At 38.1% G+C, this 72,089-nt stretch overlaps 1 protein-coding gene across 1 annotated transcript; it reads left to right on the top strand.

The window, feature by feature from the left end:
• The first annotated feature begins 16,106 nt into the window (after positions 1 to 16,106).
• Positions 16,107 to 59,222, top strand: LOC127126556 (protein DETOXIFICATION 21). The gene is made up of 9 exons (XM_051055500.1): positions 16,107 to 16,623; positions 56,618 to 56,905; positions 57,114 to 57,652; positions 57,751 to 57,837; positions 57,927 to 57,983; positions 58,068 to 58,306; positions 58,629 to 58,747; positions 58,835 to 58,921; positions 59,011 to 59,222. The coding sequence occupies exons 2-9, from the start codon at positions 56,651 to 56,653 to the stop codon at positions 59,092 to 59,094; spliced, it is 1,467 nt and encodes a 488-aa protein (XP_050911457.1). The 5' UTR covers positions 16,107 to 16,623; positions 56,618 to 56,650; the 3' UTR covers positions 59,095 to 59,222.
• The last annotated feature ends 12,867 nt before the right edge of the window (positions 59,223 to 72,089 follow it).

Here is a 72,089-nt window from a genome sequence, read left to right as displayed (position 1 = left end):
ATATATCTTGATTTCTAGGCCAGGTAATGAGAAAGGAAAAGGACCCCTGAAACCCCTTAAGGCTTTATACCACAAGGAAGAGGTCATCAATGTGGCTAACGAGATATCATCATTTCTCGGTAAGAGCATTGAGATATCGCCTTGGATTTCCAATGTCACAACCCATGCCAACGGAAGCAAAGGAGAAATGACTAGTGGATCTAAGAGGGTTGCGTCCAACAATGAGATTGAAGGAAAAGAATTTGAAGATCTTCATGCCAATGTTAAAAATCTTATTGACCCCAACCTTCAAGTGGATGAGAATGAGCAGCTAGCAATGCCCAAAGTGATATACCAGCAACCACTATATTTTGGTCTTCATTACCAATAATCCTGGTTTTCTCCTCATCCAAATCAATGAGCCCAAGGCTAGAGATATCGAAATCAACATCAGAATCATCCTAAACCTCAGAATAACTTGGAAATAAGAAATGTTCCTCGTTATCCAATCCTCGTGACCTATAGCCAACTTCTACACCCTCTGATTCAAAATTCATTGGTGGTTCCCAAGTCTCTCCAGCCAGTTCCACAACCTTACCCATCCGGGTATGACCCAAATGTGAAATGTGGAGATCATACCGGATCAAAAGGGCATTCAACTTAAGACTGCAACACTTTCAAATCCAAAGTACAACAGTTGATTGACAACAGGTACATAGCCTTTCAAGAAGGAAGCTTGTTGGTGAACGTCAGCCCTTCGCCCGGATAAATGCAAACACCTCAAGGGGTGTCTCTCGAAGTTAATAGATCACGTATGAAGAAGTTAATTCCCTAAAGTTTTCAATCATTTGGCTGGTTCAGCATGTCTTTTGTAATTTCCTTACATGTTGATTGTAAGTTGCTTTTAAGCATTGTTGTTTTCTTTGAATTGGTAAGATTAATGAAATGTTTATGCATCGTTTGAATCAATCGCTTTGTATTCACTCTTTACTTTTTCCCTTCTATTATGAAAAAAGAAAAGAATACTTCTCTCATTCACTCTTGTTATCAAACCGTTGTGTTAACAAAGATTGGAATAGAAGGTGATGAAAACTAAACACATGAAATTGTTGTGGTATGCTTTTGAACAAAACCTTGTAAATGATGTAAGGCATTGTTTCAAATCCCCAAACACTGAAGAGATAAGGAGTTAATCCCTAGTTAGCCACTTTGAGCCTAGAAATTGGTGTTTCTTTCGAATCTAAAACCCTTAATATTAACATGGGGCAGGGTAGTTGTGTCCAGATAGTTTGAATGTGCATTCAATTTTCAAGAGAATTCGTCCATCTCTACACATCCTCCAAAGAGGTTCAACCACATGTTATTCTTCACACACATCTTGAAGTGTCATAGAAGCTAAGAAAATAAAAAATTGTAGTGATTCTTCCTCATCCACCAATAACATGGCAGTCACAATTTTTCAAAAAAAGAAAAAGAAAAGTCCACTAAGTCAAACACCATAAAAAATGACTTAGGCAAAAGTTAGGGCATCCCGATGGACCGAAAGCTTCAAAGAAGTGATCCAGGAAAAATTAGGGATAAAGAAAAACAAAACAAAAAAGGTCACTAGATCTTCACCAAAAATAAAATAAGGTGACTGCCATTTTAAGAAAATCCGTCTTGAATCCTTATCACACCTTCGAACCCTCTTGGAAGTCAAATGCATGTATCGAATTAACTGAATGTAGGAATTGGAGATCATTAAGAAGAAGGGGTGGGTTAAAATTAAATTTGAACCTTATATCCTTCTGTTAAAAAAATGTGAATCAGGCCACATTATAACCCTTAAAAGACCTAATTGAGGCAGGGTTTATTCTGAAAGCATACTACAACAAGATTTTATTAACCTGATTCCAAAAGATTTTTGTTAATCATTTGATCGCACGAACTTGCATACTGTGAATGAGTAGATCACCATTATGTTATTATCAATGACCCGTTCACTGTATTTCACCCGTTCATGTCAATAAACTTTGATTTCAAATTTTTGCATAAGCACTGCATTAAAATTACCATTTTTGAATGAACAATCTTATTTGCAAGTCAACACTTAGCATTAAAGAAATTCTAACAATATACAATTGAGGAACTTGATAAAGTGAAGTAAGTCCAGTCAGGGGAAAACACTTTGAGTATTAGTCAATCTGAGCCAATCACCCCAAGGTTCAGTTAGCCAAGAGTAATTTGCTTCAAGACTCAGACTACGGCAAGCCACCTCAAAAGCTCATTGAGCCCAACTATCCAAGGACAGTCAATCAGAAGTCTACCATTCCAAGTTTTGGTTAGTCAGGGTCAGATCATGGCAGTATTCAAACATTGGGGTAATAGAGATCGTCTCATGTCAAGCTATTTCAAACCTAATTTCAAGGTGAACATTTTCAAACACCCAACAGACTAAGGCAAGATGAGCCACAGATGGGCTGACCCCCTTCATGTTTTTAAATTACTTAAACAAATTCTGCCATACGTCAACAACTACTGAGTTCGATACGAGTGTCCGAAAATCATGCTAGCACGATTCATTATCCTCCAAAAGGATCCCATTATCTAGTTGTAACTGTCAAGCTTGATAGATTTCTCCTTTGGCAAGAATCTATCACACATACTTGGTTGAGTTTTCGGTGTTGAGGAATCATGGACTTCATAAAAATCCTTTACAAACTCCTACTCCACTCAAGTGTCAGCATTTTCATACCATGATCATTCATATATCATGCATAAAAGCAAATTCAAACGTTTCATAGTCGAAGTGTACTTCGCACATATTTTGCATTGACCCATGGTCTCGTCGTTGATTGTTATCCCTTAACCCAAATACCACCTGTTGCTAGCAATCCATCAAAAGACCAATCATCATTGGCATCTTATGAAGTTCAGTCGTCACTGGTGTTATCTCAAATCCAATTGTTATTGGTATTACCAAAGTTCAGTTGTCATTGGAATCTTGTTAGAAATCCAATTGTTATTTGGTACCCTTAAAATCCGGTTGTCACTGGTATTATTACAAGAGTTCAATTGCCATTGGCGTCTCCAAAATTTAGTTGTCATTGGCATTATCATAAAAATTCTAGTTGTTACTAGTATCTTTTCAAAATCCCGTTGTCATTGGTATCTATTTAAACTCCAGTAGTAACTAGCGCTTTGTTCTTAAAATCGAATTGTTGTTGGATTTCTCTAAAAGTCCAGTTATAACTGTCAATCCGTTTGAGAATCAAATCGTAATTGGTACGTGAAGTTTGTTTATCGCCAATATCATTTAAAGTCTAGTTGAAGACTGTCACCAATCCGTTAGAAGCTGGTTGTAATCCATTGTTTACGGTCCAAGTCCAATTGTTGTTGGCACATACATAGAGTTTAATTACCCTGTTTTTACGGATGGTTCCCAGAAAGTCATGAGTGACTCTTCATTTTAAGGAATTCCCAGAAGCTTAGATGTTATTCTTTTTAAAAACTCTAATGATGTTTGTTTTGATTGATTTCTTCATAAAGAATCATCATAGTTTATTTTGTATGGATGATTTTCTAATGAGAAAGCTCCAATATTTTGTGTGGATGACTTTCTAATGAGAAAGCTCCAATGTTTTGTGTGGATGATCTTCTAATGAGAAGACTCCAATATTTTGTATGGATGATCTTCTAATGAGAAGACTCCAATATTTTTTTATGGATGACTTTCTAATTAGAAAATCCCATTGTTATAGTATAGATGATCTTCTAATGAGAAGGATCCAATTTATTCTTGTCTTGGATGATTTCCCTGTTAGGAATCTCCAGAATCACTGATTGGATGAATTTCTTATGAGAAATATCCATAACTAACAAATATACTCTAAAGTGACGTCAGGTCATGTCAGAACATGTTGATAAAACTCTCTTTGATATTTCCCGAATGTTGTTAGGTCATGTCTGAACCTACGGGTGAAGCTTTCTTTGAATATCCCAATGTTGAGGTCATGTATGAACCTATTGAAATTTTCGTTGATTTTCTAGCATTGTCAGGTCATGTTTGAACCTGATGTTGAAACACTTTGAATTTTCCAATGTTGTTAGGTCATGTATGAGCATGTTGATGGAACTTTCTTTGTATGTTTTCTAGTTTTTTCAGGTTCTGTTTGAACCTATTGATGGAACCTTTTGGTATCCTCTAGCATTGTCAGGTCATGTTTGAACCTGCTGTCGAAAATTCTTTGGATATTCCAAATGGCCAGGTCATGTATAAACCTATTGATGGAATTCTTTTATTTTTTTCCAATATTGTCAGATCATGTATGAACCTGTTGACTAAATTTTCCTTGATATTTAAGCTGTCATTTTAGGTCATGTCTGAAGTTGTCGTTCAAACCTTCTTTGTATATTCCCTAATACTTCCAGGTCATGTTTAAACCTGTTACTTAAGCACTCTTTGAATATTCAAGTGTTGTCAGGTCATGTTTGAATCTGTTGTTGAAAATTCATTGAATATTCCGGTGTTGGCAGGTCATGTATGAAACTATTGTTAAAATCTCTTTGCAATTCCCCAATGTTTTTTCCCGCAAGATTGTAATCCCCAGTGAATTTCTACCCTCATTTTTTGTTTTATGTGGGCCACCTTTACCATATGTCTACATCATTCCCTACAGATCTTTATTTCATTCTGCATCTATCATAAACCATCCTGTTATGGTTTATCTTATGTCTGATCATATCCCCAGCAAATAAAAAACAAAAAGAGTCATTCATACATTCATAGCATCACATATCATATCATTTGCATTTAAGATCAAAATCTGGGTCTTCTTATATTTAACTATCTCCCACTATGATCATATGAAGAGTGTCCCACTTCATATTCTCTAGTCGAAGATACTTAAATAGGGGCAACTGTCACACCCTGATTTTGATCCTAAATCTCCAATTCAAAACATTCATCATAGATGTTGCATATCTGCATAGCATAACATGCATTCCATACCACATAATACCTAGAATATCAGTCGAAACAAATTTTGTGATTTACACACAAACCGGTTGAATCAATTGTCAAATATGTGTCAAAACAGCAGGGGGAAAATTTTCAAAATCAAGCTTGCAGACATCAGTGTTATTAATCTATGTTTCACGTAGTTTAACATAGTGTGCTAGATTTATTTTTCGGCTAATTTTTCGGTCATATTTTGACTCGTCTGAGCATTTTAACCGGGCATTTTTTATTTCAAAATATGATCAAAACATGTATATTTCTGAGAGATTTATTCCGCACTGATTATTTTGGAGCATTCTGTTTAATTTTTCGAGCATTTTTACGCCCAACTTTTACTCATTTTGAGTCTTTTTTATTTTTATTTTTTAAGTAAATAATTGAAATAATTAAATAGATTTGTCTATATTTTTATTTTTATTTTTATTTATTTAAAACAATTTGATTTGTTTAATTTAATTATTTCAAATTCCTTTTACAATAAATAACCAACAAGTGAATCCCTTTTTCGTAAAAAGAATTTGTTTATATACATATGGAAAAAAACAAGATATTGTAGGCACACTATGACAAAGAATAAAGCGATCCCAATGTCTCTATTTTGATGGCATTAAGTGGTTACGTTTTACTTTAATGCATTTTAGAAAATTTTATAAACATACACTCGGAAAAGGCTGAGCATACATAGAGATTTATCTCATTTTCAATTTGAAAAAATTAGAATAAAAATAAATGTGGCGTGAGATCCATTGGTCTTTGTTTCTTTTCATGCGCATTATACCATTCACAAGAGATCAAAACACCACCTTCCTTATATATTCAGAAAATACTCTCTCTCAATGGAAGAAGTAATAAAAAGAGAGTCAAAGAAATCCTCTTCTTGTTTTTTTTTGTTGACACCATTCAATCACCTTCTTTATTATACTTTAATATAACTCATTTTCCTTAATACTAACCAATAACGCTAAACCATAATTACAATACATCTCCTCTTCCATGGTTTTCAACACCACATTCCAAACTCACCTCTACCACACATCTTCATAAACTTCACTCTCTTCACCAATTAAAACACACTCCACTTACTCCTTTTACCATAAACAAGCTCTTCTTCTCATCCCTACTATTCATCACCATCTCCATGCTAACCTTCACACTACCTCACAACCAACATAATCTCTTCATCTACATAATCATCTCCTTCACCATAAACTCTCAAAATCTCACATAAAATCACCACAAGACCACACTTGTTATACTCTCCAAATCTCACCTAAAACAACCATTGTGAAAATCATTCTCGATTGCCAGAGAAAGCAAAATTTCCCACACCACCATGACCATCTCCGACAACACCAACAATCACCGCTTCCGTCGTGAGCAGCTCCGACCGCCGTGCGTTTCCGTTTGTCTTCCTCCTAGTCGCAATACCGCCATTACACGAGGTCCTTTCTCTTACTCTTGTTGTTTTCTAATTTTTCAATTTGTTTTTTTAACTAAAATAAATATATTACTAAATAATACATGGCTCACATGCTGGAAAGTTCTATTTTTTTATCTCTTTAATTTTTCTTTCATTTAGTTATTATTATTATTTTTTGTTTAGATAAAAGACTTTAAAATTCTATCTTGTGTTGTTGGTCTTTATTTAGGATCAAATGTTTGCTATTAACTCTAGTTTTTCTATCTGCTGAGTTGAGATATAAGTTTAGTGAGGATTCTAAATGTTGATGGTTTAATTAGTCTCTTACTACCACATATAAATGACCACAACAATAACATTGCTTCTCAACATTAGTAATTAGCTCAAGTCGGTAATGATGCTGCAATAAATTCATAAATATTTTTTCCCTTTAAAAGTAGCATGTGGTGTGCTTTGTGTGGACAATTTACAAACATGTGATCTTAGAAAGCTATGTATTCTATGATTTAAAAAAACACAAAAAGAAAAAGAAAAAGGAAATTACAATAAATATAATAAAAACAAAAAAATTAATATCACTTTTATTTGTAAATATTTAATCTTTTTTTCCAATTAATTTCCATTTTATATTTTAAATAAAAAATTTAACCAAAAAAATTATTTTATTCAAAAGGACAAAAAATGTGTAACCTTTCTCTTATTTGATAAAAAATTATATTGTTTATTTGTAATTTGTAATTTGTAATTTGTAATTTATTTCCCAAATGACAAAATATATCCTCATCATTTATTTGTAATTTGTATTTATTTTCACGCTTTTATTTATGTTGCTCTTAGTTAGTTAATATGAACTAAATAAATAAATAAACAAAATAAAATAAAATCAACCTTTGAAACAAATTTCAAACACTTGATCAACATCAAGTTAGTTTTCAAAATGTCACCATTCTCAAATCATGTCTCATCCATACGAATCAAACCTCGATCAACATCGAGTGACTTTTCCTAAATCAGACATAATGTTAAAACCTTTTCCTAGCATTCTTTTCTTTCGTTCTTAAAACACTTTAATTAACTTGGACAAAATAAGGGTCGTTGGGATCAAGCATTCTGGCGCAGCTCTTTGAACAATTGATTTTTATCAAGCGTTCGTTGTCCATCAAACAATTTTCTCAATTAATTTGAATGAAAAAGGACCATTGGAATCTAGCATTCCGGTGGAACCCCGAATTATTGATCCAGAGGCTTATGTCTCGTTCTCATCAAATGTTCGTCATTCACCTATAAAAAATATTCAACCAATCAAACTATTTTTTCGTCATCGTGCGATTTCAAAAACTTTTTCAAAATGAAAGACATCTTGTCTTAAGATGATGCAAAACAATGCTTCATCCATAATTGTTGAGTTGAGATAAGTGACGTTTTTCCGAATATTGATTTGTAAATCCATTTGATGTGATACAAACGTCAGCTCCTCACCTGTTTTGGGTGAAACAATGTTTCTCGTCGATTAATACAAGATAGTTTTTGCTAAAATTAACCAACAAACAAACATTCCCTATACAGAACTACGTAAGCCTTGAGTTCTCTATTGCACCCAGAGATACGTAAGAGCAGGATTGCGAAATCTTGCCAGGCCCATTAATAAAAAATTTAGGTTTAGTTCCTTTCTTCTTTGCCCCCTAATAATAAAAACCTTTTTGGTCATTTCTCATTAATAAATATTCAAAAAAAAATTTATTCTCTCTCTTTTTCTATCCCAAATAAGTAGAAGATCACAAATTGACATAAGCTAACATTCAAAACAAAACTAACTAAATGGTTCCCGTTGAGTACAACGGACGTGAGGGGTGTTAATATCTTCCCCTTACGTAATCGACTCCCGAACCTTGATATTGGTTACGATGACCATATCTTATCCTTTCTTTTAGGGGTTTTATCGATATTTACCCTTTCCTATTTTTGGGAATAAATAAAGTTCGGTGGCGACTATGTTCAGTCCATCCCGCGATCATGCGATTGCACTTCGCGAGCGTCATGTTCTCATTTTTCGAGGTACGATAGATGGCGACTCTTCTGGGGACAAGAACATCTCCTAAGCGAGTCAACCCTAGTTTAGTTAGGTTTTCGTATGTGTGTTAGCTTTATTTTATTCTTATTTGTTATATGTTTCCTTTATGCTTGCTTTATCGCGTATATATATATATATATATATATATATATATATATATATATATATATATATATATATATATATATATATATATATATATATATATATATATATATATATATATATATATATATATATATATATATATATATATGAGCTTTGGGATTTTGATATCATGAATAAAGGTCTACGCCCGAGCTTTGGAAAAAGAAGAGAGAACACATAAGTTTAGAATTGGAATTTATGTAGTGTTAGTCCCCAAGGGCCACTCCTTACGTGCCTAGCTTGAAGACTCCCCTAGAGTTGACATGTTTGTAGATATCGTTATAAGACATCTAGCATGCCGCATGACGCTGATTCATGAAGAGTCCGTGACTCTAGGAGCCCCTCTTAGAACCAGTTTCCGCTTTGGTGGTTGCGTAATGTTAGACTCCAAGGGTCTCTCCATGTTGCACCCAACATGAAAACCCCGCTCAAAAGAGACCTTTCGTCACTTTTGTCATAAAACGGCTAGCCTGTTGCATGATGTTGATACGATTATGATCAATGACTATGGGAATCTTATCATAAATGTAGAAACTATCATGTGAGTGGATTTATGGGTACAAAGCCTAGAACTATCTATTAAGGAGCCTACCTAATAGGGTGTTATGAGTTACTCGTGTTATCCCATATCCTAACTACCTGCATTGCATTTTATTTTCATACCAAAGCACAACAAAAAAATGCATTGCATCCATTCATATACCATTGCATCTGCATTCGTCATCATGCATTGCATATCATTTTTCGAAAATATCAAAAAACTCATTCGTCCTTTGTCCATGATCAGCAAAGTGATTCCCGACACGCGTTTAGAACAAAGAACCATGTCTCAGAAGATGATGGACGAGCTAAGGAAAAGTCAAGAAGCATTGAAGGAGGAACTCAATCTTTTGTAGAGCCAAATAGGATTTGATCTTGGAAACCCTGCAAGCCTTGTTGAGAAAAGAGGGTCACCCCGTATACACTGTTGCAACAGAGGGAGCTATTGCTCCACATCTATCTGATGTTACACCAAATCAAGGGCAATTCTATATGGAAATTCATCATCTACCGGCATATGTCCCTCCATCAGGATGACACCATCAACATCATTTGGCTATTCCTCCTTAAAATCACCGAAGTCAGGTTCGGAACAAAAATCAAAATCAGAACAAGGGGAACAAAGATCACAATGACTCGATTCTGATTCCATATAGCAGGTTCTACCTGCAGCTGGTCCAGAATGCTTTGGTGACTCCTAAAGCTCTCATACCCACGTCACTGTACCTATCATGGTACAATCCAAATCCAACATGTGAATTCCATAAAGGAGAAGTGGGACATGACATAGATTCTTGCTTAGTGCTGAAAGCCTTGGTACGATAACTGATTAACAAAAATAGCTTGGTGTTTGAAGAAGACCACCTAAAGGTCAAATGTGGATACCATACTGGAACAATGGGGCACTCCATCGAGGAATGCAAGAGTTTTAAGCTCACACTGCAAAGATTGATTGACATAAGGTCACCCATGCTCAAGGAGGAAGGCTCAGGTACATATATCTTGATTTCTAGGCCAGGTAATGAGAAAGGAAAAGGACCCCTGAAACTCCTTAAGGCTTTGTACCACAAGGAAGAGGTCATCGATGTGGCTAACGAGATATCATCATTTCCCGGTAAGAGCATTGAGATATCGCCTTGGATTTCCAATGTCACGACCCATGCCAATGGAAGCAAAGGAGAAGTGACTAGTGGATCCAAGAGGGTTGCGTCCAACAATGAGATTGAAGGAAAAGAATTTGAAGATCTTCGTGCCAATATTAAAAAGCTTATTGCCCCCAACCTTCAAGTGGATGAAAATGAGCAGCTAGTAATTCCCAAAGTGATATACCAGCAACCACTACATTTTGGTCTTCATTACCAATAATCCTGGTTTTCTCCTCATCCAAATCAACGAGCCCAAGGCTAGAGATATCGAAATAAACATCAGAATCAGCCTAAACCTCAGAATAACTTGGAAATAAGAAATGTTCCTCGTCATCCAATCCTCGTGACCTATAGCCAACTTCTACAACCTCTGATTCAAAACTCATTGGTGGTTCCCAAGTCTCTCCAGCCAGTTCCACAACCTTACCCATCCGGGTATGACCCAAATGTGAAATGTGGAGATCATACCGGATCAGAAGGGCATTCAACTTAAGACTGTAACGCTTTCAAAGCCAAAGTACAACAGTTGATTGACAACAGGTACATAGCCTTTCAAGAAGGAAGCTTGTTGGAGAACATCAGCCCATCGCCCGGATAAGTGCGAACACCTCAAGGGGTGTGTCTCGAAGTTAATGGATCACGTTTGAAGAAGTTAATTCCCTAAAGTTGTCAATCATTTGGCTGGTTCAGCATTTCTTTTGTAATTTCCTTTGATGTTGATTGTTAGTTGCTTTTAAGCATTATTGTTTTCTTTGAATTGGTAAGATTAATGAAATGTTTATGCATCATTTGAATCAATCGCTTCATATTCACTCTTTATTTTTTCCCTTCATTTATGAAAAAAGAAAAAAATACTTCTCTCATTCACTCTTGTTATCAAATCGTTGTGTTAACAAAGATTGGAATGAAGGTGATGAAAACTAAACACATGAAATTGTTATGGTATGCTTTTGAACAAAACCTTGTAAATGATGTAAGGCATTGTTTCAAATCCCCAAACACTGAAGAGATAAGGAGTTAATCCCTAGTTAGCCACTTTGAGCCTAGAAATTGGTGTTTCTTTCGAATCTAAAACCCTTAATATTAACATGGGGCAGGGTAGTTATGTCCAGATAGTTTGAATGTGCATTCAATTTTCAAGAGAATTCGTCCATCTCTACACATCCTCCAAAGAGGTTCAACCACATGTTATTCTTCACACACATCTTGAAGTGTCATAGAAGCTAAGAAAATAAAAAAATTATAGTGATTCTTCCTCATCCACCAATAACATGGCAGTCACAATTTTTCAAAAAAAGAAAAAGAAAAGTCCGCTAAGTTAAACTCCATAAAAAATGACTTAGGCAAAAGTTAGGGCATCCCGATGGACCGAAAGCTTCAAAGAAGTGATCCAGGAAAAATTAGGGATAAAGAAAAACAAAAAAAAAGAGGTCACTAGATCCTCAACAAAAATAAAATAAGGTGACTGCCATTTCAAGAAAATCCGTCTTGAATCCTTATCACACCTTCGAACCCTCTTGGAAGTCAAATGCATGTATCGAATTAACTGAATGTAGGAATTGGAGATCATCAAGAAGAAGGGGTGGGTTAAAATTAAATTTGAGCCTTATATCCTTCTGTTTAAAAAAATGTGAACCAGGTCACATTATAACCCTTAAAAGACCTAATTGAGGCAGGGTTTATTCTGAAAGTATACTACAATAAGGTTTTGTTAACCTGATTCCAAACGATTTTTGTTAATCATTTGATCGCACGAACTTGCATACTGTGAATGACTAGATCATCATTGTGTTATTATCAATGACCCGTTCATTGTATTTCACCTGTTCATGTCAATAAATTTTGATTTCAAATTTTTGCATAAGCACTGCATTAAAATTACCATTTTTGAATGAACAATCTTATTTGCAAGTCAATACTTAGCATTAAAGAAATTCTAATAATATACAATTGAGGAACTTGATAAAGTGAAGTAAGTCCAATCAGGGGAAAACACTTTGAGTATTAGTCAATCCGAGCCAATCACCCCAAGGTTCAGTTAGCTAAGAGTAATTTGCTTCAAGACTCGGACTACGGCAAGCCACCTCAAAAGCTCATTGAGCCCAACTATCCAAGGACAATCAATCAGAAGTCTACCATTCCAAGTTTTGGTTAGTCAGGGTCAGATCATGGCAGTATTCAAACATTGGGGTAAGCCATCTAGAGATCGTCTCATGTCAAGCTGTTTCAAACCCAATTTCAAGGTGAACATTTTCAAAGACCCAACAGACTGAGGCAAGATGAGCCACAGATGGGCAGACCCCCTTCATGCTTTTAAATTACTTAAACAAATTCTACCATACGTCAACAACTACTGAGTTCGATACGAGTGTCCGAAAATCATGCTAGCACGATTCATTAATCCTCCAAAAGGATCCCATTAGCTAGTTGTAATTGTCAAGCTTGATAGATTTCTCCTTTGGCAAGAATCTATCACACAAACTTGGTTGAGTTTTCGGTGTTGAGGAATCATGGCCTTCATAAAAATCCTTTACAAACTCCTAGTCCACTCAAGTGTCAGCATTTTCATACCATGATCATTCATATATCATGCATAAAAGAAAATTCAAACGATGCATAGCCGAAGTGTACTTCGCACACATTTTGCATTGACCCATGATCTCGTCGTCGATTGTTATCCCTTGACCCAAATACCACTTTTTGCTAGCAAGCCATCCAAAGACCAATCATCATTGGCATCTTGTGAAGTTCAGTCGTCACTGGTGTTATCTCAAATCCAATTGTTGTTGGTATTACCAAAGTTCAGTTGTCATTGGTATCTTGTTAGAAATCCAATTGTTATTTGGTACCCTTAAAATCCGGTTGTCACTGGTATTATTTCAAGAGTTCAATTGCCATTAGCGTCTCCAAAATTTAGTTGTCATTGGCATTATCATAAAAAATCTAGTTGTTACTAGTATCTTTTCAAAATTCCGTTGTCATCGGTATCTATTTAAACTCCAGTAGTAACTAGCGCTTTGTTCTTAAAATCCAATTGTTGTTGGATTTCTCTAAAAGTCCAGTTATAACTGGCAATCCGTTTGAGAATCCATTCATAATTGGTACGTGAAGTTTGTTTGTCGCCAATATCATTTAAAGTCTAGTTGAAGACTGTCACCAATCCGTTAGAAGCTGGTTGTAATCCATTGTTTACGGTCCAAGTCCAATTGTTGTTGGCACATACAGAGAGTTTAATTACCCTGTTTTTTCGGATGGTTCCCAGAAAGTCATGAGTGACTCTTCATTTTAAGGAATTCCCAGAAGCTTGGATGTTATTCTTTTTAAAAACTATAATGATGTTTGTTTTGATTGATTTCTTCATAAAGAATCATCATAGTTTATTTTGTATGGATGATTTTCTAATGAGAAAGCTCCAATATTTTGTGTGGATGACTTTCTAATGAGAAAGCTCCAATGTTTTGTGTGGATGATCTTCTAATGAGAAGACTTCAATGTTTTGTGTGGATGACTTTCTAATGAGAAAGCTCCAATATTTTGTGTGGATGATCTTCTAATGAGAAGACTCCAATATTTTTTTATGGATGAATTTCTAATTATAAAATCCCATTGTTATAGTATAGATGATCTTCTAATGAGAAGGCTCCAATTTATTCTTGTCTTGGATAATTTCCCTGTTAGGAATCTCAAGAATCACTAATTGGATGAATTTCTTATGAGAAATATCCAGAACTAACAAATATACTCTAAAGTTCCCTCAGGTCTTGTCAGAACATGTTGATAAAACTCTCTTTGATATTTCCCAAGTGTTGTTAGGTCATGTCTGAATCTGCGGGTGAAGCTTTCTTTGAATATCCCAATGTTGAGGTCATGTATGAACCTATTGAAATTTTGGTTGATTTTCTAGCATTGTCAGGTCATGTTTGAACCTGATGTTGAAACACTTTGAATTTTCCAATGTTGTTAGGTCATGTATGAGCATGTTGATGCAACTTTCTTTGTATGTTTTCTAGTTTTTTTAGGTCCTGTTTGAACCTATTGATGGAACCTTTTGGTATCCTCTAGCATTGTCAGGTCATGTTTGAACCTGCTGTCGAAAATTCTTTGGATATTCCAAATGGCCATGTCATGTATAAACCTATTGATGGAATTCTTTTATTTTTTTCCAATATTGTCAGATAATGTATGAACCTGTTGACTAAATTTTCCTTGATATTTAAGCTGTCATTTTAGGTCATGTCTGAAGTTGTCGTTCAAACCTTCTTTGTATGTTCCCTAATACTTCCAGGTCATCTTTAAACGTGTTAATTAAGCACTCTTTGAATATTCAAGTGTTGACAGGTCATGTTTGAATCTGTTGTTGAAAATTCATTGAATATTCCGGTGTTGGCAGGTCATGTATGAAACTATTGTTAAAATCTCTTTGTAATTCCCCAATGTTTTTTCCCCGCAAGATTGTAATCCCCAGTGAATTTCTACCCTCATTTTTTGTTTTATGTGGGCCACCTTTACCATATATCTACATCATTCCCTACAGATATTTATTTCATTCTGCATCTATCATAAACCATCCTGCTAGGGTTTATCTTATGTCTGATCATATCCCCAGCAAATCAAAAACAAAAAGAATCATTCATACATTCATATCATCTCATATCATATCATATCATATCGTTTGTATTTAGGATCAAAATCTGGGTCTTCTTAGTATTTAACTATCTCCCGCTATGATCATATGAAGAGTGTCATACTTCATATTCTCTAGTCGAAGATACTTAAATAGGGGCAACTGTCACACCCTGATTTTGATCCTAAATCTCCAATTCAAAACATTCATCATAGATGTTGCATATCTGTATAGCATAACATGCATTCCATACCACATAATACCTAGAATATCAGTCGAAACAAATTTTGTGATTTACACACAAACCGGTTGAATCAATTGTCAAATGTGTCAAAACAACAGGGGAAAAATTTCAAAATCAAGCTTGCATACATCAGTTTTATTAATCTATGTTTCACGTAGTTTAACCTAGTGTGCTAGATTTATTTTTCGGCTAATTTTTCGGTCATATTTTGACTCTTTTGAGCGTTTTAACCGGGAACTTTTTATTTTAAAATATGATCAAAATATGTATATTTCTGAGAGATTTATTCCGCACTGATTATTTTGGTGCATTCAGTTTAATTTTTCGAGCATTTTTACGCCCAACTTTTACTCGTTTTGAGTCTTTTTTATTTTTATTTTTTAAGTCAAAATAATTGAAATAATTAAATAGATTTGTCTATATTTTTATTTTTATTTTTATTTATTTAAAATATTTTGATTTGTTTAATTTAATTATTTCAAATTCCTTTTACAATAAATAACCAACAAGTGGATCCCTTTTTCATAAAAAGAATTTGTTTATATACATACGAAAAAAGACAAGATATTGTAGGCACACACAGACAAAGAATAAAGCGATCCCAATGTCTCTATTTTGATAGTATTAAGTGGTTACGTTTTACTTTAATGCATTTTAGGAAATTTTATAAACATACACTCGAAAAAGGCTGAGCATACATAGAGATTTATCTCATTTTCAATTTGAAAAAAATAGAATAAAAATAAATGTGGCGTGAGATCCATTGGCCTTTGTTTCTTTTCATGCGCATTGTACCATTCACAAGAGATCAAAACACCACCTTTCTTATATATTCAGAAAATACTCTCTCTCAATGGAAGAAGTAATAAAAAGAGAGTCAAAATAATCCTCTTCTTGTTTTTTTTACACCTTTCAATCACCTACTTTATTATACTGTAATATAACTCATTTTCCTTAATACTAATCAATAACCATAAACCATAATTACAACACTTCTCCTCTTCCATGGTCTTCAACACCACATTCCAAACTCACCTCTACCACACATTTTCATAAACTTCACTCTCATCACAAATTAAAACACACTACACTTACTCCTTTTACCATAAACAAGCTCTTCTTCTCATCCCTACTATTCATCACCATCTCCATGCTAACCTTCATACTACCTCACAACCAACATAATCTCTTCATCTACATAATCATCTCCTTCACCATAAACTCTCAAAATCTCACATAAAATCACCACAAGACCACACTTGTTATACTCTCCAAATCTCACCTAAAACCACCATTGTGAAAATCATTCCCAGCTGCCAGAGAAAGTAAAATTTCCCACACCACCACGACCATCTCCGGCAACACCAACATCCACCGCTTCCATCGTGAGCAGCTCCGACCGCCGTGCGTTTCCGTTTGTCTTTCTCCTAGTCGCAATACCGCCATTACACGAGGTCCTTTCTCTTACTCTTGTTGTTTTCTAATATTTCAGTTTGTTTTTTTAACTAAAATAAATATATTACTAAACAATACATGACCCACGTGCCTCACATGCTGGAAAGTTCTATTTTTTTATCTCTTATTTTTTGTTTCATTTAGTTATTATTATTATTTTTTTTAGATAAAAGACTTTTAAATTTTATCTTGTGTTGTTGGTTTTTATTTAGGATCAAATATTTGCTATTAACTCTAGTTTTTCTATCTGCTGAGTTAAGTTATAAATTTAGTGAAGATTCTAAATGTTGATGGTTTAATTACTCTCTTACCACCACATATAAATGACCACAACAATAACACTGCTTCTCAACTTTACTAATTAGCTTAAGTTGGTAATGATGCTGCAATAAATTCATAAATATTTTTTCCCTTTAAAAGTAACATGTGGTGTGCTTTGTGTGGACAATTTACAAACATGTGATCTTAGAAAGCTATGTAATATATGATTTAAAAAAACACAAAAAAAGAAAAAGGAAATTACAATAAATATAATAAAAACAAAAAAATTAAGGGATTAATTACTATACACTGTCAGTGTAAAAAGTTTTACACTATCAATTCATCACCATTACCCGTTTGCATTACTTTATAGATTTTTAAAATAAAAGTCAAATTTATTTCAATATTCAACGTCTATTATTAACTGACGGTGTAAAATCCTTTTACACTGTCAATGTATTTCAATTAAACTCAAAAATTAATATCACTTTTATTTGTAAATATTTAATCTTTTTTCCACGCATCTGAGCAAAACCATGTCTGCTTCGTGTCTGTCCACGCATCTGAGCAAAACCATGTCGAAGTTCCTCTTATACAGAACATCGTCTTTGTTCAAGAAGAAACTTCCTGCCAATCTTCTCAAAGTCTTTCTATCATTGTTGGATGCGTCTACAGGGTACTCTTGATTCTTCAGAAAGCACTTGATGTCGTGATACCAGGGCTTGTCATCAACTACCAGTTCAGCAGCAAACACATACGCGGCCCTATCAAGGTGCATCACTTCGATCTTGGGAGCATGGTTCCAACGGATCACCGTGATCATGGAGGATAGAGTAGCAAGAGCATCTGCCATCTGGTTCTCATCACGAGGTATATGGTACGGCTTTACTGTTGTGAAGAAAGTCAACAGTCTTCTCGTGTAATCTCTGTAGGGGACCAGAGTAGGCTGGAGAGTGTTCCAATCACCATTCACTTGATTGATTACCAGAGATGAATCTCCGAAGATATCCAAAGTCTTGATTCTCAAATCAATGGTTTGCTTAATACCCAAGATACAGGCTTCATACTCAGCTTCATTATTGGTGCACTCAAAAGTCAGACGAGCGGTGAAAGGTGTAACACCCTTCTACCCCAAATTCATAGTTAAATAGATTATCAGAGTACAACATGTAGAAGAGTTTACATTTCTTACAACATAACACTTTTATCATATCACAACATAAAACATATTATTGATTAAAATAAAAACTTCGCAGCGGACAACAACACAATTATAATCTTTCAACATATAACAATTCATAATAATGTTTCATTATCGTCTCAACAAACATCTCAACATAATAGTCATCATAAACAACGTAATAATAATCAATTCTCTATCGAATCCCATAACCCCGGTGTCACATGACCAGAGCATTTGACTCGACTCTGTAGAATAACTCTACACTTATTCTTCAAACCTCAACAATAGCTACTCCTCTTTATCTGCACATTGCTCATCATAGATGAACATAAACACATGCAGAAGGGGTGAGAATTACATTATTAAATAATAATATAACGACAGAAATATAAACATAATATATTCCCCCTATGCCAACACAGCTCATCATAATCATCATAATAAACATACTCATGAACATCAGCAAAACAACATATCAAATGCAATGCACACACCCATGCATGGCTCAACACGACTCGGTATACCCATTTTGTGACCACTACAGGATCACCACTCCCAGATTCACCACCATAGAATCCGAGTTCCCCGCAAGGAACCAAGCCTCTCAACAAGCCCGGAGTCAACATCATCATTGGAACTCAGTCCGTTCATCACTAGGCATCGGCCTTTCATGAATGCATGCACACCAAACATGCATCATCATCAACATAGCAACAACAGCATCATATAGTCATGTTATCATCATCATTAATAGCATGACATACAACTCAAAACAACAACAACATTACAACAATATCATATCGTTACATAACACATTTATAACTAAACACGTAAATTCAACATCCCATCATCATGAACACCTCATACACCATCCTATAATCACTATTAATTGTTATAATACAATTACAGCGACTTACTAAGAGTCTCGCAACTCAACGCACTCAAAAACTCACCAACATCAACTTCTGCACAGCACAGTTCGCGCCGCGCAGCAGGGTTCGCGCCGCGAACGATGCGTTACATAACTCTTCTGGATTCTGCCCAGTTCGCGCCGCGAACTGGGCTTCGCGCCGCGAACAGAAGCCCTCTGCTACAGAACCCAACGCAGCTTTGCTTCTCTACTCGCTATAATTCATACCCCACGGCTAACAACCCAATATCAACATTTAACAGTCATATATACACAACATACTTCGATTATAATGCCTATAACTCAACCAGACTCACAGATCGGAGAATTTCCATCAAAACCCCAACTTCCCAATCTCCCTAAAATCCCCAAATTCATCAACAACCCAACATATATCATGAATTTGCTCGCATATGATCATTTAATAAGGTTCAGACCCCTTACCTCTTTGGATTGAAGGAAGCTCTGAGCAATCTTTGGCCTTTTCCTCTTCCTTCTCTTTCTCTTCAGCGGTTCCTCTCTTTCTCTGACTCTGAGGCAAAATACGTGACAAAACTTCTGAGTTCTCACTTTGGCCTCTTATATCCAATTCCACTTTTACCCTTCCACTCTTCATATTCCATTTATTTTATTTATTTAATTATTATTAAAATCAATAACATCTATAATAATAATAATAATAATTCCCAATAATTCAACTTTATTTAATTAAATTAATAAAATAATATTAACTCAATTAAATAATTCTCTTATTTTAATCGGGGTGTTACAACTCTCCCCCACTAAAAGAGTTTTCGTCCTCGAAAACATACCTCAAGCAAATAGAGCCGGATACGACTCCTTCATCTGATCTTCACGCTCCCAAGTCAAGCTCTCACCAGCTGGACCTCCCCAAACAACTTTCACTAGAGCAATCTTCTTACCTCTCAGGGTCTTCTCTTCTCGGTCATCTATCCGAATTGGCACCACCTCAACGGTCAAATTATCCCTCACCTGGATATCATCCAACTGAACAACATGCGAAGGATCCGCAATATATTTTCTCAACTGAGATACATGAAACACATCATGCAGATTAGAAAGCGACGGCGGTAAAGCTATCCGATACGCCACTTCCCCAACCCTCTTCAAAATCTGATACGGACCCACAAACCTCGGAGTAAGCTTTTTAGACTTTAAAGCTCTACCCACACCTGTCGTCGGAGTAACTCTCAAGAACACATGATCTCCCTCTTGGAACTCAAGTGCCTTTCTCCTGTTATCATGATAACTCTTCTGACGACTCTGAGATATCTTCATTTTCTCCTGAATCATCTTAACCCTTTCAGTCGTCTGCTGCACAATCTCAGGTCCGAGTACAACACTCTCACCTGATTCATACCAACACAATGGAGTTCTACACCTCCTACCATACAATGCTTCATATGGAGCCATACCGATACTAGCATGAAAACTATTATTATAAGTAAACTCCACCAACGGCAAATAACTATCCCAAGAACCACTCTGCTCCAACACACAAGCTCTCAACAAATCCTCCAAGGATTGGATAGTTCTTTCAGTCTGACCGTCAGTCTGAGGATGATAAGCTGAACTCAACCTCAACTTAGTCCCCAACGCTTTCTGCAAACTTTCCCAAAATCTAGAAGTAAATCTGGGATCTCTATCAGACACAATACTGGATGGAATACCATGCAGCCTCACTATCTCCTCAATATACAACTCTGCCAACTTCTCTAAAGAGTGATTAATCTTCATCGGCAAGAAATGCGCCGACTTAGTCAATCGATCCACAATCACCCAAATAGAATCATTACCTTTCACCGTCCTCGGCAGTCCCGTCACAAAATCCATGGAAATGCTATCCCACTTCCATTCAGGAATCTTCAAAGGTTGCATCATACCTGTCGGTTTCTGATGTTCAATCTTTGACTTCTGACAAGTCAAACAGGCATACACAAACTTAGCAACATCTCTTTTCATACCAGCCCACCAAAACAATTTCTTCAAATCTTGATACATTTTAGTTGCACCTGGATGGATACTCAATCCACTCCTATGGCCCTCTTCAAGAATACTCTTTTTCAATTCCGACACCTCAGGAACACAAACTCTACCTTTAAATCGCAGGATGCCATTCTCATCGATCTCAAAATTACCACCGTTACCCTGGTTAACCATAGTAATATGATCAACTAGAGCGACATCAACTTGCTGACCATTCCGAATATCTTCCAGAATTCCACTAGTCAACTTCAGCATACCCAACTTTACGCTATCAGCGGAAACTTCACAACCCAAACTCATATCACGGAACTGTTCAATTAACTCAAGCTCCCGAACCATCATCATAGACATATGTAGAGACTTTCTACTCAGTGCATCTGCAACTACATTAGCCTTTCCGGGATGATAACTCAATTCAAAGTCAAAATCCTTCAGTAATTCTAACCACCTTCTCTGCCTCATATTTAACTCTTTCTGATCAAACAGATACTTCAGACTCTTGTGATCACTGAACACTTCGAATCTGGAACCATACAAATAATGCCTCCACATTTTCAACACAAATACAACAGCTGCAAGTTCTAGGTCATGCGTAGGATAATTCCTCTCATGAACTTTCAACTGTCTAGAAGCATAAGCTACAACTTTACCATTCTGCATCAAAACACCACCAAGACCCATCAAAGAAGCATCACAATAAACAACGAAGGACTCACCAGGATTAGGCAAGATCAACACTGGAGCACTGGTCAACCGCCTCTTCAACTCAACAAAACTCGCTTCACAAGCTGCATCCCACACATACACTTGACCCTTCTTAGTCAACTGCGTCAACGGCAATGCCAACTTAGAGAAGCCCTCAATAAATCTGCGATAATAACCAGCTAACCCCAGAAAACTACGTATCTCAGTAGCAGACTTCGGAGTCTCCCACTGTGATACAGCATCAACTTTAGCAGGATCAACAGAAATCCCACCACCCGAAATCACATGGCCAAGGAAACTCACTTCCTTCAACCAGAACTCACATTTAGATAACTTTGCATATAATTTCTTTTCTCTTAACACCTGCAGAAGAATTCTCAGATGTCCTGCATGCTCTTCTTCCGTCTTAGAATATATCAATATATCATCTATGAACACCACAACAAAATCATCAAGGTACGGATGAAATATACGATTCATATATTCCATAAACACACCTGGAGCATTAGACACACCGAACGGCATCACAGTGTATTCATAATGACCATACCTCGTACGGAAAGCAGTCTTCGCAATATCCCCTGACTTCACTCGAATCTGATGATAACCCGACCGCAAATCAATCTTACTGAAAACATGAGCTCCAACCAACTGGTCCATCAAATCATCAATCCTCGGCAATGGATACCGATTCTTGATAGTCACCTTATTCAACTGCCGATAATCGACACACAACCTCATCGTACCTTCTTTCTTCTTCACTAACAATACTGGTGCACCCCAAGGAGAAACACTTGGACGCACAAACTTCTTCTCCAGCAATTCCTCAAGTTGCTTCTTCAGTTCAACTAATTCAGTTGCCGACATTCTATAAGGAGACATCGACACTGGACTCGTACCTGGTACTAAGTCAATGGCAAATTCGACTTCACGTTCTGGAGGTAAATCACTTACATCCTCCGGAAACACATCCTGAAATTCACAGACAACAGGCAAATCTACCCTCACTACTTTCTTATCCGCTTGCAGAGACGCAAATAAAGCGAATACCTGAGCTTCATCTTTCACAAAATCCCCCACCTGCCTAGCAGATAGAAATCTTGCCTCATCATTCTCACCAACTTCAGAAAACCGCACCGTCTTCCTATAGCAGTTGATAAACACGCCATAGAATTCTAGCCAATTCATTCCCAGAATAATGTCAATTTGGTGCAAGGGTAAGCACACCAAATCAACCACGAACTCCCTCTCAAAGATCGTCAAATGACAACCTCGACAGACAACAGAAGTCTTCACAGAACCATTAGCAGGAGTATCTATCACCATACTTCCGCCTAGGGACGACATAATCACACCAATCCTGGTCGCACACTCGTACGAAATAAACGAATGAGTAGCACCAGTGTCAACAATAGCAAGCAGTTCAACATTATTAATCAAGCAAGTACCTTTAATCAGATTATCTTCTTTAGGAGCTTCAGCCCCACTCAGAGCAAACACCCTACCAGTAGTATGAGCTGCAGTAGCCGCCTTCTTCGGTTTCGAGCACTGCGAACTGATATGGCCTTTCTCGCCACAATTAAAACACGTCGGACCAGCATCCTTACATTCAGTAACTCTATGACCAGCCTGACCGCATCGGAAACATCTCAGCACTCTCTTGGTACAGCTATCAGCACGGTGGCCTGGCTCGCCACACTTGAAACATTTACCAGCTATGGAAGATCCTCCCCCACTTGGCTTCTTCTCATCTACCACTTTCTGCTTACCTTTACCATTCGGAGATGCATAAGGACTACCACGATCCTTATTCTTCTTCTCACTAAGACTCTTGTAATGAGCAGTCCTAGCCTTGCTATCTTCATCAAATATCCTGCACTTATTAACCAGTGTAGGAAACCTACGAATCTCCTGGTAACCAATGCCTTGTTTGATCTCGGGACGCAACCCGTTCTCAAACTTGACACACTTGGATCCCTCAGCACCAGCATCATTATAATGAGGACAATACTGCACCAGCTCCTCAAACTTCGAAGCGTAATCAGCAACAGACATGTTACCCTGTTTCAGTTCTAGAAATTCCATCTCCTTCTTACATCGCACATCAGCAGGAAAATATTTCTCCAGAAAGACCGTCTTGAACCTCTCCCAAGTCATCTCAGCACCTGGTACTGAAATTCTCTGGCGAGTGTTATCCCACCAGTTTTCAGCCTCTTCAGATAACATATGCGTACCAAACTGCACTTTCTGTGCTTCAGTACACGTCATCACCCGGAAGATCTTCTCAATTTCCCTCAGCCAAATCTGAGCACCATCTGGATCATAGCGCCCTTTGAATGTAGGAGGGTTATTCTTCAGAAACCTTCCCAAATTCTTAAACTCGTCGACCGGCGGATTCTGCTGCGCCTGCATAGCCTGCGCTATAGCAGCCAAAGCCTCAGCAATCGCACAGTCATTTTCTCCAGCCATACTTGTAGCACCTCAAATTTGCACCTATCATTGTACATACCATTTCATATTAGGTCATAGCATATCATGATACATTGCATAGCATTGCATTGTCCCTAGTTGCCTCAAGAGCAAGCAAGCAAGAATTAGGTCAAACTGATCAGGAGATCAGTCAACCAATCAAGCAAAGTTGTTTCCCAAGGAGCCAAGGCCCTAGGGTTTGTCCAACAAGTTCACATGACTTGGGGGTCTATTTGAAGTGTTCAAGTCAAGGGTTTGAAGGCTCAAGGGTCATCAGTCAATGCACAGCCAGGCAAAAAACCCTAGACAATCAACAATCAGTCAAAGCAGTGGATGGTGGCCATTCTTGTGGAATTTGGGCACCATGATCAATAATCAAGAGTCCATACAACTTGGGACATCATTTGAAGTCAAGGTCTCAAGGAATTAGGGTTTGGAATTCATCAGAAGTGCACAGTCAGTCCAAAACCCTAGAAAAGTCAAAGTTGGTCAACTGTGGTTGATTCTATGAATTTGATGGATGGAAATGGTTTGAGAGAGCTTATTCATGTCCTAATAGGCCTCATATGTCATGGCAATCAACATCATTGAAGAATTTGAAGCCAAACAGAAAATTTCCCAAAATAGAAACTGGACCTGTAATTTTAACTGCCAAAAATGGAAACTTCTTGATCCTCAACTTACATCATGATACAAGCTTCAAATGAATTTTTGCCCAACATGAAAGTTGAAGATCTTGTCTTCCCATTTTCAAAAAGTCCAAGAACTCTCAAATCCCATGTGCGGTTGTCAAGATATGATCAATTCAATTTCAAAAATTTGTGAACTTCAAAAGGGCATATCTCTCAAACCATAAGGCCAAATTTGGTGGGGTTTTTTCCTACAAACCACATTTTTTCCTCCTCTTTCCAAAAATGTAAACATCATGTACCAAAACCTTGCCATTCAAAATGGCATTTTTGGACCTATTTCATTTAAAAATCAAGTTTGACCAACCATTGACTTTTTGATTTAAACACTTTTTCTCACTTTGGCCAATTGGGAAATGTTTTAAATCATATTTGAAATTTGCTCCAAGCCCTAAATCATCATCATACCACTATTTTACCACCATTTTGGACAAAAATTCAAACTTGGCAAATTGTGCATTTGGCTTCATAAGAGTAAAGCAAGTACAGCAATCCTTCAGCACACACAAAACAGCAGAATTTTAGTCTGTTTACAGCCTGGCCAAAGCCCACTCGAGCAGCAAACACACCTCCATTATCCACTTTGGTACAAATTAGCAAAGTTGCAAATCATGTCATTAAACAAAAACCAGCTTAACACATCATTAGCAGACCTTAAACAGCTGATATTTAAGTCTCATTTTCTGGATTGCAACCCTAGTTTTTGACAGCTACCAAACAGAAAAACAGATACTCTCCTTCTTGCGTTTTGGCCTGTTAGCAAAATTCTGCAAAACCCTTGAAGAAACTCGAGTAACCTTCATTCCTTCATCATCCAAACCACATTTTGAAGCTTAATCAACCTCCATTCCCTTGCTGTAACAGCTCCTTCTCACTCTGTTTTCACCAAAGCTCAGTAATGGAAAATCGTGAGTTGGATACTTTCAAGCATCTTTGAGCTGGCTTACTTCAAGAATCCTCCATTCTAGAGCACGAGGAGGGACTGTTTGAGCTTAAAATCACCAGAACAACACTGCAGCTCGACTTTCTTCAAAACAAGTAAGTGATTCGATCTGCACCATTTACCAAATCATGAGATGTTTTAGATAGGTCTTGGTATGCTTGTTCCACTGCAACTTGTTTCATGTGATATGGTTTTGCATTGAGTGAGAAATCTGCTTTGTAAGTTTTGTGTCCATACTTGTTTTGCTCGATCTGCTTTATTCATGATGAGTTAGTGAAAATGGATAGCATACTCACGTTATATGTTGCATGATGATTCTATTGGTGTGCTTGTTTGGTCATTCCGAGCATTTCGAAATTTTGACTTGTTGAAGGTGATGGACATATGCACTGTTGTATTGAACCCTCACTCTGTCCAAAATTCCCATGTTTATGTGTGTTTTGCTGTTGATTAAATGATGAGGTTTCATGGTCACGATTATGTGTTAATGTTGTTGTTCATGTGGATGATGATTGATGAACATGAAGATAAAACCCTGCTGCTGTTATGAACCCGAGACAAGTTTCCAGAAATTTACATGATTTGTGTTTAGGTTTGTTTGTTTGTCCATTATTGCATGATCATTGTTATGTCCTTGCCCTGCTGTTGGCCATGCTAATCGATCGTTGATGAGTTTTGATGAAGCTACCAATACCATTGCTGCTAAAACCCTGCTGCTGTTTCTTTTAAAAAAACCTAAGGTTGCCCCTGAAAATCCATATGTTTTGTGTTCGTTGTATTTGGACATGGATGCTTGCTTGTTGCATATTTGTTATGATACGTGTTGCTGTTCATTTGTTGTTGTTTTTGATCGATTGATGAAGCTGAACCATGAACTTGACTGCTAAAACCCTAGGGTTTTGTTAAACCCAGAAATATTGAAGCTCATTGGCCGTGTTCACTGTTCCATTGGCAACAGCCAATGAGAACATTTCCTGGGGCGCCCTGAAACGACGCCGTTTCAATTAGTGAGGCGCAGAATTACACTTATGCCATCGGTTGACCACATGTTGACCATCTTGCCATGCTATTTTGTTCATCTTGCTTCAATTATTCACTCCATTTCCAAATTAATTTCTCTTTCAATTTTCATCCAAAAATCATGAAACTTTTTGCATCATGTCCATGAAGATGTCTAGTATTTTATTGTGATTTTTAATTAATTTTCCATTGGCTGGATTTTAATTGATAATTATTTTCTTGACATGTATGCATAAATGATACATTGAGCCATTCCTTTTGTGAAATTGTCATGATGCATCCAATGAGCCTGAAATTTTTTGTGGTGAAACTAGACACATTGACCTTCATTTCCATATAAAGTTTGTGCATTTATCATTTGTGGATTGTGAGCTTTGATTTTTTGAAGTTATGTGTTACATTTGATGCTACATGGATGACATGCATTTTCACAAATTTTGTTCACACACTTCCTTATATCCAAATGATCCCAAAATTTGTGTGAATGATCTCCTACATGTCTAGTTTGTGTATGAATTTTCTGGGAATTAATTGTTCTGTTTCCAATTTATTTGAGAATTTTCTTCCATGCTTTGTCATTTGTTGACTTTTTGTGCTATACATTGCCAAATTTTTTTTTGAAATTCTCAAATCTTATTGTATGTCCATGAAATTTCATATGTGATAACTAGACATCTCAAGCTTTGCATTGGTGTTAATCTCATTCATTTCTCTTCTGTTTTCAAATTGATATGATTTTTTGAAGTTGACCCATGCTTGTTGACTTTCATCATGCTTACTTGAATTTGGTTTGACTTCATGATTTTACTTGACTGCCTTCCTCTCATCCAAATGCAATGAAATTTGACATGCTTGCCATGCTAGATGTTAGGATTGAGTGTGATTTATTTCATGATTTTTGAGATTGTTTGGGTTGACTTTTGAAAGAGGTCTTGCTGTTGACCTATTTGTGCTCCTTCTTGCCATGCTTTGCATCCTTTTGCATATGAAATGACATTGATGCATGATATAATTATGAATCCAATTGAGAATGCTTCTTGAATGTTTAGACTTGGTTTGGGTTGACTTTTCCTTGCTGCCTTGACTTTTTCTTTCATCTTTGACCCTAGGCTAGTCCTAGTGGTCTTTTGAGCTTACAATTGAGTTCCTGTTTCAGGTTAAGCACCAATGCCTCAAAGATCATTCAAATTTGATTGAGTTGAATTGTTTATCATGTGCTAACCCTTGTTTTGTAGGTTGACTCATGTAACTTGAGTCTTTGTGCTTTGCACATTGGTCCCTCTGTGGTTGACTATTGGTTCATTTCCTTTTGATTTTGACTGTTGAACTGTTTACTGATTAGTTTGACTTTTGCAGGTACTTTAGCTGCTTAAGTTCTTTGAACTTGATTTGCTTTGCTTTTTAGCAACTTGCTTGAGGTATAATCTCTTTACTTCATGTAGTCTGGAGACCCGGTCTGTTATTTGACCGGGCAAACTGTCTGAAGTCCTCCTTAAGAGGCCATGCTTGTGTGTGTTTAAAATTGTCCCAAGCAGGAAAAGTCCTTCAAGTAAGGCAATTGGTGGAAGGTAGGGATATGCAATCTATCCCCCACTATTCAGTGAGTCATCTCATTGCTCCCATCACATGGTTGATGCATTGGGATACAAACCCAAGATCTTGTACGAAGTGTACAGTGTCAGAGTCTTCGAGTATAGAAGGGTTCCCACTTTCTGGACCCATGCTCATTTGTCTATTAGCTCTCCCTGGCCAGGGATAAGAGCTGTGAGGTCTCATCCTCACTTCATCCTTTCATCTGCTTCACCTTAGCCTCTCAATGGCAAGGTTAAGAGCACACTTCACCCCATTCCAGAGGTTTGTTTGTTGAGGTTGATATGACCCCTCAACTAAAACCTAACCCTTGTGTGAGCCTCTTGTGTGTATATAGTGTGTGCTATCTGTGATTGTGATTGCTTTGCTTCTTAGGCTAGCTTAGACTTGCTTCCTGTGCAAGTTAGGTTTAGTTTAGACTACTCCTTGTTTGCTCTCGCCCTCGTTGCGATCGAGCCTTTTCCTTTCTCTCGCCCTCGTTGCGATCGAGCCTTTTCTCTTCTCTCGCCCTCGTTGCGATCGAGCCTTTTCCTTTCTCTCGCCCTCGTTGCGATCGAGCCTTTTCTCTTCTCTCGCCCTCGTTGCGATTGAGATCTTCCCTTTCTCTTGCCCTAGTTGCAATCGAGTCCTTTTTCCCTGCCTGCCGAACTACGGCAACTCTGATTCTCATGTTCAGATGAGATACGTAGGCACGAGACGCGATGTCTTGCCGAGTTTGACTAACCACTAACACTAATTCTTTTCTCTCGCCCTCGTTGCGATTGAGACCTCCCCTTTCTCTTGCCCTAGTTGCAATCGAGACCCTTGCTTCCTGTGCAAGCCGTGTCTAGGATAGGTTGGCCCTCGTGCCATTTAGCTAGAAACCTTAACTTAGGGTTGACTTTTGCATGACAACATCTAGGCTCGAGTCGTAGTCTCCCTAGAGTTGTGTCTCCCTCTGTTATCTGGTTAGGCTAGATCTTTTATCCCTGCGTAGGGGAACTACATCGCCCTGATCTTCACACCAGATGAAGTATGTAGGCAGGAGATTGAGCTGATCTCTCCGGGCGCCCTTTTCCTTTTTCGCCCTTTTTCTTTCACCCTTTGTGTCCTTAACCACCCTTGTGTGTGTTTAGGTTCGGATGCCGATATAAGTCCAGTGATTGGCAGTCGGGCTCCACGTTTGCCTTTGTGTGTTTGTTTGTGTGCGTGTCAGCCGAGCTACGAATGCTCTGATTCTTCTCTCGTCTGAGAAGATACGTATGCATAGGATGCGACATCCTAGCGAGCATGTTTTGTCTCCCCAGTCCGAACTACTTCGACTCTGATGTCTATGCTTGATAGACTAAGTAGGCCCTGGATGCGATATCCTGCCGAGTCAGTTTCAGTCAGTCTCTTTCGTTTCTTTCAGCCAGTGTGTGTGTGTTTGAGCAGCGTTTAGCAACCATATTCCTTCCTTCTGTGCGTGGATCCCGTAGAGTACTACGGATGCGTAGGGTGCCTAACACCTTCCCTTCGCATAACCGACTCCCGAACCCATCCTCTTTGGTCGCGAGACCATGTCTTTTCTTAGGTTTACTTCGAGCGTTTCCTTTCCCTCTTTTGGGATAAATAACGCACGGTGGCGGCTCTGTTGTTTCTTTCTTTTCCCGCCGGTTTTTCGCGTAATGCGACAGCTGGCGACTCTGCTGGGGACTGTAGAGAAGTTGACCTGTGCTGGTCCATCTTCCCTGAGCGAGTCTCTCCTAGCGCTCTCTAGGATTAGGGTTTTGGTTGCTATTGCTGTGTGTATTTTATTACTTTCATTATTTGTTCATTTCCTTTATTGTTTGCATTGATTGTGTGCATTTATGTTTGCATTCATATTCGTTATTCATTCTGCCTGGCCGGTTGTCTGTTTTCCTTTGTGAGATGAGTTCTATACCCGAACTCGAGTGCACTCTAGGATAGGAGAATGGCATAGTCTTGTCGACTGGTGTGGAGTATTCCTTAGCCAGTTGACTTGCGAGCCCATTCACTTGGTGGAGGTCATGTTGAACTAATAATGTCACACAAGTTATTTGTGTTTAGGCATTATTCTTTCAATCATGTGCCGCAGAAGCCAAGGACCTTAGTTTACCAAACCCATCTTGGCCTATTTTTAGGACCGTAGTGCGGAGGTCGTTCAGATGTCAGTTCTGATGCGATTGTCACGCGATACTACACTCATAAGAGTTTCTCTTGAGAATATTTTTGGAATACGAGTATTCGTTCCTCCGATAATATTCGAAAGATGGAACGATGATTATGGGAACCTCTGGTAGAACATGTCTGGCAGGTCTAAACCCTAGTACACTCCCTTTGGGTGGTTCTTAACCGAGACTCCATGCTCGTGACTCTCAACAAACCCTTGATTCGTGGTTGAGTCGTTCAAGCATTGTTAATATCAATGGATCCCGGATCAGGTGTAAAACCTAAATCCACCAAAGCGGCTGGTTGATATTAAGAATGTCTGAACCGGTTCATGTGCCGTTAATATCAATGGAACTTGGGTGTCGATAAGGTGAAAACCTAAATCCACCAAAATGGATGATTGATATTAGGGATACAATGAGCTTTCCCACGACCTTTGTTTGGCGTGCTTTGCTTGATCCTTGAGTATGTTTGTTGCATCCATGCGTTCATGCATTCATCTGCATCCATATCATCAGAAAAAGAAAGAAAATTTTCAAGGAACTCAAAGGAGTTTATCTGCAAAATTTTCAAAACATGAAAAAACCGGGAAATTTTTTCACCTGATATATCTGATGAGATATTCTTGTATATGATCAAAATGCTAAATATTTCAAAGTTTGCAAATAAAACCCTCGAGTTCCTTTGAAATAAAAAACAAGCATATGCATAAACATTTCATGCATCATTTGCATCAGCAGGTGTTCTGTTCCGGTCTCCCGTCCTGTGGTCTGACCCTGCGATCTTCATTTATTTTGAAGACGCACTTTGCCAGTATTATACCAGAGCCATCTCTGCCAGATTGATGGATCATCCTGAGCAAGAGGATTGTGAACTCAGAGAGATATTTTGCCCGACTTAGTGCTGTTGATGGATTTATCCCGGGCTGGCATTGACTACTGTTCTGGGGCATGCAATGAGCAAGGTCTGTTCAAGAGCGGAGGATTCATCCATGACGATCAACCTGAAGAAGAGGATGCTGCTATCTTGGAAGAGGACGCAGAGGACTTGAACAATTTCATCATTCCTGGTGGTGTCTGTCACAATTGGGTCACTGTGGGCGTTCCTACAGTTGTTCATAAGTCAGAGTAGTAATCACTTTGTTTAAAAACCCTTCTCCCATGCCAAAAGGAGAAGTGATGACATTGTTGGCAACATTTTGTGCAATGATATTTTTCATTCAAATAAATTCATGTTAAACATTTGTTTTTCCATTTTTTTTCCCTTTTCACTTTTGCATGAAATTGGTGATCACAAAAAACCTTAAAAACAAGAATAAAAGCAATCTTTTCATCTGCATAACGATTGTCTTGTTTGTTTTTCAAAAAGCTTTTCATCTCTAAATCATTATGCAGGTTATTTCTCAAACCCATTGAACATAATGATCGGACGTCATCTCCCAATTTTGAATTCCCTGTATTCGAAGCGGACGAAGATGATGTTGAAGGGATTCCCGACGAGATTTCCCGACTTCTTGAGCAAGAAAAGAAGATCACTCAGCTGCATCTCGAGAATCAGCAGAACAGCCAACTGGGGCATCAAAAAAAAAAAAAAAAAATCAAAAAAAAAAAAAAAAAGGAGAGTAAAAAAAAAAAGAAGGAGGAGGGTGCAAAACCAAATCAAAAGAAATCAAAAGAAATCAAAATCAAAAGAAAGAAAAAGAAAGAAAAAACAAAAGAAAGATAGCACCCTCAAAGTCCCAAGTTGGCTGATGCTGAATTCGATCGAAAAGAAGAGATCAACTGCCATGTGTCATGGTCAGTCATATCAGCAGAGAGTGCAAAAGCATTCGACAAGAAGATCAAGCTTCGTGTGTTCCGAGGAACCTTGTGCTCAAGAAAGTCTTGTCTTTCGTGCCCGATTCCAGGGGCAAGTGGACTCCAAGCTATGAAAGTCCATGTGTTGTCAAGAGAGCCTCTTCAGGCAATGCTTTGACACTTACAGCAATGGATGAAGAAGTTCACTCGTCCTGTGAACTCCGATGCAGTCAAGAAATACTTCGCCTAAAAGAAAAAAAAAGAAACAAAACAGCTCGCTAAGTCGAACACCCCAAAGGGCGACTTAGGCAAAAAGGAGCGTCTCGGTGGATTGAAAACCCGAAAGGGCGATCCAGGCAAAAGTTAGAGACATTGAAAAAAGAATTTGCATCCCGCTAGATTGAGCACCTCACACTGGGGCAATCTAGGCAAAAATTAGGGATTTGGCAAGTAACTGCATCTTGACAAGACTGTGCTGTACATCTGTCATCCGTCAGGGATTCTCGATTCGTCGTCGACTGAAGCTTTGAATACATCGAAAATTCAGAATGGTAGAGGAAAGGTCATTATGTTCAATGTAGCCCTCTCCAATATATATCACCGATTTCAAACTTGTACAGATCTATGGAGTCTCGCCCTTTGCAGACTACCATTCCATCACATCAATTCGAGCTTTTAGCCAATTGTTTGCACTCTTATTTGTTTTAACTCAACAAATGTTTTGCATGTTTTAATTGATAAAGTATCATTGTTTTCAAAATAAACAAATTTTTCAAAAAATTGTTCTTAAACAAAGTGAACATTCACAATGATGGAAGGATACCTAGGAGACCCGCAGTGCTCTCCCGAGGGTGGTATGATTACCAACAGGTAAAACAATGGTTCGTATCTCGAGCATGACTTTATCTCTCTCCTGCAGAACCTCGTATGGTCTCTCCTCAGTGAAGTTACTCAGTGCAGTGTTGGTTGAAGTTGTGTATCTTCATGCTCCCGGCAGTACAGATTCTTCCTCCAAACCCCTGTTAGCTCTATTGTGGGGCATCCCCAGTAGAGTGCTGCTTGAGCCCTACCGTGGGGCATTCCCAGCAAGGTCGCTGTTGAAATACTTTTGTGAGGCAGCTCCCCTAGCAGAGTGTTTACTGAAGACTTCAACTTTCGCCTCTCCAGCAGGCCAGTCTTTCTCTCCCCCAACGTGGGTGTTTTTCTTTGAAGATTCAGTATTTGGTAGATCAACATCCCAGTACTATGTCATGCTCTCAGATGGATCCCCCAGCGGAGTTGTTTGCACGAGGAGCTTTGTCAATGCTTTTGTATTTCTCATCAGAGATCTGGCTGCTTCTTGGTATCCCTGATTTCCAGCACAAGTTGTTGTGGCACATACGCCTGTATGTTGAACTCTGTTCTCCGGTTGTGACCGACGATCCCTCCGGAAGCCTCTGGTGGCTCTTCCTCCCCTGCAGGATAAGTGTTCCCTGATATCCCAGTCCCCAGTGGATTTTCTTTGCTCTCTGGTGGCTTTGGTTTTCTCTCCGGATGGTTGATTCCCGGACCTGCGTGTTGAACATGTCTGTTTGTCAACATTCATCATACATTCATCATGCATAATGCATACATGCATAATCATAGCATTCAGATACTCATGATTGCAACTGTTGCCGTGTGTCTGTTGATGGTTACCTCCTGCTAATTGTTGATACAGATCTTTCCAATAGATGTTCCTCAAGCAAATATGGGTGTGTCTGATCTCTCCATGTAGAGCCAACCCTTTAAGCAGAAAGTGTCTACCCTTTCCTGCCATTTCCCCACTGAGATACATCCTCGTGGATGACGGTTGCTTCCGTTCCCTCCCTACACGGGATGGGTTTTCCCTATTGAGTTCTGTCCTCATTAGGATGAGTCTTGTTTCAGTCTGCCTTTTTGGATCGATCCTAAATTGGCTCCCCGTTGACTGTTTCTTGTGCTTCCCTGGGGCATAAATGAATAGTCGCTTACTAACCGGCACTCATTCATCTTATCCTCAGCGGAATTTGTGGGCCTCTACCTACGAACCGGTAGCTGTAAGTCCTTTCTTTACGGTCTTCTACCCACTACCCGGTAGTTGTAAATCCTTTTTTCTCACTCTGTCTCTTAGCAAGATTTGTTGGCCTCTACCTACAAACCGGTAGCTGTAAGTCCTATCTTTGTGGTTTTCTACCCACTAGCCGGTAGTTGTAAAATCCCACTTTCATCCCCTGGCGGATATTGTTTGTTGGCCTCTACCTACAAACCGGTAGCTGTAAGTCCTATCTTTGTGGTTTTCTACCCACTAGCCGGTAGTTGTAAAATCCCACTTTCATCCCCTGGCGGATATTGTTTGTTGGCTTCTACCTACGAACCGGTAGCTGTAAGTCCTATCTTTGTGGTTTTCTACCCACTAGCTGGTAGTTGTAAAATCCCACATTCTTCCCCTTGTTGGAGTTAACCCTTTGTGCTCATCCCGATGATGACTGGTTACTTCTCCGTGGTTTTCTGCCTACAAACCGGTAGATGTAATTCCCTCTTTGCAGTTATCAGTATCTGGTTTGTGATATTGATATTCTTTCCCCTCTGGATACTTGCCTTGATCAAGCAGTGTTGTCCCCATTGGGTCTTCACCTTCTTTTTGGATACTTGCTCCGAGTTAGCAACTTTATCCTCTTTTGATTGGTCATCTTTTGCATACCTAGTCTGGTACCCAGATGCCTTTCCTTTCGGTCGTTTATCCATTTAACAACCTACAACCCGGTTATGGATAATCTTCCATGCGAGGTTATTATCTACGTTCTGACGGCTATAGATAATATATCTCATGCGCTCTTTGGTCAATCTTTCGATTGTTATCACCAGCAGAGTAAGATTCGTATTCCCCACGGAATCGGATGTTCATCCTTTAACAAGTTTGCCTTCGCTCTCTTCAGGATATTTTCGGTCGTTTATCCATCTAACAACCTGCAACCCGGTTATGGATAATCTTCCATGCGAGGTTATTATCTATGTTCTGACGGCTATAGATAATATATCTCATGCGCTCTTTGGTCAATCTTTCGATTGTTATCACCAGCAGAGTAAGATTCGTATTCCCCACGGAATCGGATGTTCATCCTTTAACAAGTTTGCCTTCGCTCTCTTCAGGATGTTTTCGGTCGTTTATCCATCTAACAACCTGCAACCCGGTTATGGATAATCTTCCATGCGAGGTTATTATCTACGTTCTGACGGCTATAGATAATATATCTCATGCGCTCTTTGGTCAATCTTTCGATTGTTATCACCAGCAGAGTAAGATTCGTATTCCCCACGGAATCGGATGTTCATCCTTTAACAAGTTTGCCTTCGCTCTCTTCAGGATGTTTTCGGTCGTTTATCCATCTAACAACCTGCAACCCGGTTATGGATAATCTTCCATGCGAGGTTATTATCTACGTTCTGACGGCTATAGATAATATATCTCATGCGCTCTTTGGTCAATCTTTCGATTGTTATCACCAGCAGAGTAAGATTCGTATTCCCCACGGAATCGGATGTTCATCCTTTAACAAGTTTGCCTTTGCTCTCTTCAGGATGTTTTCGGTCGATTATTCATCTAACAACCTGCAACCCGGTTATGGATAATCTTCCATGCGAGGTTATTATCTACGTTCTGACGGCTATAGATAATATATCTCATGCGCTCTTTGGTCAATCTTTCGATTGTTATCACCAGCAGAGTAAGATTCGTATTCCCCACGGAATCGGATGTTCATCCTTTAACAAGTTTGCCTTTGCTCTCTTCAGGATGTTTTCGGTCGATTATTCATCTAACAACCTGCAACCCGGTTATGGATAATCTTCCATGCGAGGTTATTATCTACGTTCTGACGGCTATAGATAATATATCTCATGCGCTCTTTGGTCAATCTTTCGATTGTTATCACCAGCAGAGTAAGATTCGTATTCCCCACGGAATCGGATGTTCATCCTTTAACAAGTTTGCCTTCGCTCTCTTCAGGATGTTTTCGGTCGATTATTCATTTAACAACCTGCAACCCGGTTATGGATAATCTTCCATGCGAGGTTAATATCTACGTTCTGACGGCTATAGATAATATATCTCATGCGCTCTTTGGTCAATCTTTCGATTGTTATCACCAGCAGAGTAAGATTCGTATTCCCCACGGAATCGGATGTTCATCCTTTAACAAGTTTGCCTTCGCTCTCTTCAGGATGTTTTCGGTCGATTATTCATCTAACAACCTACAACCCGGTTATGGATAATCTTCCATGCGAGGTTATTATCTACGTTTTGACGGCTATAGATAATATATCTCATGCGCTCTTTGGTCAATCCTTCGATTGTTATCACCAGCAGAGTAAGATTCGTATTCCCCACGGAATCGGATGTTCATCCTTTAACAAGTTTGCCTTCGCTCTCTTCAGGATGTTTTCGGTCGATTATTCATTTAACAACCTACAACCCGGTTATGGATAATCTTCCATGCGAGGTTATTATCTACGTTCTGACGGCTATAGATAATATGTCTCATGCGCTCTTGGGTCGAAGTCGTCCTCCCCAGTCGAGTAAGATTCGTATTCCCTATGGAATCGGATGTCCATCCTTTAACAAGACTGCTTTTCTAGCCCTCTTCAGGATGTTGAGTGTTTTGGAACACCAACCAATTCACGCTTTGGCACTCAGGCCAATCTTCCGGTATTCATACCGAGGTGGCGATCAGGCCAATCTCCGATGTTTCAGATTGACATCAAATCTCTCACACACCGATGCTCAGTATTCAAACTGACTTGCGGCGCTCAAGCCATGGTTATCCCTGTGTTACTATTTATTTTGGTATCCAGGTCGACGTTTTCTGTTTCGGTGTTCAGGCCGATTTCCCTTTTCCGTTCCAGACGGATTCTTCTCTCAAGACTGTCTCTTTGCCGATCCTGACAGGCATTCTTGTATTATATCCAGTCGGTGCAAATTTCTACGGTTCTTTTGTATTCAATCCCTGTTTCCCCTGAAAGTCTGACAGCCACTGCTATCATCCGTTCGGGTTCCCAGCTGATTGAATAGGGGCAGCTGTAGCACCTCAAATTTGCACCTATCATTGTACATACCATTTCATATTAGGTCATAGCATATCATGATACATTGCATAGCATTGCATTGTCCCTAGTTGCCTCAAGAGCAAGCAAGCAAGAATTAGGTCAAACTGATCAGGAGATCAGTCAACCAATCAAGCAAAGTTGTTTCCCAAGGAGCCAAGGCCCTAGGGTTTGTCCAACAAGTTCACATGACTTGGGGGTCTATTTGAAGTGTTCAAGTCAAGGGTTTGAAGGCTCAAGGGTCATCAGTCAATGCACAGCCAGGCAAAAAACCCTAGACAATCAACAATCAGTCAAAGCAGTGGATGGTGGCCATTCTTGTGGAATTTGGGCACCATGATCAATAATCAAGAGTCCATACAACTTGGGACATCATTTGAAGTCAAGGTCTCAAGGAATTAGGGTTTGGAATTCATCAGAAGTGCACAGTCAGTCCAAAACCCTAGAAAAGTCAAAGTTGGTCAACTGTGGTTGATTCTATGAATTTGATGGATGGAAATGGTTTGAGAGAGCTTATTCATGTCCTAATAGGCCTCATATGTCATGGCAATCAACATCATTGAAGAATTTGAAGCCAAACAGAAAATTTCCCAAAATAGAAACTGGACCTGTAATTTTAACTGCCAAAAATGGAAACTTCTTGATCCTCAACTTACATCATGATACAAGCTTCAAATGAATTTTTGCCCAACATGAAAGTTGAAGATCTTGTCTTCCCATTTTCAAAAAGTCCAAGAACTCTCAAATCCCATGTGCGGTTGTCAAGATATGATCAATTCAATTTCAAAAATTTGTGAACTTCAAAAGGGCATATCTCTCAAACCATAAGGCCAAATTTGGTGGGGTTTTTTCCTACAAACCACATTTTTTCCTCCTCTTTCCAAAAATGTAAACATCATGTACCAAAACCTTGCCATTCAAAATGGCATTTTTGGACCTATTTCATTTAAAAATCAAGTTTGACCAACCATTGACTTTTTGATTTAAACACTTTTTCTCACTTTGGCCAATTGGGAAATGTTTTAAATCATATTTGAAATTTGCTCCAAGCCCTAAATCATCATCATACCACTATTTTACCACCATTTTGGACAAAAATTCAAACTTGGCAAATTGTGCATTTGGCTTCATAAGAGTAAAGCAAGTACAGCAATCCTTCAGCACACACAAAACAGCAGAATTTTAGTCTGTTTACAGCCTGGCCAAAGCCCACTCGAGCAGCAAACACACCTCCATTATCCACTTTGGTACAAATTAGCAAAGTTGCAAATCATGTCATTAAACAAAAACCAGCTTAACACATCATTAGCAGACCTTAAACAGCTGATATTTAAGTCTCATTTTCTGGATTGCAACCCTAGTTTTTGACAGCTACCAAACAGAAAAACAGATACTCTCCTTCTTGCGTTTTGGCCTGTTAGCAAAATTCTGCAAAACCCTTGAAGAAACTCGAGTAACCTTCATTCCTTCATCATCCAAACCACATTTTGAAGCTTAATCAACCTCCATTCCCTTGCTGTAACAGCTCCTTCTCACTCTGTTTTCACCAAAGCTCAGTAATGGAAAATCGTGAGTTGGATACTTTCAAGCATCTTTGAGCTGGCTTACTTCAAGAATCCTCCATTCTAGAGCACGAGGAGGGACTGTTTGAGCTTAAAATCACCAGAACAACACTGCAGCTCGACTTTCTTCAAAACAAGTAAGTGATTCGATCTGCACCATTTACCAAATCATGAGATGTTTTAGATAGGTCTTGGTATGCTTGTTCCACTGCAACTTGTTTCATGTGATATGGTTTTGCATTGAGTGAGAAATCTGCTTTGTAAGTTTTGTGTCCATACTTGTTTTGCTCGATCTGCTTTATTCATGATGAGTTAGTGAAAATGGATAGCATACTCACGTTATATGTTGCATGATGATTCTATTGGTGTGCTTGTTTGGTCATTCCGAGCATTTCGAAATTTTGACTTGTTGAAGGTGATGAACATATGCACTGTTGTATTGAACCCTCACTCTGTCCAAAATTCCCATGTTTATGTGTGTTTTGCTGTTGATTAAATGATGAGGTTTCATGGTCACGATTATGTGTTAATGTTGTTGTTCATGTGGATGATGATTGATGAACATGAAGATAAAACCCTGCTGCTGTTATGAACCCGAGCCAAGTTTCCAGAAATTTACATGATTTGTGTTTAGGTTTGTTTGTTTGTCCATTATTGCATGATCATTGTTATGTCCTTGCCCTGCTGTTGGCCATGCTAATCGATCGTTGATGAGTTTTGATGAAGCTACCAATACCATTGCTGCTAAAACCCTGCTGCTGTTTCTTTTAAAAAAACCTAAGGCTGCCCCTGAAAATCCATATGTTTTGTGTTCGTTGTATTTGGACGTGGATGCTTGCTTGTTGCATATTTGTTATGATACGTGTTGCTGTTCATTTGTTGTTGTTTTTGATCGATTGATGAAGCTGAACCATGAACTTGACTGCTAAAACCCTAGGGTTTTGTTAAACCCAGAAATATTGAAGCTCATTGGCCGTGTTCACTGTTCCATTGGCAACAGCCAATGAGAACATTTCCTGGGGCGCCCTGAAACGACGCCGTTTCAATTAGTGAGGCGCAGAATTACACTTATGCCATCGGTTGACCACATGTTGACCATCTTGCCATGCTATTTTGTTCATCTTGCTTCAATTATTCACTCCATTTCCAAATTAATTTCTCTTTCAATTTTCATCCAAAAATCATGAAACTTTTTGCATCATGTCCATGAAGATGTCTAGTATTTTATTGTGATTTTTAATTAATTTTCCATTGGCTGGATTTTAATTGATAATTATTTTCTTGACATGTATGCATAAATGATACATTGAGCCATTCCTTTTGTGAAATTGTCATGATGCATCCAATGAGCCTGAAATTTTTTGTGGTGAAACTAGACACATTGACCTTCATTTCCATATAAAGTTTGTGCATTTATCATTTGTGGATTGTGAGCTTTGATTTTTTGAAGTTATGTGTTACATTTGATGCTACATGGATGACATGCATTTTCACAAATTTTGTTCACACACTTCCTTATATCCAAATGATCCCAAAATTTGTGTGAATGATCTCCTACATGTCTAGTTTGTGTATGAATTTTCTGGGAATTAATTGTTCTGTTTCCAATTTATTTGAGAAATTTCTTCCATGATTTGTCATTTGTTGACTTTTTGTGCTATACATTGCCAAATTTTTTGTGAAATTCTCAAATCTTATTGTATGTCCATGAAATTTCATATGTGATAACTAGACATCTCAAGCTTTGCATTGGTGTTAATCTCATTCATTTCTCTTCTGTTTTCAAATTGATATGATTTTTTGAAGTTGACCCATGCTTGTTGACTTTCATCATGCTTACTTGAATTTGGTTTGACTTCATGATTTTACTTGACTGCCTTCCTCTCATCCAAATGCAATGAAATTTGACATGCTTGCTATGCTAGATGTTAGGATTGAGTGTGATTTATTTCATGATTTTTGAGATTGTTTGGGTTGACTTTTGAAAGAGGTCTTGCTGTTGACCTATTTGTGCTCCTTCTTGCCATGCTTTGCATCCTTTTGCATATGAAATGACATTGATGCATGATATAATTATGAATCCAATTGAGAATGCTTCTTGAATGTTTAGACTTGGTTTGGGTTGACTTTTCCTTGCTGCCTTGACTTTTTCTTTCATCTTTGACCCTAGGCTAGTCCTAGTGGTCTTTTGAGCTTACAATTGAGTTCCTGTTTCAGGTTAAGCACCAATGCCTCAAAGATCATTCAAATTTGATTGAGTTGAATTGTTTATCATGTGCTAACCCTTGTTTTGTAGGTTGACTCATGTAACTTGAGTCTTTGTGCTTTGCACATTGGTCCCTCTGTGGTTGACTATTGGTTCATTTCCTTTTGATTTTGACTGTTGAACTGTTTACTGATTAGTTTGACTTTTGCAGGTACTTTAGCTGCTTAAGTTCTTTGAACTTGATTTGCTTTGCTTTTTAGCAACTTGCTTGAGGTATAATCTCTTTACTTCATGTAGTCTGGAGACCCGGTCTGTTATTTGACCGGGCAAACTGTCTGAAGTCCTCCTTAAGAGGCCATGCTTGTGTGTGTTTAAAATTGTCCCAAGCAGGAAAAGTCCTTCAAGTAAGGCAATTGGTGGAAGGTAGGGATATGCAATCTATCCCCCACTATTCAGTGAGTCATCTCATTGCTCCCATCACATGGTTGATGCATTGGGATACAAACCCAAGATCTTGTACGAAGTGTACAGTGTCAGAGTCTTCGAGTATAGAAGGGTTCCCACTTTCTGGACCCATGCTCATTTGTCTATTAGCTCTCCCTGGCCAGGGATAAGAGCTGTGAGGTCTCATCCTCACTTCATCCTTTCATCTGCTTCACCTTAGCCTCTCAATGGCAAGGTTAAGAGCACACTTCACCCCATTCCAGAGGTTTGTTTGTTGAGGTTGATATGACCCCTCAACTAAAACCTAACCCTTGTGTGAGCCTCTTGTGTGTATATAGTGTGTGCTATCTGTGATTGTGATTGCTTTGCTTCTTAGGCTAGCTTAGACTTGCTTCCTGTGCAAGTTAGGTTTAGTTTAGACTACTCCTTGTTTGCTCTCGCCCTCGTTGCGATCGAGCCTTTTCCTTTCTCTCGCCCTCGTTGCGATCGAGCCTTTTCTCTTCTCTCGCCCTCGTTGCGATCGAGCCTTTTCCTTTCTCTCGCCCTCGTTGCGATCGAGCCTTTTCTCTTCTCTCGCCCTCGTTGCGATTGAGATCTTCCCTTTCTCTTGCCCTAGTTGCAATCGAGTCCTTTTTCCCTGCCTGCCGAACTACGGCAACTCTGATTCTCATGTTCAGATGAGATACGTAGGCACGAGACGCGATGTCTTGCCGAGTTTGACTAACCACTAACACTAATTCTTTTCTCTCGCCCTCGTTGCGATTGAGACCTCCCCTTTCTCTTGCCCTAGTTGCAATCGAGACCCTTGCTTCCTGTGCAAGCCGTGTCTAGGATAGGTTGGCCCTCGTGCCATTTAGCTAGAAACCTTAACTTAGGGTTGACTTTTGCATGACAACATCTAGGCTCGAGTCGTAGTCTCCCTAGAGTTGTGTCTCCCTCTGTTATCTGGTTAGGCTAGATCTTTTATCCCTGCGTAGGGGAACTACATCGCCCTGATCTTCACACCAGATGAAGTATGTAGGCAGGAGATTGAGCTGATCTCTCCGGGCGCCCTTTTCCTTTTTCGCCCTTTTTCTTTCACCCTTTGTGTCCTTAACCACCCTTGTGTGTGTTTAGGTTCGGATGCCGATATAAGTCCAGTGATTGGCAGTCGGGCTCCACGTTTGCCTTTGTGTGTTTGTTTGTGTGCGTGTCAGCCGAGCTACGAATGCTCTGATTCTTCTCTCGTCTGAGAAGATACGTATGCATAGGATGCGACATCCTAGCGAGCATGTTTTGTCTCCCCAGTCCGAACTACTTCGACTCTGATGTATATGCTTGATAGACTAAGTAGGCCCTGGATGCGATATCCTGCCGAGTCAGTTTCAGTCAGTCTTTTTCGTTTCTTTCAGCCAGTGTGTGTGTGTTTGAGCAGCGTTTAGCAACCATATTCCTTCCTTCTGTGCGTGGATCCCGTAGAGTACTACGGATGCGTAGGGTGCCTAACACCTTCCCTTCGCATAACCGACTCCCGAACCCATCCTCTTTGGTCGCGAGACCATGTCTTTTCTTAGGTTTACTTCGAGCGTTTCCTTTCCCTCTTTTGGGATAAATAACGCACGGTGGCGGCTCTGTTGTTTCTTTCTTTTCCCGCCGGTTTTTCGCGTAATGCGACAATACTCTACACAACACAACCACAACCGTTAAATATCGACAGTGTCATTTACACTAATCGACCAACAGGGAAAACATCACATTATGACTCGACTAGACTGACCATGCTCTGATACCACTAATGTAACACCCTTCTACCCCAAATTCATAGTTAAATAGATTATCAGAGTACAACATGTAGAAGAGTTTACATTTCTTACAACATAACACTTTTATCATATCACAACATAAAACATATTATTGATTAAAATAAAAACTTCGCAGCGGACAACAACACAATTATAATCTTTCAACATATAACAATTCATAATAATGTTTCATTATCGTCTCAACAAACATCTCAACATAATAGTCATCATAAACAACGTAATAATAATCAATTCTCTATCGAATCCCATAACCCCGGTGTCACATGACCAGAGCATTTGACTCGACTCTGTAGAATAACTCTACACTTATTCTTCAAACCTCAACAATAGCTACTCCTCTTTATCTGCACATTGCTCATCATAGATGAACATAAACACATGCAGAAGGGGTGAGAATTACATTATTAAATAATAATATAACGACAGAAATATAAACATAATATATTCCCCCTATGCCAACACAGCTCATCATAATCATCATAATAAACATACTCATGAACATCAGCAAAACAACATATCAAATGCAATGCACACACCCATGCATGGCTCAACACGACTCGGTATACCCATTTTGTGACCACTACAGGATCACCACTCCCAGATTCACCACCATAGAATCCGAGTTCCCCGCAAGGAACCAAGCCTCTCAACAAGCCCGGAGTCAACATCATCATTGGAACTCAGTCCGTTCATCACTAGGCATCGGCCTTTCATGAATGCATGCACACCAAACATGCATCATCATCAACATAGCAACAACAGCATCATATAGTCATGTTATCATCATCATTAATAGCATGACATACAACTCAAAACAACAACAACATTACAACAATATCATATCGTTACATAACACATTTATAACTAAACACGTAAATTCAACATCCCATCATCATGAACACCTCATACACCATCCTATAATCACTATTAATTGTTATAATACAATTACAGCGACTTACTAAGAGTCTCGCAACTCAACTCACTCAAAAACTCACCAACATCAACTTCTGCACAGCACAGTTCGCGCCGCGCAGCAGGGTTCGCGCCGCGAACGGTGCGTTACAGAACTCTTCTGGATTCTGCCCAGTTCGCGCCGCGAACTGGGCTTCGCGCCGCGAATCGCGCGCGAACAGAAGCCCTCTGCTACAGAACCCAACGCAGCTTTGCTTCTCTACTCGCTATAATTCATACCCCACGGCTAACAACCCAATATCAACATTTAACAGTCATATATACACAACATACTTCGATTATAATGCCTATAACTCAACCAGACTCACAGATCGGAGAATTTCCATCAAAACCCCAACTTCCCAATCTCCCTAAAATCCCCAAATTCATCAACAACCCAACATATATCATGAATTTGCTCGCATATGATCATTTAATAAGGTTCAGACCCCTTACCTCTTTGGATTGAAGGAAGCTCTGAGCAATCTTTGGCCTTTTCCTCTTCCTTCTCTTTCTCTTCAGCGGTTCCTCTCTTTCTCTGACTCTGAGGCAAAATACGTGACAAAACTTCTGAGTTCTCACTTTGGCCTCTTATATCCAATTCCACTTTTACCCTTCCACTCTTCATATTCCATTTATTTTATTTATTTAATTATTATTAAAATCAATAACATCTATAATAATAATAATAATAATTCCCAATAATTCAACTTTATTTAATTAAATTAATAAAATAATATTAACTCAATTAAATAATTCTCTTATTTTAATCGGGGTGTTACAAAAGGCATGTGGGCACCTTTCGGAGTTGTAATGACAGCACCAATTCCACTTCCTCTGGCGTTGACGGCCCCATCAAACATTAAAGTCCACTTTTCATCTGGATCAGGTCCCTCTTCAACAACTGACTCTTCAGAGTCTTTCATCTTGAGGAACATGATGTCTTCATCTGGAAAATCAAACTTCATCGGCTCATAATCTTCAATCGGCTGTTGAGCAAGATAGTCTGACAGAATACTCCCCTTGATGGCTTTCTGGGAAGTATATTGGATGTCGTACTCTGTCAGTACCATTTGCCAACGAGCAACTCTTCCGGTGAGAGCTGGCTTCTCAAATATATACTTGACTGGATCCATTTTGGAGATCAGTAAGGTTGTGTGAGACAGCATGTATTGTCTCAATCGCTTAGCAGCCCATGCAAGTGCACAACATGTTTTTTCAAGCATTGAGTATCTCGACTCGCAATCTGTGAATTTCTTACTCAGGTAGTAGATGGCATGCTCTTTCCTACCTGTCTCGTCGTGTTGACCGAGAACACAACCCATGGAATTGTCCAGTACTGTCAAATACATAATCAGCGGTCTCCCTGGGACCGGAGGCACAAGGATAGGAGGATTCTGCAAATACTCTTTTATCTTCTCGAACGCCCTTTGACAATCATCATTCCACCTGATAGCCTGATCTTTTCTCAACAATTTGAATATTGGCTCACACGTGGCTATTAGGTGAGAGATGAACCTTGCAATGTAGTTCAACCTCCTTAAGAAACCACAGACTTGTTTCTCTGTTCTTGGCTCAGGCATTTCCTGTATCGCTTTCACTTTGGCCGGATCCACCTCAATCCCTTTTCCGCTAACAACAAAACCCAATAGTTTTCCAGATCTCACCCCAAAAGTACACTTGTTCGAATTAAGCCTCAGCTTGAATTTCCTCAAACGCTTAAACAGTTTCTGCAAATTCACCAAATGTTCTTCTTCTGTCTGAGATTTGGCAATCATATCATCAACATAAACCTCAATTTCATGATGAATCATATCATGGAACAGAGTCACCATCGCTCGCTGATATGTTGCTCCGACATTTTTCAGACCAAACGGCATCACCTTGTAGCAGAAGGTGCCCCATGGGGTTATGAATGTTGTCTTCTCCATGAAGGAGAATACCGAGAACTGAGCCGTGTTATCCACCAAAACGTCAATGTGAGGTAAGGGGAAATCATCTTTAGGACTAGCCCTGTTCAGATCCCGGTAGTCAACACACATCCGTACCTTTCCATCCTTCTTAGGTACCAGAACGATATTTGCAACCCATGGCGGATAATTTGTGACTGCTAGAAACCCTGCATCCAACTATTTTTGCACTTCTTCCTTTATCTTGACAGCCATCTCTGGTCTTGTTCTTCTGAGCTTCTGCTTGACCGGAGGACAACCTTCTTTGAGCGGCAAGCGATGTACCACGATGTCTGTGTCAAGCCCTGGCATGTCCTGATAAGACGAAGCGAAGATGTCAACATACTCTTGCAGCAATTCAATCAACTCCTTATTCACATTGTCTTCCAAAGCAGCCCATATCTTGATTTCTCTTTTGGCGTCCTCGGTGCCGAGATTAATCACTTCAACAGACTCTTGATGCGGTTGAATGACCCTTTCCTCTTGTTTTAATAACCTGGTAAGTTCTTCAGGGAGTTCACAGTCTTCATCACCCTCTTCTTCAGCTTGAAAGATTGGATTTTCAAAGTCGAAGCGAGCCATAGCAGAACCGTTATCAATAGGATCCGGTGATGTGCATCTGCATGAGTGATGGTATGTGCTTATGAGTGTGGAAAAAAAAAGTGGAAACTAAACAAAACATTGCCATTTTTTTTGAAAAACTGCAAAAAATAGAAAGACAGGGAACGAAATATTTGAATGCAAAAAGACGTCCTTTATTTATGATAAAAAATGCAAGTGTCACATAGATGAGCCCTACAATGAGTCATTACGCCCTGGCGGAACGTAAGACTTGGATATGCATGAATAAACAAAGAAAATTACTCCTCCGGACAAGTGGCTTGGACAATCTCCTCAGAAGACCAATTATTGAGAACTTCACCCGGGATCCTCGGACGCACCCAGTTATCGATGTCGCAATCACTATCCCCATCTTCATTGTTGACCGCATAGACTAATTTGACTTCTCCTTCAACCATGTTAACGTTGGCTCCACCATACTGGGGCATGGGATTGTTGACGACATTAGAAGCTGGTGCAAAGTTAACGGCCTTTGAATCAATGAGGTCCTGAACTATGTGCTTAAAAGCTTTGCAGTTCTCAATATCGTGGCCGGGTGCCCCAGAGTGGAAGCTACACCTAGCGTTGGCGTCATAACCCACCGAAAGCCTACCAACGGGAGGAGCCAGAGTGCACAACTGCACAAGTTGTAGTTGTTGAAGACTGGAAAGCAACTGAGCGTACGACATTGGAAGAGTGTCGAAACGCCGGTCCATCGTCCTTGGCCTCGGTTGATAGGCGGGTCTGTTACCCGGTTGTTGTGGTTGGTACTGAGCTGGTTGACGCTGTGGTTGTTGTTGTTGTGGTGGTGCTGCAGCTGGAATGGTCACAGCCGCAACATACAGTTGCTAATGATAGTTCTGAAAGTTATTCCTCCGGTTATCCCTGTTCTGATAAGAAGATATGGCACTTGCATTCCCTTCTCTCCTCTTCTATCCCTGAATGAACGGCTTCTTCACCCCTGATGAGGATCCACCTCCACTCTGGGTCTTGTATGTCCTCAGGTAATTCTCTACCCTCTCTCCGGTAGAGACTACATCAGCAAAATTGGAGGCATTACAACCCATCAGGCGCTCCAAGTAAGGTCCTGGCAGAGTGTTCATGAACATATTAGCCATTTCCTTCTCCAACATAGGAGGCTGAACACGGGAAGCTGTTTCTCTCCAGCGTTGAGCGTATTCTCTAAAGCACTCATTGCTTTTAAGAGACAGATTTTGAAGTTGAGTTCTGTCCGGAGCCATGTCTGCATTATACTGATACTGCTTCACGAAAGCCTAAGCCAAATCCCTCCAGCAACGGATGTGGGCTCTGTCCAGCCTCATATACCATTCCAGGGATGCCCCAGCTAGGTTGTCCTGGAAAAAGTACATAAGAAACTTTTCATCATCGGAGTATGCAACCATCTTACGGAAATAGGCTTGCACATGGGTCTTCGGGCAAGAGTTGCCATTGTATTTGTCAAATATCGGGACCTTGAATTTCGGTGGCACTCTCACACCTGGGACCAGCCCTAAGTCAGCAACATCTACTCCCAGAGGATTCTGTCCTTCCACTGCCTTCAACCTCTCTTCCAATCTTCTAAACATGGGGTCCACACCATGACCCATACCAAAGTCTTCCTGCAGCAGGGGGAACTGATCGTCCTGATCATCATGAACGGGTTGTTGACCGGAGGTGACATGTAGGATTGGGATAGGCCCCGGTCCATTGGGTCCATTAGCCTCTCCAGCTGGAGGATCAGTCACCGTTTCTGGTTGAGCAGGGGGATTCCTCTGTATCATTTGCCTGAGCTCTTGCTGTCCCTGAGCCACCCCTTGAACCACATCCATGAATTGATTCATGCGGATTTTCATCTCGGCGAACTCTTCCTGTAGGCTTTCCATTACTCTCTGTTGGTTTCTGCGGGTACCGTACCGGTGAATGCCTGGGTCAGCTATCCTGCTGATGGAAAACCAAACAAACTGAGAACACTGTGGCGGTACCTGTTATGCAAGACATGCTAATGAATATGTAAATGCAATGACATGTTTATCAATTCCAAAGGTATTCTACCCCCTTGATTCCAGTCTCTCAATAGATAAACGATGTAAAAAAAAAGACTAAGCCGTTGATGAGAACCAAGAAAATTCCGACTAGAATCAAGTAGAAGATATAAACCCCACAGAAAGGATAAACATGTGTGAATGATTATGAATGCAAAATGATGTGATGCAAAATGATGTGAATGCAGTGCAGTGGCATGGGAATCAGGATCGCTGTATCTGCTTGAACATCTGTCAGGTTGCACTGTCTGGAGAGAAATTAAGAGCACACCAAACAAAGGTCATGGGATGGATCAAGTTATCCTTAATATCAACCACCCATTTTGGTGGATTGTGGTTTACACCTTATCAACACCCAAGTTTCATTGATATTAAGGATACCTGATCAGATCAACCATGAATCAAGGGTTTGTTGCAAGTCACGAGCATGGAGTTTAGGTTAAGAACCACCCAAAAGGAATGTACTAAGGTTTAAACCTGCCAAACATGTTCTACAAAAGGTTCCCATAGTCATAATCCCATCTTTCGGATATTATCGGAGGAACGACTACTCGTATTCCAAAAATATTCTCAAGAGAGACACTTATGAGTGTAGTATCGCGTAACAATCGTATCAAATCTTACACTTGAACGACTTTCGCACTACGTCCTACGAATATGCCAAGATGGGTTTGGTAAACTAAGGTCCTCGGCTTCTAAGGTCTATATTGGAAAAAGTAATGTCTAACCACAACTTACTTGTGTGACATTATTGATCTCAACATGACCTCCACCAAGTGAATGGGCTTGCAAGTCAACTTGCTAAGGAATAACTCCACACAAGTCAACAAGACTATGCCATTCTCCTATCCTAAGTGCACTCGAGTTCGGGTATAGAACTCATCTCACAAAGATCACCAAGCAGCCATAGCCAGCCAACAGATACAATAATGATATGTACACAATGCAATAAGGTAAAGCAGGTAAATAAATAACTATACAGAAGCATGAACACCCAATAAACAAACTACAAAAGCTAGGAGGGACTCGCTTAGGGAAACCAGGTCCCCAGCAGAGTCGCCAGCTGTCGCAATCTGAAAAATACAGTGTGCGAAAAAACAACCGGCGAAAGAAAATGACAGAAGAGTCGCCACCGTGCGTTATTTATCCCAAAGGAGGGAAAGGAAACGCTCGAAGTAAACCTGAAAAGAGGAAAGGAAAAGACAAGGTCTCGCAACCAAATCTTGGGTTCGGGAGTCGGTTATACGAAGGGAAGGTATTAGCACCCCTACGCATCCGTAGTACTCTACGGGATCCACTTTTGTAGTTCTTGTCTAAAGGGTGTGAGTTTATCTTGTGCTGTTTACTAAAAAATGGGTTAAATGAAAATGACTCGCGCGGATGTCGCATCCACTGCATACGTATCTCATATGAATATGAGAATCAGAGTCTTCGTAGCTCGGCTGACCTATGGGTTGGAGGGATGTGTGCTCGCTAAGACATCGCGTCTTATGCCTACGTATCTCATCTGGAATAAGAATCAGAGCAAGTCGTAGTTTGGCTAACTACGGGGTTAAGGATTATGTTTTGGGGGCGGACGATGTTACTACGCAATCTACCGGATGCTCGACCTTTGGAGACTTACTCACCTGTAGTAGAAGGAGTAAACATGTGTTTAGGAGAAGAAAAATCAATGAAGGGTTAGGGTTTGGGATGCTCATGCAAAAAGGCAGTCCTTGACGAAGGAACCGCGCTACCTACGGGGATACGAACACATACAAAACAAACATGTATAAAGTAAATGTGCCAACAAGGCAATCAGAAAAAATACCCCAAATGGTATCCCACAAGCAAAGTGGAATATCCAGCGAGCTATCCCTGCAAAAGTCATGTGAGCCTTCACAAAAACTCAACAAAAGGGTTAGTGAAACAAGATAAGGATTAGGAGAAAACATGCTATGACAAACGTAAGTCAGATTAGAGCAAAACAGTATGGTTTTTCATGGATAACAATATGGTTTTAGAAACCTCAAACCATGTGGCATACACTTCAGAAATTAAACGATTAAGCATTCAAGGCATTATTTATACATTCATACATAATTATGAACCCGTGGGCAAAAACCTAATGAAATTCATCCATCATACCTCAAACATTCAGAGTATTCAACTTCAAAGCACAAAGGTATTGGGAATAAGGGCAAACCTGATTGGAGAGATCGGTTGAAATCAAATGGCACGGCTGGATTTGCAAACTAATGTTAGGGTTTGCTTGAGCTGAAAGTTTGTGAGTCAGAATGAACCTTTCAGAGTTGCCCGGAGGTTGCTCTGAACTCTGTTAGCTCTTCTCTCACTATCTTTTTCCCCAGGGTTCTTCTCTCACTATCTTTTTCCCAGACAGGGTAATAGGAATAGAATGGCCTTTTGTTTCACTGAAACTCTGAATTTATAACCTGATTTTTGTGGACCTGTGGGCTCAAATGAGAGAGGTCCAAGTCCAAGATTTTTTTCTTTTATTTATTTATTTATTTCGTTTTCCATTTTTTTTTTCAAAACACGTGGGCTTCGCCTAGCGAGCATGACAGCTCATGAACAAACCTTTGCTCCTTCAAGATTAACGTTTTGACTGACGAATAGACCCCTGTTGGAAGTAACTCAAGTCTTTCCCTTGTGTTGACTGATCATCTAAATAGAGCCCACAAAGTGTCCTGGATGATGTTCAAGCTTCTTGGATCCGATTCCGATTGCCATGATGAAATGCAAATGCTAAATGACCTAAAAATGAATGCATGCATGAGGTGTAAAGCGTATGCTTCCAGGAAAAATGAAGGGTAAATTTTGGGGTATTACACTTGGCGTGGAGGTTTGCCATGTAACTTCCAACAACGGTCGATAGTATGTTCAATCCGGTTAAAATGGTCACACTTGGGACGAGGTTTGGAGTTGGATGACCCTCCTCGAAGGCAATTCTGATTGTTGCCAAGAGATGCAAAGGTAGCAGTGTCACCTGGTGTCGGAGCAACAATAGATGGAGGGAAAACCAGACCAAATGCATGAGGTTTAGCCAAGCACAATAGTTGCTCACTAACTGCATCATAGTTAGGAACAGTAGTACCTGATAAAATCTGGTTACGAACGTACTTGATTTCTGGTGGTAGTCCCTTAAGTGCCATGACCATGAAAAATTTACTCTGTTGTTCGGAATGAGCTGTTGCATCTTTTGCATAAGGCATGAGGGTTGTGTAACTCACTTTCAAGGCATCAAGCTTACTCATATAGGCTTGCATATCCATATTTTGCAACTTCGGTGTGTTGAGTTTGAGGATATCATTGTATAGACAATGAACGTCGTTGGAGAAGACTTTCTTAGCCTTTTCCCAAACCTCTATGCAAGTGGAGAAGGCTTGATATTGCGCTTGGAGGTTAGATGCGATGGAAAACCATAACATAATACACATAGATGCATCAGTTTTCTTCCATTTAGCGAGTTTTACGGCGACAACATCAGCCAATTTCGTGGTTAGGTGATCTTCATATCCCTGATCATGAAACCACATATCGACAACACATACCCATATGTTATAGTTGGCTGATCCGGTTAGTTTTTCACATGAGATAACCGGAACTTTAGTAAACGAGACAGAATCAACATCTCCCATGGCTTAAAGAAACAAAATTGGGATTGTTTGATAAAGTGAGAGGCAAGGTGGTTTTACCTAAGAATTTTGAGAAGTGAGAGGCAAACCGGAGTGATGACACAGTTTGCAAAAAAAAAATCTTACCGGAAGACAGTGGGTCAACCGGGTAAAGCACGACGAAGAGTTGTCTCTTAGTAGGCTCTAGATACCATATTGAATTAGGAGAGACTAAGAGACATTTAGGTTAAACCGTGTGTTTTGAAAAGCACTACAGAAACTTTATTATATATAGAGAGATTACAACTAATTACATGATATAGTCGATGTCAGACAATTCTATATACAAATATTCACAACACTATATATTTACAAATATCAACAGCTGTAAATGGTATAGTTAACCAAGATAACTCTATTTGCAATGAATTATTTGGTGCCCCTTTGTGTGACGACCAAGTTGCAGGAGAGACATATGGTCAAGCTAGGGGGCAATGTATTAATTTAAGATATCTCAAACAATATTATGCGAGTATAATATTGACCAAAGAATCTATCGAATATGAAAAAATAATTAAAGCTCGGTGTTATATTATGATTTTATTTGATAATTTTTTATTTCTCGAAAGTACTGGTAATACGGTAAATATTATGTATTTAGCGTTGTTACGAAACATAAATAAGGTAAGCACATATAGTTGAAGTTCAACTGTTCTGGCTCATCTATATAGTGTGATGTGTAAAAATGCCAAAAAAATACTTGTACGTTTTATTCATGCGCATATTTGCTACGAGCATTGGGTTGGTCAAGAATGTTGTCACTCGCCCCGGTAAACGAGTAGTCATTCATATTCCCGTTTGCAACAAAGTAAGTTTTAAACTTTACAATATAATTAATTAGACTTTATATTACAATTAGCTGTAAGCAATATTTTTCAATTGTTTTTTATCTAGGTGGTTAGTTAGAGGGATGAACTATAATAGGTGTCTGAAATATGCTATAATAGTCTATCACAATCTATTGGATCACATTGGACCAGACGATGTAATATTCCTACACAACTCTATTTTGATTTAAAAATAATTATCAAATTATTTATCATCAAATCATGTCGTATTGTTGTGTATTTTATCTGAAGGCCATATCTGGGTCTTGATCATTAACCATGATGATGATGCTGCAGTTTGGACAGCAAAAACATAAATTATCCGGTTCACTATTGTGGAGATGCACCAGAGTGACCGGGTAAAACTGCAGTTCGGCATGCAGCAACAAATTCTAGAATCTCCAACGTGTTTGGGAGATTGGCATCAAAAAAGAGTCGATGCCCAATGGGATTATTCCGATTGGAGACACTTCGCAAAAGAGATGTGTCGTCATTGGAGGAATCAACGACAATACATCTTAAACGAACCAGTCATACGTGGTGCTAGACCAACTCAACAATATATGACATGGTTTAGGTCGGTTACAACGCAACAATTTGTGTCTGAGCCAAGATATTTGATTGCTCCACGCCAACTAGCTTTGTCATCATACTCCCAACAACAAGTCCCCGTCCAAGAACAATGTCAAACCACCCAAACCCAATGACCAACCTCACACCATCACCCTACCAGGTACACCCAACAACCAAACACCCAACCTCGCAACTCATTCATGCCACACACCCAACCTCAAAACCAAGAATCAAACCCTACCCACCAACAACCATACACAGCCACCGCAACAGTTTATAGCCCAGATGATTCATACAATTCAGGCCATCGTACCCCCCACGAATGACCATCCAAACATCCCATCACCACAACACTCAATCATTGTTTAACTGTAGTACACCCCAGGAACCTTGATTTGTTTCCAAAATGATTCAATGTCCTAATTTGGGCAACTATACCGTCCACAATTCACCCAACCACATCGATCCAACTACAACAATATAGGCACCGAACTCAATTACGGAAGCGTCGTTGGCGAGAATCTCCCCGCTATTGGGAACAAATGATGACACATCTATCAAATATCAACGGGCCTTCTGCCGGACCTTCACACCAGCCACCACTGGATCATGTCAACATTCAAAGAACCCAAACACCTCAGGAAAATCATGGGAGACCTCGAAGACAGACTAACGCACCTAGATGTGGAACAGGGGGACGTTTCAATCGGGCCGGTCATTGAATTTCTTGTCAATTCTATGTAATTTTTATTATAACATAAATATAATTTTTATTTTCAATATTTTTTTATTTAATTGTAAAATTAATAATTAAAATTTAAAATAAAATAAAAAATAAAGATGCATGCGTCAGATGCATTGATGCATACAGTATGTAGTGCATGTGTGCGCTAATGCATGTGGCGGCACACATGCATGCACCAAGAGGCATGCCGCCTACATGCATGACCATTGGAAGCATGCACCAACTTTAATAGCGCATCCTCTTAAGCTTCAATGGATGCACCGGTTCAACTGACGCATCAATTAGTAAATGTGATTATTTTTGTATTTTTTTTTAAAAAAATAATTATTTAGAATTTTAATTTTAAAAAAATAATTATTTAAAAAAGTCATATGTTTTTATTCTCGAATTTCATTCATGTAATTCAGAAACCTAAAAAAATGAAAAAGTTTTATCTTTCTCGTATTTTTTATTAATATCTCTCTGTTTTGTCGTTATCAATATGTGAAGATGAACTAAAAGATGAACTAAAAAAATGGTAGTGATTAATTTTTATAAAAAGTTCCTTCGCCAATAATTCGTTTATTCTCATCTGAAATGATCAAGCTTATGATTTCATTATTTTCAGTTATTTTAGGGTGCAAAGTTTATAGAAGATATGAATACGAAAGCAGCTTAGCTACAAATTAATAGCTTATCACGGTTATTTTTAGCTGTCGTTTGATGGAATTTTTTTCAATTGTAAAAATTATTTTAAGTTAAAGTTAAAAACAAGAATTTTATATATAAAATTAAAGTTGTTGGATAATATTTATATTTTTTAATTTTAAAAATAATTTTAAATTAAAAATCATTTGATATACATTTACAAATATTTTATTTAATATATGGATAATTAATATAAGAAAGTGAGACAAGCATATAATTAGTTACTTTTGTCTCTATACAATTAAAGAAAAAATTCATTATTATATCTACTGCTCCTTCCGCCCAAAATGTAAAAACTAATTGTCTAAAAATAAGTATAGCTTTTAATTTCTAAATTTCGTTTTTTATCTTCCAATTATATATTTAATTAATAGTTTTACTTATTATTTCTCTCACTTTAAATTAATTATAATTAGAATATAGTAAAAGTCAATAAAAATAATTATAAAATCAGTATTCTCTCTTTTATTTATTATATTTTCTTAATATATGTGAAAGTGTATGACAATTATTTTGATAAATAAAAAGTACTATAAAAGAACTTTATATATTAATAAAAATATAACAATAAAAGAATATTATATATTAACAATTAAATATTAAATATTAATGAATATATTATATATTAACAATTAAATATTAAATAATATAAAGAAATTTTGACAATATTATATATTAACAATTACAGATTGAATAAATTTTAATTTATACAAAATATAAAGCATATAACAATAATAATAATATAAGCAACTTTTTACTTTCTTCCTTAGTTAATTACATAAAAAATTGTTTTGTACATGAATTTTCTCTCTTTAATTTGATCATTAGTTGACTATATGGTAAAAAAAAATAGTTTATTTTGATAGATTTAACCCCTTCTGGTTTGTACATTGAATTTTCCAAAAATAAAATAAAATTGAATGCATGAATCTAGTAATAGAAAAATAAAATTTACTAAAATAATAACAATACATCTAGAAGAAAGAAATTTAAAATAAACATTGTTCTTGATACAAAATGAATAAAACTAATTAGATGAGAATATTGAGGAAAATAAATTTTTTTGTGCATTAAAGTTTATAAAATCAAACACATTCTTGTTATAAGACACAGTGCAGCTCTATAGTAGAAGAAGTGAAAATGGAAGAAGAGATCAAGAAGAGCCTCTTGCAGCATCAAAACACATCAGAGGAGGAGGAAGAGCCATTGAGGAAAAGAGTATGGCAAGAAAGCAAGAAGATGTGGAAAGTAGCAGGTCCTGCCATATTCAATAGATTTTCAACATTTGGAATCACTGTAGTTAGCCAATCCTTCATTGGTCACATTGGCCCTACTGAACTAGCTGCCTATGCCATTGTTATGACTGTCCTAGTCAGATTTGCTAATGGTGTTTTGGTAAGTCAATTATTCTTAAATCTTTTAAATCGCGGTCACAATTTTGATATCGCGTAGAATCTGATACGTATTTTAGACCATGTGCTACAGTCTATCTGACACACTCTCGGACGGTTCTGACTATCACTTATGCGACCTCAATTGAGATTGTATTATAGAAATAGAAAATTGAAAACTACTAAACTCGTGTAATTTTCACATATTGTAGTTGGGTATGGCGAGTGCGTTGGAAACTCTCTGTGGACAAGCATATGGAGCAAAGCAATACGATATGCTTGGAGTTTATCTTCAAAGATCATGGATAGTTATATTCACAGCCTCACTTTTTCTTCTTCCAATTTACATTTTCACAATTCCAATATTAGAGGCACTTGGCCAAGATAAAAACATTGCAATAGTTGCTGGAAGCATTTCCTTATGGTCTATCGGTATCGTATTTGCTTTCAGCGTCTCATTCACTTGTCAAATGTTTCTACAAGCACAAAGCAAGAACAAGATTATTGCTTACCTTGCAGCAGTTTCGATTTCACTTCATGTTTTTCTATCATGGCTTTTAACTGTTAAGTTCAAGTTCGGACTTAATGGCGCAATGACATCGATCCTTTTGGCTTATTGGATACCGAATTTAGGCCAACTTATTTATATCCTCAAAAAGTGTCCTGATACATGGAAGGGTTTCTCATTTTTGGCTTTCAAAGATCTTTGGTCTGTTACCAAACTTTCTTTGTCTTCTGGAGCTATGGTATGGTAAGATTTTTTCACAAATAATTTCCGAGATGATTATGCGCGATTTCTTGAACTAAAAGAGGCATAAGACTAATATAAAGCTATGGTTATTTTTACAGTCTTGAAGTATGGTACACCACAATTTTGATTCTTCTAACAGGAAACATGAAAAATGCTGAGATTGCTATTGATGCTTTGTCGATATGGTAATATAAATTTTACTTTTTTTCAACAAAATTTAGTATCTTTATAGTGAAATGAATCTCTTGATTTAATCATATTATGATTTTTGCAGCATGAACATCAATGGATGGGAAATGATGATATCACTTGGTTTCATGGCTGCAGCTAGGTATTCATTGCTATCTTCAAGGTTTACATTCATAAATCAAACTTTACAAAGCAATTGAATGATGTTTGATTTTTTGTTTTGCAGTGTTAGGGTTTCAAATGAACTCGGAAGAGGAAGTTCAAAGGGAGCAAAATTTTCTGTTCTGATAACAGTGCTCACATCATTTGCATTTGGATTTGTACTATTCTTGATCTTTCTATTCCTAAGGGAAAGACTTGCTTACATTTTCACACCAAATCCAGATGTGGCTGATGCAGTTGGAGATTTATCACCTTTGCTCTCATTCTCCATACTGTTGAATAGTATACAACCTGTCCTCTCTGGTAAATATTTAACATCATCACTGATTCATACATGTAATTCCGTCTGTTTATTAGATATCAGAGGCAGTCTTAAGTTTTTAGAGGCCATGCATAGGTTTACCACAGTTAACTGTGGCAAATCGAATAAGGGCCCTATTTTGTCATGTATAACCGTGACAAATATTTTACGAGACCCTTTTCAGTAACAGTTTAAACGTGTCAAATTTTATGTCATGTGTGGTAGTCTGTCTGACCCTGACACACCGTTAAAGACGGTCTTGTCAGACTATTCATATTACTACAGAAAAATCCAAATTGAATTGATAATGTTGTGAATATGTAGGAGTTTCTGTTGGAGCTGGGTGGCAAAAAGTTGTAGCATATGTAAACATAGGTAGCTATTACCTTATTGGTATTCCTTTTGGACTAGTACTTGGTAATCTTCTCCATTTGCAAGTTAAGGTAATTCATTTATCTTTGTAGAATGTGAAAACTTAAATATTATTTTAACGAGTTAGATGATAGTGCTAATTTGTGTGATTTTTGCAGGGTGTTTGGATTGGAATGTTGTTTGGAATTTTCGTTCAAACACTAGTACTTATCACAATCACATGTAAAACTGATTGGGACAATCAGGTAATTGATTTACTTTGATTCTATAATTGTGCAATTTATGATCATTTTTTTAGGTGAAAAAACTATAAAGTTTCATATGAATTTTACAGGTTGTGATTGCTCGAAATCGTGTTAACAAATGGACTATAGTGGAGAAGGACGAATCTGTCAACGCGTCAAGTTTGTCTATATAAAGCTTGGTTAGATAAAGAATATCAAGAGATTTTTAGAGGAAAAGTAGTGAAATAAATCATAACAAAGTTCTCTCTTGTTTTTTTAATAGAAATTATGCAGAGTATTAAAATTGTTTGCATCTTGGTTTTCTTGCCTCTTTAGAACTTCAGCTTGTGGCATAGCTTGAACGACCAATTTGATTAGTAATTCTCTTGTTGCATATGACCAAAATTATCTTTCCAACATTTCATTCAAACTCTTTCCAGAATCAAATTAAATATTTGCTGCTTTAATTTCTTCGTATAAGATTGGAGACTCAAGTACTTAGAGTGTTGGTGTACAAGGAGATAAAGATTAACAAAACAAATAAAAGAGAAAAGAGAGAATAATAACAAACTTCCACTACTCTTAAAATAATTGCACAAAATGACACACACACACTGTTACAGACTGCAAAAAATATAATAATGATCACACCAATCACTTGCTTAAATACAAGTGGAACTTAAAAGAAAATACTAAAAAATCCTTAATAAACTTTGTCAACAAATTTCTGAAAAATGAATTAATTCTAACATCATCCCTTAATTCATATTCAACTTAACCAAAACTAACAACACCAATTACATCCCTCAAGCTGAGAAATTGATCAGTCTTGATCGTCTTCGTCAGAACATCTGTCAGTTGTTTCTGGATAGTACAGTGCACAACTTCTAGCACTCCATTATGTATCTAATTTCTCATAAAGTGATATTTAGTCTCAATATGCTCGTTTCTCTCATGCAATACTGAGTTCTTGGCAAGATTGATTGCAAACTTGTTATCAATTATCAGCTTCAGAGGCTTGTTTACTTTGATCTTCAGATCCTGCAGCAAATTCAAAAGCCACACAGCTTGACATGCAGTCACAACACCTGCAATATATTATACTTCACAGGTCGACAAAGCAACAATTGGTTGCTTCTTGAAACACCAAGAAATATGACTTTCCATAAACTTAAACAATGACCCAGTAGTACTTCTTCCATCAACTAAGTATCTACACCAATCAAAATCTGAGTAACTCAGAAGTTCTGAGCCAGTTTCAACACTAGAAGGGAATAAAATTTCATACTTCAGAGTTCTCTTTATATAGCTCAGAATTCTGACAACAGCTTGGTAATGAGACTACTTTGGTTTACTCATAAAACTACTCACTATTCCAACTGCATAGCAAATATCAGGTCTGGTATTACACAAATACCTCAGAGACCCTACCAACAGTTTGAACGTTGTCGCGTCTACATCATCACCATCAGAATCATAATCCAATTTCTGATTTGAATCAGCAGGTGTTACAACAACTTTATAATTCAACAACTCAAACATCTTCAGAAACTCAAGTTCATATTTCAACTGATGTAAAATTATGTATTTCTCAGAGTACATAATCTCCATCCCTAGAAAACAAATCATATTTCCTAGATCAATAATCTCAAACTCATTCATCAGCTCCTTCTTGAACTTAGCAATCTCATGTTCACAACTTTCTGTTAGTAACATATCATCAACATGCAGACACACCAGAATCATATTCTCTTCAGAAGTATGTTGAACATATACACCATACTCCATCTGATCGGAAAAATAGCAAGTGCACTATTTTGTATTTTGTAGTGATAAAGGGGAAATTCCCCGAATGTCGATCTCAAGGACTGCGTGTTAATATCGAGATCAAATCATCGTTCAATTAAACAAAAACTAATATTGGGGTTTGTAAATTCAAACTTATAAAAATAAGGGCAAATAAAATAAACATTGTAAAATAAGGATTTCAAGGAAAAAAGGAACATGTCAGGGAAGGTGTATAATTTTTCACTGTAACACCTATCAATTCCTCTGAGTCACTATTGCATCAACAAATATCAATTCCTTACTACCAATTCTCCAGGGTATTTTCTCCCAAGTCCTTGGTGAGAAAATATTTAATCATTCAACCCTAATTTCTATGTCCATAGGAAATTACCGGTGAAATTAAGCCTTAGTATATTAAGAATCATCTGGCTCATACATGGTATCCCTAGTCCTAGGTGATATCTACTGCAGAATAATCTTATGAAAACCTTAACAATGGCGATCCAGCCTAATTGATAACCATACATCAATCTCAATTGCTCTGAAAGAGAAAACATTAAACACATCAAAAGATTACCGTAATTATGAAAAACAATATTATCAATGCAATCGTAAACTCAAAGTCATTATAGATCTAAATTAGGGGCATCCCCTAGCATTGGGGGGTTTAGCTACTCATATTGTTTAAAAGAAATTTAAGATAAAAATTAGACATTACAAGTAATTGGAAGACTTAGATCTTCAATCGCTTCCGCTCATGAAAATCTTCCGCTATCTGAATTCCTTGATCTCAGTAATTCTCTGTGTTCTGTTTTTCTAAAAGTATCTTCTTCTCTTGTAGAACTCTCCTAAAATAGTGAAAATCCCTTGGCATTGGTTGGAAATCCCAAGAACGTCCTTGCTGCTCAAGCCCGGGTAAAAGCCCCAAAATTGGAAGTTTTTGCGCCTAGGATGATACGGCCCATGTCAGTTGACACGAGTGGCCGTGTCAGCTTTCTGCCTTGATCCTCATCTCTAGCTTCATCCAAGGTGGGTTGACACGGGTGGCCATGTCAGCCCCCTGTCTTGGCCATCTCTTGCATTTGATTTGCCTTCATCCTGACACGGCCCGTGTCAGGTGACACTGGTAGCCGTGCCAAGCATCATGTACTGAGAAATCTCCTTTCCTCGAACGTCGGAACCTCGAATTTCTTGCATTGAATCCGTTGGATCTTCTACTTGGACCTGGAGGGAATAAACACAGACAACCAAAGCATAAAATCCCGAAAACACGAAATAAAACTAAAAATTGATAAAATGCTTAAATAACTTACAAAAATGAAAATCGACTTAAAAGGTGACATAATGCGCAAAAAGTATTCCAAAATTCTTGGTTTCTTGTCGAATTAGTGATGAAAACATAGTGAAAATGGTGACTGGTCATCTCACATTTCTGAAATCCTTGATTCTTGAAAAATGAATCAATTTTCAAATTCCAAGCTCTAGGGGCTTGGTTTAGTCCATACAAAGCTTTATGTAATCTGTACATCATCCCTTCCTGGCTCTTTTTCTCAAATCTAGGAGGTTGTAACACATAAACCTCTTCTTCTAATTGACCGTTCAGAAATGCAGATTTCACGTCTAAATGCATCAAATGCTAATTCATGTTAGCAGTTATCACCATCACCAACTTGATTACTTCATGTCTTTCTATAGGCGCAGACACTTCAAAGTGATTTAACCCAGGTTTCTGCAGAAAACCTCTCACAACTAACTTTGTTTTATGTTTGCCAATTGATCCATATGGCTTTAGCTTCACCTTATAAACCCATCTCACACTAATGACTTTCTTGTTCTTTGGAAGTTCTGTCAGCTTGCAAGTCTTATTGTTCTCTATGGCATCAAGTTCTTCTTTCATGGCTTTCAACCAGACTTTCTGCTTGAGAGCTTCTTATATACTCACGGGTTCAGAGTCTACTAACATGGCACACTGAATAACTTTCCCTTCAGAATCTACTTCAGTATCATGCATTATGTCAAACTTTACAAACCTTCTCGAAATATTTCTGATTCTTTGTGGCCTATGAACTTGTTTAGAACCTTCTGATTCTGGAACAGTAACAGATACTGGAACTCTAGAAGTACCAACTTCAAAAGTATGACCACCTTTAGAATCTGGAATATTCCATAAATCTAGACTACCACCGGAATATGAATCACTATCAGAATCTGGACCACCAGAATCTGGATCAGAATCATATTCTTCCTCAGAATCAATCTTGCCTTCTGATTTTGACTCACTCTCGGAATCATTTTCAAGTTGTAGCGGTAAATTCATGACCATTGAGCTATTGGTTAACTCAACGTCGATAAAACGAGAGTCGCCACCGCGCTTTTATTATTTCCAAAGGAAAAGGGAAAAGTACGAACAAAACCCAAAAATAAGAAGTTTTCAAATCAAAACTAATAAAATGTCAGAGATTACAAGTAAGGGGGTTGGTTACACAAAGGGAAGGTATTAACATCCAAAGTGTCCTAGGTACTCCTAGGGAGCCCCTTTTTTGTGCAAGTGTTTTAGTTGAAAATGATGTTTATTAAAAATATAGAATTGGGGGATGAGAAAAATAAGTCATTTATTATATTTTTGTGTTTGACAAGACCTTCGGTCTTATGCCTAAGTACCAACATTAAAATGAGGGATCAAAACCACGTAGTTCGTGGTAAAAATTTCAAAGATTAGTGGATTGATTTTAATAAAAGCTTAAAGATATTTTGTTATCAATGGGAGAATACTCAACCAAACATCCATCGATAATGAGTGCTTTACAGTATTTAAGAGGGAGGGCTCCAATTTGGATTCAATCAACAAGTATGCCACTGACCCCTAATAAATGGAAAGACTTATAATCAATATATCATGGAATGGGAGAATTATATCTCAACCAAAGATAACTCAAATCTAAATGATCTCTTTTGAAAATTTTAAATGAAAAAAGGCATAAAATGGACAAAAGGATTAGATGAGGTTGTTAATTCTTTTTGTCTTTTTGAAATTAAAGTCAATATGATTAAGTTTATTTACAATTTTGATTAAGAAAATATTTGAAAATCAATGGCATAAGGCCAAAGTTTCTACTCATTAAAACAAGTCTAAGTCGAAAACACAAACAAAAAAAGGTTTTAAAATTAGGGAGAGATTTTGAAATTTAAGAAGGAAAGAAGGAGATGAAGGGACTATCTTACAGAAAATTTAAAAGTTTAGAGTTGAAAAGATCTGACCAATGGGATGCAATCCACAAGACAAGAATTTCATATAGAAATCCATTTCCTTTGGACTATTGAGCAAGCAACAAGCATAACCATCCAAGCAATTAATATGAAGATCAAATGCATCAAATAAAGATAGTAAAAATCCAAGCAAGCTCTCCAAAAGCAAGCAGCCTTCGGTGTCTTCAAATGTATCAGATGAAATATTCCTTATGACAAACTCATAGAAATAATCATCAGATATAATCAATAAGATCAAGATAACAACTTAAGCACATAGGCAAAGTAAAAGATAAACCAATGGAGCTTTCAAGGCTTGTATCAGATGAATGGCATTGGCCAAGATAATTCAGTCTCAAAAAATAGTATTGTTCATGTCCTTCAAAGCATAGGGATGTTGCCTTCGGGTGAAGAATTATGAGCTGGATCTCGATGCAAATTGAATTGGCCTTGCTTGATCTTGCTTGCAGGAGATTATTAGAACACAAATGGCTTTGAATCCTTGGAGTTCAAGTTCAAAAAAATAAATAGAACTAGAAGCTCGATTTCAAATGAAAACTTCAAGGTATTCTTTCAATGGAGGTTTGGGATTGATGATCAAAGTTTGGGCCAGGTTCCTCCTTCATTATGAGGCAAATAAGCTCATTATATAGGCAATGCAAAGTGATAATCACACCTTTCTAATTTGATTCCAAAAATAGAAAATGATGTGCATGAGTGTACGGTCATACATTTAGGCCCAAATTATGATTGCAACAGGTCCAAATTTGTGCACAATTGATGCTGAGATCACTTCATGAAGCCATGCAAAGTTGTTTGAAAATTGAGTTCAAAATATTTCCAAATTGGGACATGAAAAGGAACCAAGCGCAAGTCCCTCAATTTTAATCCAAATTCCATGATCTTAGACTCTTTGGAAAGCTAGCATGAAGGGGAACAACTTTTATGTTGGAAATGTTTCCATTTGGAGCTTGGATCATGGTGAATTTTGGTGTGGAAGTCGGAGGAATCAAACATACTTGAAACTTTTCTAAGTTAAAAGTCAAATGACCCCTTTTTCCATATTGAATAACTTTTTCTATGAGCTTCAAATGACTTTTGTTCCTTCTTCAAAGTTGTCTCTATTTCAATAATATTCAATTTGGTCATAAATTTGACACCATTTGGATCTTGCATTATGGAGTTATGGATTTTAGAAGTTGAGGAAAATTGCTTGTTCAATGGTGATGGCCCAAAATGACCTATAATGTTTCCTCTTAGTACATGCCCTTGCAAGTGGAATTTGACCTTACTCAAAGAAGAAAATTTGGATAAGGCACCTTGAAATTGATCATGAAAATTTTATGATATTCATATCACAAAAATTGAGCAAGTTATGGTCCTTAGAAGTTGACCTTCTCTCTAGGGCACAAACAAAATGACATATAATCTTTTACCATAAAAATGACTTTCCAAGCAAACTTAGCTCTTGATGACAACATGAAAGTTTTTTTGAATGTCATAAAGAGTAACTTTTATCTGGAAATCATTTTCATATGACAAACATTGTAGGAGATAGGGTCTAAGGAACCCTAGATTTGACTAGTTGACTTTTCTGGTCAACCTCCTTGAACCAACTTGCAAACTTGAAGTTCCTTTGCTCTTATAGGCTCATGGAGGATAATATATGTTTATGATGAAGTACAATGGAGTATAACTTGGTATATTTGACCAATTGTTGAAGAGAATTGTTGAGGGAGGCACACAAGATACCCAGATGAAGTAGGGCTTCCATGAGAAACAAGCTTCAAACTCTTGATGAATTATTGATCAAAATGACAATTAAAGAACAATGGGATCCATATATGATGCTTAGAACCAATGTGAACCTTTATTTGATTAATCTCTTGCACTGAGGGTCTCAAACCCTAGTTGTGAGCTTGATGAGGCACAGGTTGATGCACACACTACCTACAAAAGAAATAACACTATAATGGATATATTTTTGGTATTTTGATTAGTAAATAAAGAGAAAAAAAGTATTATACAATCACAAATTCTTGGTGATCTCTCCCAATGCAAACCTAATAAATAAGGGGTAAGGAGGACACCAAAGTGTGATCCCAAAGCCAATGCAAATGATGAGATGGCATGAGGGATCTTAGGGTAAAAATTGGGGTCTTACAACTGCCCATATTTAAGGCCATTCTAGCCAAGGATGTGAAGGTTAAAATCTTCATATCAACTCGGTAGAATGGACTTAAATAACAACATCAAGAAACAAATTTTGGTCCCTAAGAGACCTCTTGGTGCATATGATATGAATGCCAAAGATAATCTTTATGGGGAATATATTGCCACAAAGGAAAAGAATTCGGGGGAGAATGGAAGTGTACAGAAGCATAATGCATTCCGTAAGGAAAACTCATTGAGGGGAAAAAGACTTTTGGGGATAAAAAGCTATGCGTAGGTCAGGCTGCGATTTAAAAACTGCTGGAGACACGAGGTGATTTCCATAAAAATAAATTAATGGAAAGACTCGGACTTGAGAAAAATTTGCATGTATCGGGGTAACACCAACACAACAAGAAACACCTGCTGGGTAAATGCGTAAATCATAACAAAGCTGAAATACCCAAACACCAAAAGGAAATTTGATTTCACAAAGAAATACGAATCCAAACTCAATTGGGGAAGAAAAAGCTTTAACACATACGTAAAAGAGATTACTATTTACCACCTGTTACTAAGTAAGAAGATAATATACTCCGACAGGGGGATATCCGTTACTGTTAAGGTAAACATATCAAGGATGAATTGCTGAGGAAAATGAGGAATATTCATTACCGATTACTGGGTAAGAATAGCCTACTGGGAAAAGGAAACAATAGGATTTATAACTACCGATTTACTTGGTAGAAGACCAAAGAGAGAGTATCCGTCACCGGTTAAGATGAACATATCAAGGATAAACTCAGAAGGAATAATATATGTCACTGGTTAAGGTGAACATATCAAGGATAGACTGTCGGGGAAAATAGGATTTACAACTATCGATTACTGGTTATAAGACCAAAGAGAGAGTACCCATCACTAGTTAAGATGAACATATCAAGGATAAACCCAGAAGAAGAGTCACCAACTATCGGTTAGGTAAGCTTAACAAAGGTGATCATCCTCCAAACAATAGGATTTATATCTACCATTTACTGGGTAGAAAACCGAACAAGAAGAATATTTGTCACTAGTTAAAGTGAACATATCATGGATAGACTTGTTGGAAAAGAATGATTTACAAATATTGGTTACTGGGTAGAAGACCAAAGAGAGAGTATCTGTCATCGATTAAGATGAACATATCAAGGATAAACTCAGAAGGAAGAATATTTGTCATCGATTAAGGTGAACATATCAAGGATAGACTGTCGGGGAAACGAAAAAACGAATTCGCTAGAAAAACAAAGAAGTAAATTACCTTTTACCGGTTACTGGGTAAATTAACATAAGTAAAGTACTCAACATCAAGAAGAGTATTACCGGTTACTGGCTAATAAACTCTTCGGGACCAAAAGGTCTATCTAGGTAAGAACTAGAAAGAAACGGTCAAACAAGACTTAACCCAATGAGGATATAACTCAATAGGAATAGTTCCATCAAGATAATGAACTAGGGAGGAGACAGAAATAATAATCATCCACGAGGAAATAACTCAGTCGGGAAGAAGAAAGGATAAACTCCTTTTGCTTAAGGGGCTGACGTCTGACACTTTACATTTCAGGAGGACAGACACACTAAAGTGCATGGGGAAATGATATCACCAAAGCAGTGGATTAGAAAAAATAGGGCCAACTGCGTAAAATCCGCAATGAAATATCTGATGTTATGTTTATGCATTAGTATGTATATGATTATGCTGACAAACTAGCATAAAGGATACAAACATGAAATCCAATCATCACAACTATATACTCGACTAATCTCAACAAGATGAGAACACCAACTGGAGAACCTGCTAGGGATGAAAATAAATCAGCGAGGATTTAAATCCTAACTTCAAATATATTCAATTCCCTAGGGATGGCACACAACCAAGTGCTCAAGGAAGACCGGGGAGATCACAATCATTATTCAATGCTCAACTATGGTTGGGGAAAGACATGGAGATCATGCATCCGAAGAATATATATATATATATATATATATATATATATATATATATATATATATATATATATATATATATAAGATATTTACAAAGTTTGAAAATGGTAATTTACATGGGAAAAAAGCTACATTTAATACAATAACCACTACTTTCCCTACCGACTTTGAAATCCACTATGCTCTTGTCTTCGGTTGAGAATGATGAATTAGAACTAAATGACTATTCAAATCTGCTTCAAAGATCAGATCCAGTCGGATGCAGTTAGTTGCCATAATCCCTTATTTTTGCCTAGATTTCCCCAAGGTGGGGTACTCAATCTACCGGGATAATTTTTTCTGTTATATGTCTCTAACTTTTGCTTGGATCGCCCTTTCGGGTTTTCAATCCACCGAGGCGCTCATTTTTGTCTAAGCCTCCCTTTCGAGTTTTCAACTTATCGAGCTGTTCTTTTCTTTTTTTAGGCGAAGTATTTCTTGACTGCATCAGCATTCACAGGACGAGTGAACTCTTCACCATCCATAGTTGTAAGAATCAATGCACCGCCTGAGAAGGCTCTCTTAACAATATATGGGCCTTCATAATTAAGAGTCCATTTTCCCCTAGAATCAGGTTTGAAAGATAAAATCTTCTTTAGCACGAGCTCACCTTCTCAGAACACACGAGGCTTGCCCTTCTTATAAAAAAATTTCTTCATTCTCTGTTGATATAACTAACCATGACACATGGCAGTCAATCTCTTCTCTTCAATCAAATTGAGATGGTCATATCTGGTCTGACACCATTCAACTTTAGTCAACTTAGCTTCCATCAGCACACGTAATGATAGGATCTCAACCTCCACGGGGAGCACAACATCCATGCCATAAACAAGAGAGAAAGGGGTTGCCCTTGTTGAAGTGCGGACGGATGTATGATACCCATGCAAAGAAAATGAGAGTATCTCATGCCAATATTTGTACATCACAACCATCTTCTAGATAATCTTGATATTCTTGTTTGCAACTTCAATAACCCCATTCATCTTGGGTCTGTAGGGAGAAGAATTATGATGTGCTATTTTGAAGTCTTTGCAGAGAGCTTCCACCATATTGTTATTCAATTTTGATCCATTATCAGTAATTATCTTACTTGGCACACTATAACGGCATATAATTTGATTCTTGATAAACCTTACAACAACTTGTTTGTTCACATTAGCATATGATGCTGCTTCAGCCCACTTTGTGAAGTAATCGATAGCCACTAAAATGAAACAATGTCCATTTGATGCTTTAGGCTCAATCATGACAATCATATCAATTTCCCACATGGAGAAGGGCCATGGAGAGGAAATGACATTCAATAGTATCGGGGGAACATGAATCTTATCTGCATAAATTTGACACTTATGGCATTTCTTCACAAACTTACAACAGTCAGATTCCATTGTCAGCCAATAGTAACTTGCTCTCAACACCTTCTTTGTCATAGAATGTACATTGGAATGAGTACCAAAGGAACCATCATGGATTTCTATCATCAACAAGTTTTCTTCGTGTCTATCCATGCATCTGAGCAAAACCATATTGAAATTTCTCTTGTAAGGAACATCATCATTTAGGTAGAAATTGCTAGCTAATCTTCTCAAAGTCTTCTTATCTTTCAAATATGCCCCAGGCGGGTAAATCTGACTTTGGAGAAAACATTTGATATCATAATACCATGGCTTATCATCCCTGGTTTCTTCAACAGCAAACATATGAGCTGGCCTATCAAGACACATCACAATCAGATTGGGAACAATGTTTCACTTCTCCCTTATGCATAGGATAAGGATTTTTATTTTAATAATAAAATAAATTACTGTGAACAATGTACAATGACAGGAACGTCTACAGCAACCCAATTGTTGCAAGTCTGACCATGTGTCACAAAGTTGGCACAAACTTCGTGTTCATCGTCATCTTCAATAATTGCAGCTGAGTGTTGTTCATCTTCATGAATGAACCCTCTTCTACGGATAACTTGTTACATAGCCTTGACGTTACCGTTGAACGACCCTTGCTGAAATCCCAAACCATACATGTTCTTGTTCTCAATGATCTCTACAACATGCCCCCATTTGTCGATGCCACCAGCCTGAACAATTTCCATTGCATCTTTTAGAGAAGACATGGATGCCCCAGTCTTCTGAACTTCTTTAGCAATAGACAAAGCTTGGAATGGCGTTCCAACTTCTTCTTCAACTTATACATAGGTGAAGGATGATAGATGTCTCACCAAAAGCGCTTTCTCTCCATCAATAACAACGAGCTTTCCATTAACAAATTTCAGCTTCTGATGCAGCGTCGACGTGACGACACCAGCCTTATAAATCCATAGCCTTCCTAGTAAACAACTGTAGGCCGGATGAATGTCCATTACTTGGAAAGTAATCTGAAATTCACTTGGACCAATCTTAACTGGGAGGTCCACTTCCCCAATTACAGTTTTTCTAGAACCGTCATACGCTTTTACTACCACACTGTTGTAACTCATAGGTGCGCCTTGATAAGACAACCTTGCCAAAGTAATGACATCTCCATCTTAGGTGTTTGTATTTTTGCTGTTCTTTCTTCTGATGGTGTGACATATGATGTGACATCTTGGAACTGCTCTTACTATTGCTGCATTTAGGTTTAGCTTGAGGTTTGCAACCAATGTAGCTACTTTCAGCCTTGGTTTTATGGAACCCTAATCCAGATTTGACTCCTGTGCTTTGTCCAGTTTGAAGAATCTTGTCTTAGGAGTCAGATCCATTGTTCAGCATCCTTACATACTTGGTTGTCTCTTCTAGTTTAGAGTTTAAGAGCACAACTTCAGTCTTTAGCTTGAGGATAGTTTCCACATGTTCTGCTTTTTCTTTCTCCAGTTGGACTATCTTCTGGCTCTCAACTTGTTGATCTTCATCTAGCGTGACCTTTAGAGCCACAACTTCTGTTTTCAATTTGGAGATGGTTTCCAAGAATTCTACCTTCTCATTCTCAAGTTGAGTTATGTCTTTTTCTTGATTTAAAGACTGCTTGTTCAGTTCAACACTTTTCTAACACAGCTCTCTGTAGGTAGAGGCCAATTCCTCAAAGGTTACTTCACCATCACTTGACTCTTCATCAGATTCCCATCTTCCTGTCAAAGCAGTCACAAGATTTGCAGCCTCTTCAGTATCACTCTCATCATACCATGTGGCAGCAAGACTCATCTTCTGTTTCTTAAGGTAGGTCCCACATTCAGACCTGATGTGTCCATACCCATCACATTCATAGCACTGAACCTCTTTTCCTTCTTTGGGCTTCTCATCTGCTCTTGCTTTTCTTCCAGCATTGTTGGATTTACTGATGTCAGAAGCGATGTTCTTGACATTTGCCTTGGATCTGACATCCATTTTCTTTAATAATCTGTTAAACTGTCTCCCCAGCATAGCAACTTCATTGGCCCACTCTTTATCCACATCTTGACTGTTTTCCTCTTCTGTGTTGGAAACAAAGGCAATGCTCTTGGTTTTCTTTTCAGTTCCCTCAATCAATCCCATCTCAAAGGTTTGGAGGGAGCCAATTAACTCATTTACCCTCATGTTGGAGATGTCTTGAGACTCTTCTATGGCAGTCACCTTTATTGCAAATCTCTTAGGGAGTGACCTAAGTATTTTTCTCACCAACTTTTCATCTGTCATCTTCTCTCCCAGGGCTCCTGAGGCATTAGCTATCTCAAGGATACTCATGTGGAATTCATGAATTTTTTCATCTTCTTTCATCCTTAAGTTTTCAAACTTGGAGGTGAGCAGCTGAAGTCTAGACATCTTTACCCTAGAGGTGCCTTCATGAGTGGTCTTGAGAATGTCCCAAGCATCTTTGGCCACTTCACAGTTATTTACTAGCCTGAAAATATTCTTGTCAACACCATTGAATATTGCATTCAAGGCTTTAGAGTTTCCAAGAGCAAGATCATCCTCCTCCTTGGACCATTGTTCTTCAGGCTTCTTTTCAGTAGTGGCTT

The sequence above is a fragment of the Lathyrus oleraceus genome, chromosome 3, assembly GCF_024323335.1.
Source record: "Lathyrus oleraceus cultivar Zhongwan6 chromosome 3, CAAS_Psat_ZW6_1.0, whole genome shotgun sequence".
Lineage (NCBI taxonomy): Eukaryota > Viridiplantae > Streptophyta > Magnoliopsida > Fabales > Fabaceae > Lathyrus > Lathyrus oleraceus.
Note: the sequence above shows the minus strand (reverse complement) of the source record. Positions and strands in the feature narration are given on the sequence as shown.

Coding starts and splice junctions, on each gene's coding strand:
- LOC127126556 (XM_051055500.1), top strand. CDS start 56,651: ATGGAAGAAGAGATCAAGAAGAGCCTCTTGCAGCATCAAAACACATCA. Junction 58,748..58,834: donor TTCTCCATTTGCAAGTTAAG/GTAATTCATTTA, acceptor TGATTTTTGCAG/GGTGTTTGGATTGGAATGTT. Junction 58,922..59,010: donor AAACTGATTGGGACAATCAG/GTAATTGATTTA, acceptor TGAATTTTACAG/GTTGTGATTGCTCGAAATCG.